Source organism: Leptosomus discolor, chromosome 5, assembly GCF_034619465.1.
Source record: "Leptosomus discolor isolate bLepDis1 chromosome 5, bLepDis1.hap2, whole genome shotgun sequence".
In the NCBI taxonomy this organism is placed as follows: Eukaryota; Metazoa; Chordata; class Aves; order Leptosomiformes; family Leptosomidae; genus Leptosomus; species Leptosomus discolor.
The window spans coordinates 35,013,228-35,074,175 of record NC_141395.1 but is presented as its reverse complement, the minus strand read 5'-3'; the positions used below and the strand labels follow the sequence as shown (position 1 = coordinate 35,074,175).

The 60,948-nt window shown below is 37.5% G+C and overlaps 1 protein-coding gene across 1 annotated transcript; it reads left to right on the top strand.

The window, feature by feature from the left end:
• Window positions 1-404: 404 nt before the first annotated feature.
• On the top strand, window positions 405-44,588 carry PMS1 (PMS1 homolog 1, mismatch repair system component). The gene is made up of 12 exons (XM_009948936.2): window positions 405-536; window positions 5,138-5,320; window positions 7,378-7,480; window positions 9,144-9,307; window positions 19,035-19,151; window positions 22,894-23,016; window positions 24,976-25,119; window positions 26,448-27,334; window positions 32,612-33,067; window positions 33,618-33,748; window positions 41,515-41,675; window positions 44,397-44,588. Exons 1-12 carry the CDS (start codon window positions 405-407, stop codon window positions 44,586-44,588), a joined length of 2,793 nt encoding a protein of 930 aa, XP_009947238.2.
• The last annotated feature ends 16,360 nt before the right edge of the window (window positions 44,589-60,948 follow it).

Below are 60,948 nucleotides of genomic sequence, written 5' to 3'. Positions count from 1 at the left end.
GGTCTGTCTACTCTGTTGTAGTTGTGAGATCACAACCCCATGTTACAGTAATTTAGAGGAGATGACTGTATAAATGTGAGATAACACACAGTTTTATCAGTGTACATGGTTTACTCAGGATACCTCCGAATTGTTAAAGTTTTTCATTGGAAGTTTAATTACTTAAAATTGTGTTTTCTAGTCTAGGCTTGTGTTCTGTTTCTTCCCCAAGTCAAACTCCCATTGACTGCAGAGGAAGCTGGGTCCTGCTGTATCTTGAACATTTTACTCTTCACCTCTAATTTTATGTTTCACCTGCCTTTAAAAATTGCTGTGAAACAACTAGAAATGTTTATTTATAACGTGCCTTTTACATTTCTTTTTCTGTTACCTTTCTATGCAGCTTCTCTGAATCTTACTCCACTATGAAACAGCTGCCAGCAGAGACTATTCGTCTCCTTTCAAGTTCTCAGGTGATTACGTCAGTTGTCAGCGTTGTGAAGGAGCTGATAGAAAATTCTTTGGATGCCAGTGCCACAAATATTGATATTAAACTGGTGAGTTCTCTCTCTTACAAAGAGTTGGATGTAAAAATAAGATGCAAGGAAAGTTTTTCCACTGCAAATGTATATTTTAGGCTGTCGTGGTTTGGGGAACGGAAGGGTATCGATGGTATTTATACATATATATTGCAACCTCAAATAAAAATGGTTCAAAATCAGTTTCCATTAACATTTTTGAGGCCCCAGTGAAACAGTAAAGCATATTTGTGCTTCTGAGTGTATCTTGGGGAAAACCTGTCAACTTCTTTAATACTTCTTTTCCTACTTACCAATTACGTTTTCTGACTAATAGCTTGTTTTAAAAGATGTTGGACTTAAGTTTCAGTGCTAGACTGGTACATTTAATGCTCATGATGAGATATTGTCAGGAAGGTGAAAATGGAAACAATGGAGAAGGTTGATGGCCATGCTAGATGTTTTTGTAATGTGAATTACCACATGGTCCCTAATCAGCGTGGTAAGCTCTGGCTACTTCTAACAATGGGTAAAATGGCTTCTCTTGCTACCATGAGTATTTCTGGTTTAGCAGTATTTTGTCAGCGTCTGCGTAGTAGCAGTATCTCCCACTTGGTAAGAAAGCATATTGTTTCAGCCTGTATAAATGGATGTACCCAGAACTGCATACAGTTTTCTTTCCTACAAGTAACAGTGAATGTATAAGCTATTTTTGACTTGTTACACAAATGCTCTTAATTAGGAGGGCAATTCCTGCTTGTTTCTTTGTCCATGCCACTGCTGTCTTTTCTGAATGAGTCTCAAGTGTTTTCCATCTGGGCATGGTTTCCTGCAGATGCCAGGGAACATGCTTGCTTGTTTTTTGCCCTATGTGAGCTGAAGATATGCTGTCTTCACTCTGGTGTGATGACCTCTATCTTTCAATATTTAGACTCATCTCGCTTTGTGAGTAACTCCAAAGTAAGTAGTGTGTGCACAATTCTGGGGGTAAGGGTATCAGAATCAGATCCTGTGAGCCCATCGGTAACTGCAAGAAGTCAACAGAAGGTTTTGGAGCCTTAAAAAATGGTTAGAACAAACCTTGTCTCTGGAGTGCCAATACAAAGCCACACAGATAGCCAGAGCAGAAAGCCCTCTAATCAGTGTGGGTTCATAGTGCAATAACCAGCTGTTTCCATAGTGCGAAGTCCCAAATCAATTAAAACGAGTGTTTTCAACCATTTCTAGTGCATGAGTCATCTGCACTACTGTTACATTCTTTGTCAGTTCAGCCCAATCCAAATCACTCTGTTTCTAAAACAAACCAACCAACCTGGCTGAACACAGGTTGTCAGTGAGTAAACGAGATTTGCTGATTGTTCTTCTGTGGGTACTAGGGGAGAAGAGAAACCTGCACTTTGCACAACTGTACACAGTAATACTGTAAAACAGTGGATTTTTTTTTTTCTGGGATTTGTTTGTGATAAGAATATTTTTATATCAAATTACTATTTTTATTGTGTGAGGTTTAAATAAGGTCAACGACATAATAGAGCTCAACAACCACATTATCTCTGGATTAGTTCAAAAGCATAATAGAGAAACTTCAAAAATTCGTTTTACAGCTTGATGCTTTTTGCCTGAAACTTGAAGCATTTTCGTTGTTCTAACCTTTACCAGGTGGATTAGGAAGGCTAGATGAGTCGTTCAGACTTGTTATCCAATTTGCCCAAACAAAGACAGGATTGGCTTTTTTGGAGACAGACAGACAGGAGTTAACCTGCAGGTGAAGTGGTTCTTGGGTAAAAACCATGGCAGTGGTCAGTTGTAGTGGGAAGCTTTGGCTAGTGTTTTATTCTTGTTAACTTCTTGGTTGACCAGACTCCAATAGGTGATGTTATTGAGCTTCTTCGCACTGTGTGTCAACTAGCTTTTACACAACACTGGGAAAAACATCAGCTTATATTGTAGCTCTAGAAAATGTGACATTAATGACAATTAAAAGCCAGTCATTTGATTAGAAACTGAACTGTGGCCTGTCTATAAGGTGTCTATTTATTTGAACCTCAACGTTGTTGCTGTTTGGAATATGAACATGGTGGAGCTTGCCTTGTTGTTAGCAGCAGGTCAGCTGCCTCTGTAGTATGGCTGTTCATTAAGCATATGTAGAATGATGGCTTTATACTTGGCTTGATGTCCTGGCTTCATGTATGCTAAAAACTGTTCACGCAGCAATATAATTGCTTGTGTATAGATAAAGAGACTTCACGGGCATCGGTCTGTTGGTTTCCCTGACTGACCTCTAATAACAGGGGTTTATGAGAATAATCTGCACAGTCTAATTGAGACCTGCATAATAGAGAAGATGAGCCACAGCTTGTGTTAGTAGTTGGAGCAAAGTTGGGATTCAGGAATGACAAATCTTAACTACAGGTTTGCTACTAGTATACAAAATGGCTGTTGTAAAAGGCAGACTCATTTCTGCACCTTTTTTTCCAATGCGTGGAGTGGGAGCTTTAATCACAGAGGAAGCTGCAGTGGGGTTCCACTGATCTATCTCATCACCTGAAAAGCAAAGTCCTACATCCCTCTGCACAGCATTGCTAGATACTTCTGCCTCTCCTGATCCATTCATCTTGCTAATGCAAAAGAAAAGTAACCCAGCAAGAAAAGTGGATTATTTGTGCCAGTTTAATGGGGTGAATTGACCTTAAGGGTTCTTATGACTAACAGAGCTGTAGCTGAAACAAAGATGGGACCGTGTAGCCGTGAGTAAAAGAGGAGGGAGTTGAACCATATGGTTTGACATCAGTGATCTGGTAGAGCAACTTAAACATCTCATGGGATCACGGCCTCAGTAGTATTTAGGCCATGTAGGATGGTGGAAGGTGTTACAGAATACAAAGTTTAAGCACTGTAATATTTTAAGTAAAATATGTGCAAGTAAAAATGCACAATATTAGAAAAGAAATAGAGAATCATTCATGTAATGTTTTGATTAAAGTTGAGGAAGATAAATCTCACTTTTCCTAAGCAGTTAAAAGTGGTCTGGAAGTAAAAATTAGAATGGAAAATAGAGGTTCATTGTAAAATGCTCAAACCCTTCATTAGTGCATACAGCAGTGGGGTAGAAGGTTTCCCATTTATATCTCGTTATGTGTTTTATGTTCAGTCGAAGTGCATTGCATAGGTTCTGTTTTGCTTCCCAGTAGGAGGTTGACTCAAATATTAGCGAAAGCATTGTTTTTCACCTGGAGATAGCTTTAGCATCATTCATGAATACAAAAAGTGGAATATACAGAATAGAAATATGGGTATCAATGAAATATATATAGTTCTGTGCCTACCTCAGAGGGTTTTGATGTTTCCTCATACAGGTTGTGTGTGAATACAGATAGTATCTTTAGAGAGCTTCCTTTTGGTTTTAATTGCATTGGTTTTTTACTTCAAGAAATAACCCTGGGAATATAACTGTTTCCAGTGTCTGCCCAGATGAGACAACAAAGTTAGTTTTCTCAGCTTTCTGTGAGCAACCATTGCATGCTTTGTACAGCATCGGTGGTGGTAGCCACTCATTTAAGATTGTGGAAGCAAAAAACAGTTTTAAGGTCGCCTAGATCTATTACACACTACAGAACGTTTTTCTGTGTATTATATTATAATCTTTTCAAAGAGCCAGGCATGCTTCTGTAAAAGAAGTTTGGTTAGTGATCCTGCAGCCCTAGCTAACTTTCTCCTCCTGGCTTCTGATTCTTTTGGGTACGATTTATATGTGCAGATCGTAATGTAGCTGGAAGGAAGCATTTTTTTGCTGTACTTGTTTGAGAACCTAAATTCCATCTTTCATTTAGCTGTCCTAATTATCTGGGTTTTCGGAGTTTTAGCCTCGTGCTTATCGAAATGACATATTTACATTAGAATTCAGTAAAATATGTATTGTATATATGTAAAGGTAAATCACAAAGATTGAACTTAGCTTCCTTGAAAGCTGTTTTTAAGAGCCTCTAGGAACTTTACTTCTTTCTGTAAAGTATTATACCTCTTTACAAGCTTTCTTGTTTCTGTCCCCATCCATGCCTTCCCCTCCATTAGAATTTCAGCTTCTGTATATTGAGACACAATATAGAGACTGGAAAACTAGTGAAGTAGTGAAATCACATAAATCAAGGCTGAAATTGAAAACAGTTCTATGTGAGGGCTCGCTGATTTTAATGGATGCAGAGCTGCATTTGTAATGATTTTTTAAAAAAAAAAAACCAAACAAATAGGTAAGTGAGAAGAGGTGAAAGTCTTTAGCTCTCCAGCTATAGACCTCTTTCTGAGTTTAGGTTTTGCAAACTTCATCATAGTTTAAAAAAACCCTTACTTAATTCGTGTTTTTAATTTTACTGTATTTATATTAATGTGCTGTTTCCAAACCACAGGGTATGAATTACATTATTTAATTAGATAAGCCATTGCTACTGTGCTAACATGTTGTATTGTTCTGTTCTTTTTTTTTTTTTTTTTTTTTAAACAGAGACATTTTATAGTTGCTCGGTTTCTCCAAATAAGCAAAACTCCCACTTCCATCTGGATGGCTAGAAGCTGTAACCTTAGCTGCTTCCAGCTTGTCTTAATTCGGTTGTTTTAGTGCTCCATTATGTTTTGTTCTTTTTTAGGAGAATTATGGGTTTAACAAAATAGAAGTAAGAGACAATGGCAATGGAATCAAGGTTGCTGATGTTCCAGTTATGGCAATTAAACACTACACCTCAAAAATAAGCTCTTCTGAGGACCTTGAAAGGGTGACAACGTACGGTTTCCGTGGGGAAGCTTTGGGATCAATTTGCTGCATATCTGAGGTGAGCAGTTGCTATAACTGAGTCTAGTCTTTTGTGTTGTGATTTTTTTGTGTGTGTGTGTTTGTGAAAGTTTTAATAAGATATCAGTGCAAAGACTTTAAATTGTTCCAGCAGCCTGCCAGGGATATGTTTTCTGAAGAGTTTGGCTTGTGTATGCTGCCTTTCCCCACCTCCCCAGAAGTTGTGTCAAATGGTTAGGAAGCAGTATGGGTTCCTTGTTAGCGTCAGTCCTGCCTTTCTGTCATACTGGTCACAGCAGTGCCCTGTTTATTTTCCTCGGTCACAATAGGTTAGAGACAGGTTGCTTAGTGTTTCCTTTTCTTTCGTATCAGGGTATAGATACGTGATTCCTTAGAACACTGGCTTATCCTCTTTAGCGTTATCAGCAAATATAATGTCAAAGAGTATGACTGAGTTTGCTGCTTGAATTAGGCTAAATCAAAATGAGGAACAGCAGATGGTGGCCAGGAGAAATCATTTCAGGGAACTGAGGGCTCACATAGCTACCATTCCAGTAACGATTTCTGCCTTGATGTTATCTAGGTGATTGGCAGTCATGGGATCTTGCTGGGCTCCATATTGCTCCTTGGTGTGTATATGACTGCAATTGCACAAACCTTGTTGCCCATATGAGTAATCAGGAACCTGCTCCCTGGCCTGTCTGAGTCCGATCCATATGTTTGTGTTAAATGTGCCGATACTGAGGATTTAACTTGTGGACTGAAAGTAAATTTGTTCAAAACCATCTGAAAGGTGTTCAGGCTGTTAAGGGCACAAAATCTACCTGTTCCATTGTGCTCTGCCTTTCTATATTCCTGTTGTGCCAAGGTCAAGTTTTGGGTTCTTCTGAGTCTGCCAAGGATTAGATCCTGCAAGGAGATACTGGTATCTGTGTCTGATTGGAACCCTCAACTGTTGAGGTCAGGAGAGATGTTTGAGCTTGACTCCTTGCCACCTTGGGCTACATTCTCATTACACTAAGCAGGAGTGGGTTGTGTGTTTGGGTGGAGATTTCCAAAGATGCTTTCAAAAGTGTTGGTGTTTTGACAGATGAGGACAGACCTCAATCATTGGTTCCTTCTGATGAGTTGTCGGAGCAGGATGCCACCTGTTCTGAGCTTTTAATCAGCTCTATGGTACATTTCATAAGAGATGGGAGGTGGCCTGAGTGTATTAAGTACTTCAATAGGTATTGCTTTAGTCCTTGGATCAGTAATTATGTTAATTAAACACTCCTGGCATTAATTGTGTTATGCCTACCCAAACTGCCCCCTGAAGTTTCACTTAAGAGGTACTTTACTATTGGCCCTTAAGTAGGTCTATAATATTGTCATTTCCAATTAATCAATTACTGTGTTTTTTCTCCAGAGGCATGTCTGAACTCTGTATGATTCATATGAGACACTAATACAAACCAAAATATACTGAAGCTCAGTATGTGTCATAACCTTTGTGTCTTTCAGGTGGTTAAAGTGCAGTGGTTCTATCGTTGAAAATGGTGATACCTGAACTCAGGGAACTGTAGTTTTATTGAACTTCTGGTTTATGACTGATCTTGCTAAAGCCAGTCTATATTACCTTAATAGCTTACAAAATATGCTGCTATTGATTGCTAGATGAGTTTGGGTGTGGAAAGATAATATACTGTTTGTTTGATAATAGTTATGTTTGTGGAATCTTACGTGAATTTAAGAAGTTGTCTTAAGTATGCCTTCTTTCACGAAGGACTAAAATGCAGAATTATCAATTGATTTAGCCTGTGTTAGAATAGAAGATACAGGAGTGTGTGTTGTAGGTAGTAGGGATTGCTATGCCTTGTGTATCCGTGTGATAGAAATGTGTGGCTTTTAGTTAAATGGATGGAAAAATGAGTAGTAATGCAGAAAGTTTCTGTGACTGCAAGGAACACCTGAAGAAGAAAAAATGTATAAACTCATTAAATGTAATTGTGGTGACTGAAATAACACAACGGTAAGAGTGGTAACAAAGCTCATCTAAGCTCATTCTGAACATTGAATCCTTGATTAACATAATTATCTTTAAATCGCTCTTTTCAGGTTTTGATCACAACAAAGACAGCTGATGATGATTTCAGCACGCAGTATGCTTTGGATAGCAATGGGCATGTAACTTCTAAAAAGCCTTCCCATCTTGGGCAAGGTAGGATATCATTGTTCTGGTGTTGCACTGTGACAGAAGTATTTTATGTTTTTCCGAGTCTCTATTTGATGTTGAAATAACCTGTTCCGTACTTGAAGGCTGAGTGTGAAATCTTTGCAGCTGTCAACATTTCTTGCCTTATATCTGTCAGCTGAGAATGCATTATTATCATAAGAAGTAGTATGTCTTAGAAGTTGCTTTAGATAGTAATTATAAACTAGTTTCTCCTTCTCTGACTCACTTCTTCAAGCTAACATTGGAAATAAAAGCTGTAAAAATTCAGTGCCCGAGGTCTGGGCAGATTTACTTATATAAGCACGTGAAATATTTGTTCAGGACCGAAATAATGTTTCTGTACATAGCAAAATCCTCACTTAAAGGAGGAAGAGTTACCCTGTTGCTATATAGAGTTGCTGGAAGGAGCATGGCTATAGGACCAGGCAAAGTCACTGTCTTTTCTAACCTGCGGGAAGGGTGTGTCGCTAGAAATCCTTCTGCATGTTTGTGTGAATGATTAAAAGTTGCCCTTATCTCAGAGGTGGCCTTGGTGGTTCAGATGTGGTGTAGGTTTGGGGTAGCATCTGCTCTACTTCATGCTCTGCTCAGCCAACTGTTGCTCAGCGAGGACCATTAGGACCACGCTGCGCCCTCACAGTCATACTTCAGCCAGTGTGTTTTTCCAGAAGAGAAGTGATGTGCTCCTTTCTTTTGACAAGGGTGTGCTCCTGCAGAAGCGATTGCAGCTTTTCCATGAAGCTCAGCTTTTCCCAGCTGAGCTGCGGTAGCTGCTTGTCAATATTGTGCCCACAAGCTGCCCCCCACCTGGCTGCAGTGCTCGTGCACCAACTGGGAGCTGACTGTCAACCAGCTCCCTTCCTTCTCAGAACTAACTGGCTGCAGGGAGCCATTAAGCAAGAAGAAGCTGCCAATTGGCAAATACTGAAGAAAGCTGAAGCTGAGAACTGTAATGTTAGCTCATTTCAACCAGGGACTCTTCTTAAGATTTAGACTGTAGTTTTCCACAGCCTGATAGCCTGTGGGTTGTGTTGCCTTGTCTTTTGACAAAATTGTTGAATGATTGAGTGAATTCTGTGACATATATTTAATACCTTGCAGTGTCCTTACTGGCTACGAATTTATGTGATTGTGTGGTAGATGAATATTCCTCCTCTTACTATGTACTGTGCCTCGAACAGAGGTACTTGACTTTTTCAGCTACTACCCTAAAGCAAATGCTTGTCAAGGGCTTTAATGAAGCACGGTATTCTTTTGCTGCGCCAGATGTGTCTGACTAGATGCTAGTCTGTTAATCACTTACTAATAGAAGTTAACTTAGTATGCACTGAAGAGTCTTCAGCTTTATTTAGTGCTGATTCTTGCTATTGTCAGTGTGTACAAAAGAAATCTTAATGCTGCAGTCATAACTCTAAATAAAGGAGGGGAATCACAGCTCTTGAGGTCTGTAGGTACTTTTTGGGGGAGGATGACTGCCAATTTGGTATATTTCTTCTCATGCTAATATAATCTAATTTAGTGTTACTGGGGTTTATTTTGCATGCAGCAGCATGCAGACAGGTCTCTTCAAGTAAAAATGAAGTTTCTTCAATATCCAGTGATATGCTTTTCAGTGTAATTTGTACTTTTTTTTTTTACCTGCTTGCAGGTACTACAGTAACAGTCCTAAAGTTGTTCAAGAATCTTCCTGTGAGAAAGCAGTTTTTCTCAACGAATAGAAAATGTAAGGAAGAACTGAAAAAAGTCCAAGATCTACTGACAGCGTATGGTATCATAAAACCAGACTTGAGGATAACCTTAACACATAATAAGGTAATGAGTTGTTTATCTGTCTTAAGGATCATTTTCTTACAAATTTATGTAGTTCATCTAATAGTTACATAAAATCTTTGATTTTCTTTCATCATAGGTTTGCTTTGGACTTCCACTTCTTTCTTTGCTTCATATATGTGTATTTGTGATGGTTACAGATTTTGATCCTAAACTCTAAAACTCGGGCTCAGATCCTTTTGGTCTGCCCTGATAGATGCCTGCTTAGATACATGAAGTAGAAAAGTTATTTTACATGCTAGTGGTTAGTAAAGGTATTGGTGGTGTTCTGTGGAACAGAGAGCTTACTAGCCCATGGGACCTGATAAAGTGTTAACCAAAGCCTGAAAGAAGTCTCAAAACTTGCTTAGGCTATGTATCTGGATAGACACTATAGCACATAGAACCTTGCTGTATGCTGAGTTTTAAGAGGTCAATGCGTAATGATGGTTTTATTTTTTTAAAAAATTCAAAACAATTTGCTACATTCGTGCAAAAATAACGTCTGTTATAACAGCAGGCTTTAGTTGAGCTAGTTGTTCTTTGTTTAGACTTGGGGGAATGGCTTCAGAGGCTGCTTGGAGGCTACTTTGACTTTACAGCACACTGAACAGTTATTCTATGACTTAGCTACAGAAATTACACGCACAAGTACAGAAATGACACGTTGGGCAGTTCTCCTTTACCTGACCCCAATTTAACACAGCTGATTTTATTGGCTCTACTCCTGCCTTTGACACCTCTGAGAGGAAAGCTATGCTAATGAATTTCCAAGTTGCCACAAAGTAGAGAGTGACATCTCGTGGCCAGATCCCTCGGCAATTCTTTTTCTGTTCTAAAATAATTTTGTTTGTTGATCTTGCTATTTGGCCTGTTCATTGAGCAATTTTGTTCAGTTACTTTATCAACCAAACATTCACACTTCAGTTCCTTTTCAGTGGGAATGATGAATGACACTGTGATTTCTTGAAATGACAACAGATTGCCCATCCTTTTCTGGAGTTGTATAACACGCTCTGATTATATTTGTGTATGTATTTCTGTATATCAAAGTGTAGATAACTGTGAAAAACAAAAGCCAGCCTTGTGGCTACAGAATTAGGATTCCAAAGTGGAGTTACTTTCAGTCTTATTTCCTTGGGACTACAAAAAGTTTGAAACCAGAGATCTCAGGGGTTTGCACTTCTTGGATTGCATTAAGCCCCTTGACATACCTAGCCAGTGGTTCACAGTATTGATCTTATATGCCGGTTGATAAAACGAATTTTATCTTTTATTGGTGGTTTGTTTTTGTCCTCTCTGACAAGTTGCAGATGATTTTTTTTAAAGATATTTTGATTTCATCCCCTTTGATTAGACTATTACATATCTTCTTTTTCTTTTTTTTTTCTTTGCTTATTTTAATACAATGGCAATAATGTGCAAGAAGTTGATCACGTGCCTTTTTCACAATACTTACTGCAAAAATGGTGTGGAGAGTGGCGTGACAGTAGCCATTGTGCTTTTTTTTTTTTTTGACTACTTAGCCTATTCGCTTCAGAGGTAAATTCTTCAATACACAATTTGAGTAGGTAAAATAAATCAGTGCAAATGCTATCTGCAGGCAGTATTATTCATTGTAATGACAGAGATGGTGCTGATATTTTGGCTTTTCATTTTGCACTGCCGGCCGTATGTTCATTTAATTTATTTAGAAAAAAAGAAAACATGTAAGAAACTGCTCAAACGTTTCAGCACAAGAGGTCGCTCAGTAGCTGTTGCTGAGCAGGAAAAATTAGAGGCTTAAGAAATCATACAGAAAATGTAGTCTGTCTCTGTGCATGTTTAAATGCTTTAAAATAGTCTCAAAATGTTAAAAACAAACTTTGAATGCAAATTCCTGTATTTCTGCTGCTATTGTCATTCCTTGCAAAATAAAAAATTACCTATTGCATCATACCTTTTAAGAAATCTGAAATTCCAATGTATAACAACTTTCAGCAGGTCTATGTGCATCCGTTTTACCATAATATCACAGAACCTGAGTATTTATGTTCTTTTTCCTTCAGATGCTAAGTTTTATTGTCATTAAAATTATTTAATTCAGATCAGAAGGTGTTTTTCCTATAGTGATACTACAGTATATCTATGCTAGAATAATACTCTACTGAGTAGGGTTGTCTGTGATTTTTTTCTTTTTTTGTGGTGGTTCTTACATCAACTTCTTAGAATGGCTTTATTTTTCATGTAGCTCATAGATTATATATTAGTTAAAAAAAATTATATGTACAGTTATTCAGAGGAGTTCCTAGAATCCCAGATTCTTGAGGCTGAGCCAATACTTTCTGTTGCAATGGAAGAAGATACACGTCAGGAATAAGGTCAGGTTCCAAGGCTTAAAAGAGCAAGGAGGCAGCAGAGATGAGATATTACAGAAGGAGATGAGCAAAGATGGGTTGAAAGAGTAGAAAGGATAGAAAGTGAAAAAAGTGTAAATGAAAGTGTGTTTTGAAGGAATTTCCAAATCAAATGAGAAAACTAGTACATTTAAAAAAAAACCCAACCTGAACAGTCTTTAAAGTCCTGTATTTTATAAGAAGTTAAAAGAGAATGTGAGAAAGCATAGCCCTAGCTTTACTGAGGAAGAATGTAATGAGGCTGAAGCTTCCACAAAAGTGTCTGAGGTTAGGCATCTGAAAATGGTTGCCTAACTGATTCTAGCAGAAGCTTGTTTTGGCAAGTCAGGCCTGTTATTGAGCTGTCGAATGTATATATGTTTTTAAGATGCGCAATACACTGCATATTTTATTTCCACCATGTTTTTTTTTTAAAAGGTGTGTGTCTTGTACTTCTGAATGACATTTCCAGAAATTTTTCTTGTTATTGTGCCATATTTCATATCGGTGTTAGTTTGGAAAATATTACCATTAAGTGTCTGATTTCTGTGAAGAACCACAGTGTTCTTCCTGCTGTTGAGTTCCTTTTTTAGTGAGTAAGAAAATAGATATAATTTTGTCAGTCATCCTGGGGTTCGTTTATTGTGTATGTTCTGCTAGTGGATTTCCAAGGTGGGAAATACTGAGTTGCTCTTTCTGCTCAGAATGTTTTGTTTGCTTTAGCAATAAATAATGAACCACTTTGCAGATCAACCCTTGAAGTACTATTGCTATTTTGACAACTTGGATTAGCTAGTGCTCCTTCTTTTTATGAAGGTTTATCCTGCCAAGACATTCTTTGAATACTGATAATGTTGATCCTCTTGCCAGTATGGTTATGTTAGAAAGAGGTATTTTTCTTCTTTCATCACCGTGTTCCTTGAAAGCATATTGAATAATGAGACAGCCAAATGGAAATAATTTACATGAGTATTCATTAAGTTTATTTAAAGTTAAAACGTTATCTGAAGGCGTGCTAAGAACATTCCAAAGTCAGCTACCGCTTAAACAGTGTCAAACTCTTCAGCCTGAAATGCCATGTTCTAGCCTATGGGCTCTGGCTGTATTTTACCCAAGGTGGCATAGGGCTCTTTCCTGGAATAACAGTTTTCACAGTCCTTACTGTTTAACACCAGTAGCCCTCAACTTGGTCTTACAAGCCACAGATGTTCAAGAAATGCCATTGTGTGTTGAAAGGCTGATGATACGGAATGCTTTAATTCTGTGTTCTAGTTGCCTTTCTTCCACAAATGCTGAAATGAGAGAGGACACCCAATAACTATACCTGTTTTAACAAGTTCAGATATAACAGGGCTGAACAAATTATGGCGACAGGTGGTTTAGATGGTGCTTATCAGCAGGTCATACTACACAGAACTGGTCCCATGTCTTGTGCAAAACGTGGGTGGGCCACAAGTAGACCCAATAAATTTTCCAGTTCCTGTTGAGGAAAACTATAAGGGAATATTTTTCTTTTTCCAGTGTTTTTCATGCATAATATTTTGAAGCCTTGGTCACACACAGTTCTGCCTAGAACTACGTCTTGTTTGTTTCTTGAGAGAGTCCTGGGTCAGAACTTCTGGATGCAAGAGGTCTGTTTTAAAGCTGCTATTATAACTGTGGGTGGTATTCTGCCCCAAACCCTTTGTGGTTGTGGCTGATGTTGACCTAAAGGATGACATCTTCATTTTTTTTCTTTACAGTAAGTCTCCTTTTATTTCCAGAGTTGGATAATCTCAACCTACAGTCTGTATCCAATAGTCCAAACCTGTTTGTTTTCTGTGTCTTGAGTCCTCTGTAGTAAGCATGAGTTTTTTTGAGACAAAGTGCATTAGGGTAAATTTACCAGTTCTAATAATGGCATTATACTTTGCGTTCGTTCATTGTGCTCACAAACTCTACTATAGCTGCATGTTGAAAAGGAATCCGCGTTGAGCAGGAACAACAGCACGTAAGCTCTTTCTTGAGTTGGAAAGGCTACTCCTTTTAATGTAATGATGATAAATTAAGTCCCTCCCTAATCTGTGTGTCTTAAAATATAAAGAGGAATTATGGTTCAGAATCTGCAGTGCTCTGCAGCCAACGTGCTTTCATGCTGACCTGGAATATAGCTCGTTTTTTACTTCCATTCGTTGTTCAGTGGCTTTGCTGAGAAAGCCAAACAGAGGGTTAATTATGGTGGGTTTTGTGCTGAGGACACCTGTCCACTAGGAAATGCGCTGAGACCCTCAACTCGATTTACATCAGCCGCAGAACAGCTGCCAGATGGTAACTACTTTTGGTCACTACCAACCTGGTTGAATTTGAACTGGTGACCTAGAGGTGAAATGCTTTATATCCTATTACTAATTCCTTGAGGTTTCCAGTTTCTCATCCATCACTTTTTTCAAATGACAGCACAGTATATGCCTGAAATCTCAAAACAATTACTGTTCCACATATGCTGTGTGTGTTGCAAAATCTGAGATGTGCCTTTAGCTCTTGCAAGCCTTTCACAGTCATTTGGAATGCTTAAAAAAGGTTAGCAGCAAAAGTATGTTTCCAAAGCCACCTGGGAGTTTCCCCTTTTTCTTACCAATATACTTTGACACAGTTAGGTCAATTATTTTTGTTAACCGCTATTTTACAAAAGGCTTTTAAACCTCCCTTTATTTAAATTGAATTCAGTGTGGTGATGTACATCCTCTGAATGACAGTTTAGGATTAGAAACTGTGTTTTTTGACAGTAGTTCAATTGTTTGGGAGCTTTTATTTTTGTTTCCTTCTGCTATGGAAATATAATTTCTTTAAACACCCATAGCTGAACATGTGTGGTTAAAGCAGCCAAAAAACTTACAGGTGTCTATAATCTTTGTAATTCTTGAAAGGCTCTGAAGACGTGTATTACCAGAAGAAGGTCCTAGGCTCTTTGTAATATCTGTTAGCTCCTCTCCTAACTTACCTCCCAGCTCCCAAATCCAATCATTTCTCCACTGTGTGATGCTCAAGAAAGCCTTTTCATGAAGAGGGTGCTCTCGTATAACAAAAGGAAAATCTGAGTAGGAAATACGTCAGAATTTGTTGGATGAACAATGCTGTGGAACATGACTGTCTTTCAGCAAATCCCCTTGATAGCTGTAACGTCTGATGCCCATGGGATAGACAGGTATGTCAACTGCGTCTGATGAGGGGGAAAAATGGTGCCTTGAGTTTCTCTATTGCATACCTCCACTGGTAATTGTTGTCCTGTCATCACTTATTAAATGGATGGGACAACTGATTCCTGAGGGGCAAGTATAAAATACACGGGGAAAATAATTATGTAGAGAGTTGTATTATTTTTCTTTGAGGTAAATTGAAAAACTGCTGTGATTTCTGTTTTCAAGAGAAGATTATGCAAGAGCTCTCTTTTAGTAAAATAACTTACCATTGGTTTTAAAACAAGAAACCAGTTACGGCATGGAGCTGATAAACAGCATCAACACTTTTAAGGGCTGGGATATTAAAGAATGTGGTCAAGACTTTATCTTGATCTCTTCTTGGTCTTAGGCTTTCTTCCACTACAGAGAACGTGCCAGCTCTTGCAGCTAGTTATCTGCACATCATAAGCAAAAGAGATTATACACATTGTACAAGGCGATATCTTTTTGTTTCCCTTGGGCTTAATTCAAGCTTTGGATGTTGCTGTGTGGCTTTGTTCCAGTTTTTATACTCAGGATCTTAGCAGGTAGGCAGCAATCTTTTCAGTTACGTTAGAGCCTAATAAACTGTGAGGTTTTAAGTCAGGAAAGCTAAGGAACATCCTGGCCAAAGAATGAACTGTCTGCAGTGGGATCTTGGATGCCAGGGTGGCGGGATTTTTGAAGTATGTAAAACAAAATTAGAAAGACTGAAATACAATTCTCTTTTACAGAGCTAACTCATGTATGGTGCAAACTCTATTGGACTTTTATACCCTTCAATTTTGTTACAGGATAAATAACACAACAATTATCATAAAATTAATAAAGAGAATATATGGTTTCTGAGTAGTGAAAGTCCGCTTTAAGTTACTGCTGTTATGTAGTAATAAGGTAAACTGTGAATCTGTTTAACTTGTAGCATCATAGCTGCACTGAAGTGGCCACAGTCAGCGACAGCATCCAGTCCCCAGCTCTAATTAAGATTTTTCTTTTGCCTGTCATTTCAAATCATTGTGGATGCTGGTGAAACACAAAGGCTAGTTCAGGATGAGGAGTAGCTGCATTTTTTTCTCTGTCCTTCCTTGATGTCTTTGAGGAGACAAATAATGAGCAGCTCTTACTCTCCTTGGTGCCATACGAGAGACCCCAGTGGGAAGAGGTTGCATACTCTTTTTCCACTCTACACATTTTTCAAGGAGTCCTTCTGGGCTATGTGTTTACAACCTGAAATAACAGAGATGCCTGCTCTATGTGTGCATGTGTGTTGTCATCCTGCACAAAGTATGCATGTGCCTATGTCCTAGGGGTGGATGGGGCTGGAGAAATACATACACACAGACACGCACACATACTTATCTTCTATATATGTGCACTAGATTTTATATACGTTAGGACATTTTATAAGATCTAGATCATGTAATCCCCTTCAATGAAACAAGGAGAGAGGTGGGATATATTTGGCTAGCTCTAGCAAAACCTAAGATGGGCCATATGTAATAATATATCTTTGAGTAAGCTGTTTCTGCAGTGTCATCATACTGACTAGAGTCAGATTCTTCCTTGGCTCATCCTGGACACTTGCTTTATATGACCTAGAAAAAAAAATGGGGGGTGTGTGTGGGTGTGTATTTTTAGCTGAACTAAAGGGTATAAGCAAGGTTAAAAAAATAGGGTATTGCAGGAACCTCATGAAAACAGGCACTTTCTAAAATAAATTAAATGGAATAGGCATTTTTTGTGGATTTTTAAATGCCTATTGATGTATCTGGAGAGTCTAGAAAAATAATTTTCTTTAAATTACCAGCTATTCCTATGGTGTTGTTTCATAATGTGCAGTCAGGGCTAAAAATGAACACACAACCTAGTCTGTGTTTATATAGTATAGAAAGTTAGGAGTTGCCTGGCCTCTTTAGTATGTAGGCTTTAATTTAACTTACAGTGGTAACTAGTTCCTAAAATTTTATCTGTAGCTCTGAGTATTAATATCTGATAAATGTATGACTAGTTAAAAAATACCCACTAAACTTATTAACAGTATCTACTTTTAGCAAATTTGCATTTAATAAGTTCTTATTTTCCACAACTTGCTTAAAACCACCTTACTGAAGTGATCTTTTCACAGTCCTGAGTATCAGCCGTTCAGCAGGTCAAGCAGTGTAATAACCTTGCATTAATCAGCAGTTAAGATTTATATCTCTACCTACGGCATCACACTAGTATAACCAAAAATAAACACCATGATGTTTTTGTTAGTCATGTAACAAGTGTCTTTCTCCGTTTGGTCACATGCATTTAATTTAAAATATATCCAGTAATGAAAAAATTGTTTGGCACTTTGTGTTTCCATTTTAAGTAATCAATTTTAAAATAGAAGCAGTACAGGATATGTTTTATAAGAGGAGCTCTAAAGAAGAGGACAAATTCTTTCATCACTCCAAAATGTCTTTGAGGAGATTTACAGCAGGTGTAGAGGAGAGAGGCTGAGAGGCAGCATGCTTTGGGCAGCCCTGGGCTGTCCTTTGCTGCTGCCTGCTGCTGAAGCATGGTGGGCACTTTCCCTGCCAGAGCTGTGGACACCAGCCTGTGGCTCTGCTTCCTCATTTCTCCTTCTCCCCTTTTTGTATTCATTGCCCTCCCTGATGTAAATTGTCCTTTATGTTTGAGGGATTCATGCTCGCTGTAGGGTGACTGAGCTGTGATCCAGCATATGCAAAGGGCTGTCAGGCTGGTGTCTAGGAGGTGAGTTAGATTCAGGCAGGACTAGAAAGTGTCCCACTTCACAAATGCTGCAGAGTACATGGAAATGGAAGATTAAGGATTTGGGGAATGGTTTTAGGCTCAACAGTCTCAAAGCTTTACAATTCCACCTGTCCTGTAGGAAGGGAATATCATTTTACAGGAGCACCATGTTCTTCCGTGGAATTCATCCCTCAAGGCCAGCAAATATCTCATTGGACAGGTGGAATTTTAATGCTATGTATTGCGTTTCTTGAAATGGGTGCATGTGTATTCTTTACTTGCTCACTATGCTTTCACATAATATCCTGTACCAGAATACTGTGAACTCATTTTGAATTTATTGGACACCTAGCAACTATTTAAAACACCAATTTTAAACAGCACTGTGACATCAGATTTAAAGTGCAACTTGCATTTTTTTCCTTTTATATTTGAATGTTGCACATTGAAATACATTGTCAGCTAACAGTGACAGAAATAAAGTGGATCTGAGTCTAGCAGTCTCGGTTGCCTAGAAGCAGAAAGCAAACTAAGCAAAACCTTTTTGTTGTTGATACAGAGCAATAAAAGTCAGCAAATTCAGAGTTAAATTTGTGGCTGTTTGGTTTAGGACTTCTTATTAGTGAGAGACAAAATTTCGTCTCCCAAAGTAGCTAATACTTTCTGTATATGTAAGTAGACTTGACAGGTAACTTCTTCTGATGCAAGTTGCAGTTCATCCTGCCTTACTATATTTATTAAATCTTTGCAATAGTACTGCAAGATATGTAGCTCATAGAGCAGATATCCTTCTATCCTTCTAACTTTTACAAAGTTTGCATTCGACAAACAACTGCTTTCCTTATAAATACTTCCTTAGAAACTGCTTTCCTTTCTAAGTAGCAGGCTTGTCATAGACATAGAGTATCCAGATGAAAGCTATGAATGGACATCGAATAGCCTGGTTTCTACCAAAATGCCCTATCTCTTGAGTATTAGTACCATAGGCATTGCAGTGCCCACCTTCAAATGTTGACCACCGTGCCAAAGACACATCATAAACCCTCAATTTGTGTGCTCGGTAAAAACACGAAGCCTACTGCTATATATCTAAGAGGAGAAGTAGTATTTTTATTGATTTGGTTTTAATAATTGTTTCAGGTGCAGAAGTCCAGGTGAGCCGTGTAACGTCCATACATACAAACTTTGCTTAATTTTGCAGTTTCTAAGAGCCTAAATAAGTAATACAATATGAGAAGATATGCCAAAAAGTACCATAATCGTGTGTGTTAACACTGAAAGTTGTGGATGTAAGAGGGTCAAAGTACAGAATGTTACATATACAGTATGGGTGCAGTTGCATATGCATGTTCATAGACATGGCTTGAGTTTGACAAATATAATGTCAAAAATTTGACTCTGTGCCATTTGTTTCAGGCAGTTATTTGGCAGAAGACCAGGGTGTCAGATCACAAAATGGCCTGTATGTCAGTTCTGGGAACAGCCGTTATGGGCAGTATGGTACCTTTTCAGCACTGCTGTGAAGACCCTGAGGTGAGTTTAAACTTCCTTATCCTGAATCCACTTAAAGCGTGTCAATGAAGAGAGCTAAATCAATATTCAAAAAGGAGACTTTAAAAAAGAGAGTATTATCTCCGGATTGACATCTGATTAATGCATTTGATTCTATTACTGTCCTCTCTGTAAAATTAATTGGTTTGGTGATTGAAAATCCACTCCAAGAATCATCTAGTCAGGATTCATGTGGCACTGATCAAATGGCAGTAAAAACAGTTGTGATGACAAATGCAGAACTGCTGATTGCTCAGAGCTGTCTAAGCTGGGATTCCTGGCCCACAGGCAGGTTGTGCTCTGATTAATATCTAAGCATTTATATCGTTCTCATCATGGCCTCTTAGTCTTATGCTCTAAAGAATATCCCCTCAATTTCAGTGAGGAGCACCTGAGCAGCAAAAGAAACCTTAGAAGGCAAGTTACGCAAAATTTCTATTATACGTATATTTCAAGGAAATACTAGTTGGTTTTCAAAAAATTGAGTGCACTTGGCTTTCTTTGCCCGTGTTGGCATTGAGGGAATTCCCCATGACATTCTCCTTTGTCTAATATTTAAAAAAAATTTTTTACTCTGCTTCCATTTTTGTTGGAGATATTCTTATAAAGGGGAGTCTTGCTACAGCTGATCCTTCAAAGTGACATTTTCCTCTATCTTGTAGTAATAAATCTTGACCAGTCACATAGATGAGATGAATCATCTGTAAAGTCACAGTGGCTATTAAACACAGCTTACCATACTAATAAAGTCTGAAAGTATATATATGTGTGTGTGTGTATATATATATATTAAAGTTTAAGGCATTATTCAGACTTCAACCTTGAGTTTATCAGAATGTTTGTAGTGTACATGTGCAGGAAAATGGAGGGAAAAAAGCAAAGTTGCTTCACAAAGTTTTAGTTGCTTATGTCTGAACAGAACATCCAGAGTCATTCTTGCCTGAATGCGAGTCGGATGTGCCCACCAGGGCAAGTGCAGGGGCTCCGAAGGGAAGACATGGGTGTATTTAGAAGGAACAATCTTGAAGAAAGCACTCAGGTTCTCACATTACCTCTCTGCTATATCGTGAGGCGTCCGTATTCCTTGAATAGAAGTTGGGGAACATTCCATCTCTCTCTCCGTCTCTAAATAGTGTGTAAAATACCACGTGCATCGTTTATAGGTATATCCATGCATATTGCTCACGCACAGCTCTCTGTTCAGAAACCATGGACATTTCTAAATTAAGCAGCCAAACACCGTGAAATGACAGAATTAAGGTTGCATATGTAACCCTTTCTTTCCCCCTGTGTGTAAGTATTGGGATAGGTATTTGATGACAAGGTGCATGCTGCTTTTTTCCTTCCCATTAGGTCCATGCCTCATTCAGTACACAGACCAGAGGGCAACTCTGTTTCATTCTCCTTTTCCTTTCTTGTTCATTGTGTACCTTCATACTCCTTTGCTGCAAAGTCTGCTCTGAAGACAAAACCAGTGTTGCTATAAACAGCTTTCTGTAAGCTATACCTTACTAACTGCAGAGTTAAAACTTCTATAACAAGTGATCCAGGGATTTTCAAGACTGGCCTTCTTCAAAACATCTCCATTATGAGCACTGAATGAAACAAGGAAACATTTCAAGCTGTCTCCAAGACATGCAAGCTCAGGAGCTACTTGTAAAATAAGAAGAAAACTGAGAAAATAAATAATTGACACAACTTTTTGCATGTACAAAACCGCATCTATGCTTTTCACATCCCTAGTCTTGTAAATGGGTGGATCTATTTTGACTGAAAACTTTCACACAGGAAATTTTCCCAGTCTCTTCTTTTTCTGTGGGGGTTCGGTTTAGCAGGTACACATGCCACTGGGAAAAAGGTACATCTTAAGAAAGACATTCTACTGTCCACTCAACATAAATGTAGTTGAATATGTGTATAAGTTGTTTTGATTAAAGTATTAATTTTGAAAACAGTTGATCTAATTTAAAAGCAAAAATTCTGTAGTATTTCCCAGTCTCTGTAATTTTGTCTTTATACTTCATATACTTTCATATATGAAAAGTCTAATAACTAAGAGTAGTTTTAGAAATTGTTGCTGACTTTTAATGAGCACAGTGATATAGTCTACATGGCTTTAAATAGTAACGGGAGTCAGCCATTTCTAAGTCTGGCAACTTCTTAAATGAGTTTTTTCGAGACTTTCAGTTTTGCTTTGATGTTGTCTGTATATAAAAATATTGTTTGAAGTGAAAGACTTGTACAAATACTTGGGAATTAGAAAAGGAGTTTGAAGCATAGAGGAGGAACATTCAGGGAGGATGTGCTAAAGTTCCAGAATAAAATCTGGAAGTGCTGCATGTTGTTTTCTGATAATCGTCCAGCAGATATTTGACACCTCTTTAACTTGACCAGGGGTGTTTGGTTATGTGCAACGTTGCTGACCAGAAGACTCCAGCTTTAGCACAGAATGGTTATTACAAGGTCAAGAGGGAATAAGGGAGCACATGAGCATATAGCTCGAGTGACGTAGATGAATGGGAAGGGTAAGCCAAATCCCAGGGATTTTAAGTTCCGTTTCAAATGCATGATAATTTGGATTTTAGTAAATACAAGCGGTTCTGCCAAAAGCAAAGCTAACAAGGCCTGATTTCTGTGTTCAGTGATCCGCCCTGCTACCAGAATATTCTCCAAACTTTCCCTTCTCTCCAAAATCTCCATACTCATGATGCCCCAGTGTTCCTTCACCTGTTAGTTTGGGCAGTGGGGCGATGTGTGGGGCAGTATGTGGGCTGATTGACATGTCATTTCTTACATGCTGATGGATCCTGGCTTTTGAAAAGTTATGATTGCACTTTCCTCAGTAAGGCCATTATCTTGAGCCTCTCCTCTCCAAACAGCTGTCAGTTATCACAGAAGTTGTGGAAATAGAATATCTTTGGGATTTCTGCCTCTTCATCAGATCGAATTGAAATTGGTCCAACAGTTTCAAAGTTGCTTGGTGGGGGAGAGGAGGTGGTGATGGAATAGGCAGCACAAGTCATTGGCCTCATTTTGACCTAAAAAAACCTAAGCTAAAGAATCTCAACAGAAGAATCTCAAAACTTGGACTTAATGGTAGGTACTCAAATTGTGTGATTTTTCCAAGGCTCTTTGGCAGTGCTGTGTGCTCACAGGTTCTGCTGTGGTCTGTGAATTGTGGGTGCTCGGCACTCTTGAGAGTCAGGTGATTTGGATACAGGTGGCATAGGTAAATTTAGGTGCCCTGAATAAATGCCCTATGACAAGCTATTTAAGGTGCCCTGCATGTAGAGATGGAGGGATTGTGTGTTTTGGGCTTTCCCTGTATGGGTAATCCACTACTGCCTTCACCAGATTGGGCAGCAGTGCATGCCTTTAGCTTGTACAGGGGTTAAGTTGGCAACCCTACAGTCAGCAAACTTAAAGCTGGTTGGTGTTTTTCTCTGCAGCCCTCAACTGCAGACAGCAACCTGGTGCAACTGGCAGTCCAAAATCAGAAATTTCTCAATCAAATTGATCAAGGAAAATAGATACAAACCCATCCTTCTCAACCTCTTTTCTTTAAGTGCTTTTATTTTTTTGTATTATAACTTTCAAGAAGCAATGCATGTGTTTGAATGACCTGGACTTCTGTACAATTTCATTTTAGTATCTTGGCTCTGAAAAAACCTTTTTGGGGTTCTCTCTTAAAGACTTTTGCACTGTATTTGTTTTGTCATTGCAGATAAATCTTTCCGGATTTCTCCCAAAAGCTGAATCAGAAAGTTCTTTGACAAGCCTTTCAAGTTCAGAAAGGAGTTTTATTTTTATAAATGATCGTCCAGTTCATCAGAAGGAAATACTGAAGGTAACATCCTCTAGCTTTTTATTCAAGGAATAGAAACGTGCCTTCTTTGAGGACAGAGAAACATATGCAATGTGCAGCCTTTTCCCCACATAAGTAGAGTATTACAGGTGAAGATATTAGCATTTACAACAGAAACCTCTTCCACAAGCTTGGTGCCTCAGTTCTGTTCCATTTGCTGTAGTCACTTACTACCACAGAGCTGGAGGTTATGTATATGGCTGTTTTAAAAAAGTGTAATTTCAGATACTCTGTGTGAGACACCAGAATAGTTGGTTCTTTCTTTGGATTAGCCTGCAGAAATCACTTGTGCCGTTCTCTGAGGGAATTTTATGTAGTTTCTTATAAGAGAACTCTTCCAAAAATAAAGTTTCAGTTTTGTCCGCATCCTGCTGTATCAAGCAAATACACATACTTTCCCTTTAAATTTGTGTATGCATTGGATAAAAATGAAAGTGATAGTGCAGCAGCATTGGCTACAGCTAGGCATTGTGTAGGCAGAATTTGATACTCTTGCGTTTCTCACGCTACGTCGCTTGGAGGAGCCTTACTGTGCTATTCTTTGCCCTCCCCAGAAAAGAAATCATGTTCATGCCAAAGTATACACGTAGGTTTTAAAGTGGAGACAATGAAGTAGTTTTCAATTGGCAAGCAAAGCTCTGTAGATGTAAACCCTGAGCTTGTGTTGGTGTGTTAAGTGCCAGATAAGGCTAATCTATCTCTACGCAGTATTTGGTGTGCCTGGTTCTTCTGGGAGTTCAAAGCTCAGCTTGAATCCCATGACAGAGACAGCTTTTCAACCCAGGCATGGAGGCCTAAGTTCAAGGTGGGATTCAGAGTGCTATCATACAGAGGAAAAATGTTGCCCTTCTGCTGCCTTTTTTTGTTTGTTTTTGTCCAGTTTTTAAATTTTTTCATTTTTTTGGCCAGCCAAAGGTAACAATACATCTGTAAGAATATATTTTGATAGGTTTGCAAAACAAGCTATAGATCACTTTTACCTCCACGCTATAAATCACTTGTATCTCCATGCTATGTATGGGGAAGAAGTGCTGGTGGCCCTCTTACTACTACAGTTCAGTGCCAGCTCAGGACAGACTGCAGGAATATTAAGGTTAAGATAGCTTGAAAATATTTAAATAAGTTCAGTGTTATTTAAACAATATTTAAGAGTTAAAAATTAATTTTAAAAATAAAATTTTAACTGCAGCGGCTCTTCATTTTTTACACTTGCAATTTTTGTCTCGTTTACGTATTCTTTTCTCCAGTATGTATGTCTGTTGAAGGGTCTCTGACCCTAGAGGGAAATGCAAGGATCTTTATTTGATCCTTCTAGTTAACAAGACCAAAATTCTGAAACAGCTAAATAATTTTGTAGTCTTTTGGAGGAGTTTTTGGGAGGATTATAGTGAAAACACTAAGGACAAAGTTTGAGAAAAGCTGTAAATTTATAATTTGGTTAATAAAAGGAAAAAGGTAATCCTATTCAGGGAAAAGGGCAGGTCTGTGGTGCAAGTGCTACTCTCTCAAACAGACTGGTTTGACTGAAAGAGATAGTGGTGTAGTTGTATGCTATATTAAGTAGATTTTCTTTAAAAAACAAATAAATAACACTATTTACATTGATTGAGGAAGTAAGTATTGGAGTTGCAGTCAGAGTTGGGCATATCATATCTTTTCTTCCAAGTGTGATCAGTATGTTCCTTCAGAAGGTCAAAGTAGCAACCATTAGTGTCTTGGAATTGGTTCCTTTTTTTTTCTAATTTAGTTGTGAAGATAACTGCCCTTTTAGTGATTATTCTGGCATATATGTATACCCACGAGGACCTTTTCAGCATTCCTTTAACTTCAAAAAAAAACCCAACAAACCACTTAAGCTTTTAAAATGTCGAATTTTGTTTCTGTGCCTTTGTGCCTATTTTATTGCCTTTACTGACTTTTCTTTATTAAATCAATCCATAGTTAATTCGACAGTACTACAGTCTGGTGACGCATAAGGACTGTACTCGTTTATATCCTGTTTTCTTTTTGAATATTACTGTACCTGCCTCTGCTGTTGATGTGAATTTAACACCTGACAAAACTCAAGTTTTACTTCATTATAAGGTAACTACGTTTTTAAGCTGGTTTTGGGTTGTCAGCCTTTTAGTTATGGAAGCATAATAAGGGCTTCTAGGACTACTGAAATGTTTGAAGGTAAATAGTGACACTGTTTTTTTTTGTTACATGATAGCTTGCCTTTATCACAGAACTGTTTTGTTCGAAAAGTATTGAACAGGCTGAGTGGAGGTTTATCAAAAATTAATTTCCCAATTGATTTCAAAGATTATTTTTGCTCTGTCAGATATATGTGTGTATCTCTTTGTTTTCAGATGTCCTTATAGTGAGAGAAGCTAAATGGAATTATGATGTGTATCTGCATAAATCTTAATGCTTAACTTCTTATTACACTAAGTAATCCTTTTTAAATGCAACGTAATTAAGGTGGGAGCAGGGTGTATGTGTTGATTTCTGGTCAAAGCAATATTTTGCCATTATGTGTATAGGTTATTGTTGACATCACTTAAGTTTCAGGATATCCTGTTCATACTATTGGGACATGAAATTTAGGCTATATGTGCCCGTGGTTTAGAGGCTGTGTGGTGATATATTTCCATAAAGTCACTTTAATTTATTAGCACTTCACATGAAAAAACAGTGCCACAGAAATTAGGAAGGCTACATAGGTAAGGTGGTTATTCAAAGTGCACGTAGGTAGTCACATCAGTGTGTTAATCCTGTTCTTCACTGAAAGTTTTTGTATTGTCTGTGTTAATCTTGTAAATGTACTGCCTCTTAAGTGTCACTTGTATGAAAATTAACACCGCATTCTCACATTTGATCTAGTTTATGACTTTCCTTTAGCATTATCAAAAAGGTGTTTTTTTCTTTATTTCTCTCTTTTTTTTCTTTTTTATTTTGTGGGTGTTTTTCATTTCCATTGTTTGGTGCAAAGCTGTCTTGGAAAGATGCACCATAAAAGCACCTACACAAACACGCTTACATGAAATGGGGTGTTGGTCTTGACTTGCGTCTTGACTATAAGATTCTAACTCCATATTAGATGGGAATAACTTTACCTAATACTGGTTTAAGTAGTCACCTATAACAAGATATAAGGAAAGCAGTTAATTAGTTTTGTGATACTAGAATAAACCAGTGAAGCAGAATACCTATCACAAAGTAATTAAGGCTAAAGGCGTCCAAGTCAGTCTTTTTGAGCATGTGTGAACAATGGAAATGCAATAATCTGTCCAGATTTGTCTGAAAAAATATTCTGAATAAGATCACTTTCCTTATTGTTCTATATTCTCAGTATCTGTCAGTTACATTTTCAGGTGTGCTTGTGTGTGTGGCTTTTATGGTTTGGTATTTTTTATTTTTTTTTTCCACAGGAATCTGTCTTACTTGCTGTTGAAAATGTGTTGAAATCACTGTATGGGCCACTACCTGCTACAGTCCCTGGTGAAAGTAGTAAAACAGATGTTACCTCAGAAGACAAGTTTGTTCATAGAACAGAACAAACAGATGTGGTTGTTAATGAAATGGGACCATCTGGAAACGATGATCTACATGCTCATATTTCATTCCTTTCATTCAGCAGTGATGTGCAAAACTGTCAAGCAGGAAAAAACACAGAGATCTGCTTAAATCATCAGACGTTTTGTGGTGATAATCTACATAGTCGCCCGGACAAAAAAAATATTTCTGAGAGTGATGTGCTTCCAGTCAGTTCCTTGAATTTATTGTGTGAGGAGGAACAGAATGGACAGAGTATGACTGATATTCAAAGTAACAGTGTTCCCGTGGACCCCAAGTCTAAAGAAGCTGATGAGCATCTTGTGAGTTCTGATAATATTGACAAAATAGAAAATAATGAGGAAGCCTTAGTCCCTAAAGACTTACCTGAAGTCTCTGCTGATAGCTGGAGTATGGGAAGTGGATTTAAAAACTGTCTAGGAGACAGCCTGGAACCTGTTAAAATTTTGGTTGGAGGAACACTTAATAAGGAAAATGAACATGATGGTGAACAAAGCAATGATCCACAAATCTCAAATCAAAGTATAAAGAAAAGAAATGTCATAAGTGATAAATTCGGACACGTGACGGCTTATGACTTAATTAGTAGTAGAATAATAAGGAAACCAAAGTCTGCAATTGGATTTTTCACTCAAGAATATCGTCCAAAATTGATAACTGATAATCCAAAGACCAGCATGGAGGACATCCTGCTGAAAATTGAAGAACAGTGGAAGAATTTGAATGAAGAGGAAAAAAATAAGTAAGTGGTCAGACTGTGACTAGCTTCTAAATCTGGAGGTTATCAATGAGTCACCTGTAGTGAATTAAAAAAAAATCATATCTTCCCATTTATTTATGAAAAAATAGAACAGAAAATTATTTTTTACTTTTCAAGATTACCATCAGTATTGTGAGTTGTCGTCATCTACTGCATGCAGACGTGCACTGACAACTTGAGTTGTTCGTTTTGCCACTGTGCCATGCAGTGGTTAGGTAAGGACAGTTTTGCTCAATTGTTATTTAGAGATAACAGGCAAGAAAATATACTATCTGAATCCAGCAAACTTCTGTTCTCTGAGGGCTGCCTGTGTGTTGTCGCTCCTGGTGCACTGTCAATGAAAACCAGCATGGTGATGGATGAGGCACAGTATAGTTGCTTGAGAGCTTTTCTGACTAACAGTTCTTTTTTATCACTACAAAATAGGAATTCTTTTTCAGGTTCTCTAATACTGAACATTTGGTAAACTCTTTTCCTCTTAATTTAGTACATATCCCAACCCAGGATATCTCAGGATTGTATTTGTAAAACCCAATCAAATGACACAAGGAATTTCTTTTTCCCCTAAACAGCTATTCCAGTGCTGGTTCAGAGAGTATAGTACAGTTTGAATTTTAATCTGTTCCAATCAAAACCAAATCACTCTTTAGATTACAATCTCAATAGCTAAATTCCATATTTTTCTAAAATTAATTGTCACTGAGTTTTTGAAATGCATCTGCAAGTAAGAGAAATATTTTTGCCTAATTTGGGGGGGACGAGGGGGAGCAGGCTGGATTAGTTAAAATATTAGGCAAATGTTGTTCTTTATGTGGAACTTACATTATGGTAAAAGATGAATTAGAATAACAGATTTTGAGACATTCTAAGACAGTTTTAAAAAAACCAACCAAACAAACAAACAAAACCAACAAAAACCCAAACCTTCTACATGTTGTTTGTAATTTTATAAAATGTAAAAAACACTGTGAGGCATCACACAAATGAGGAAGATAGTAGTTCTTCAGTAGTTTTACATGTAACAATTTGAGTGCACATTGTGATTTGTAGCAGAAAGTTTGGGAAATGAAATTTTGCTTCTGAAGAACTAACTCACTGGAAGTGTTGTGAAGATATGTTTTCTACATATTGTGGAAGCAAGGAGAGGGAATTAACAAAGACCACTGAAAACGGAATTTTTCTAGCCAAAACTGTGATTTTTAACCTGAGAGATTTGATCAGGAGAATGGTAAGAAAGAGAAGCTATACCTATTGAATTGCTATTAATTTTTTTTTTTCATTGACTTCTTGACTTTGAAAACATCTGCATTGTTCTGAATACCAGCTGTATCAGAGTTAAGTAAAACCCTTTTATCTAGCTTCTGGTTTACCTAATTTAAAACTCACTAAGCAAGAAATATGCCATGATCACAAAACCGTAATGTGAGAAAGTGTTTTGTCCGTCTCTGCATTAGCAGAAATATTAATATAGTAGTAGAAATCTACTCTGATTATATTAGTGCTTTGAATGAATTGGAACAAAAGGTCCTGCCAGCTGTTTCAGAAAATTTTAATTTGCTTTGCTTTAGCTTTTGAGATTTCATGGTTGCTTTTCTCGTACAACTGTTAAGTTTAAGAGTGTGCCTACAGATTAACCTTGTATTAGTTCAGGAAGGAGACCTCTCTGGTAATGAAGTTTTCCTTATATGTAGGGTTGAATACAGTATGTTATATGTAGTGTATATATATTTTCATTACATGTAGGATTGAATCCAGAGGATGTTGAAGTGAATTAAAAATTTACCAGTAGTAAATTTTTAATTTTAAAAATTTTCCGGTAGTAATGCATCCCTACACTTCAGCTGTGGTGTACCTCTTTTCCACTTTAAATCTTTTAAAATTGCCTCAGAAAATAGCAAATAGGAAGAGATATGCAGACCTCTTTTCCTCAAAGGCAACAATCCAGAAGAACTGTTGTACTTCTGGCAGAGAACATAAGTCTTGCCTACCAGATACTCTGGATAAACTGGGCCACCTAGAGGTAACAACAAACGCATCTACAACAGGGCAGCCAAAGTGCCACAGTTCTTCTGAGCACGCTGTACCTCCAACTTCATGCATGCTTGCTGGCAAGACACCACTTTTCCTGAGCTCTAGTCCTCCATCCTGCTGTGATAATGTCACGCGTTTGTTGCAATGGGTATGCTTGTCTTCAGCAACTCTGTTTATCTCTGTGGCTCCTCTAGCAGCTCTAAATGAATTTAAATCCCTTTGGGGAGCAGTACAACCAATGGATGTCTCATAGTGACATAGGATGGCCTTTTCAAAACGAGCCAGCGTTTCTTACTCAACTGGAATGTAAAATGTTGTGGTCTTTAGGTTATGGTAGAAGAGAAAGCTTCCATGCGGCAGCATCACATATCCCCCTGCTTTGCAAAGCCAGGATTTTATTTCTTACACTCACTGTGCTCTCACTTAATACAGCTTGCTTATATTTCTGGCCTTAATATTTCTTGCATAATAAGCTCAAGTAAAAGTGGAAGAAATACCGCCAAATGCCGTGACAGTGGCAGCAGTAGTTATCCTGGAGGTGTAGGAAAGGTTCAGAGCTACACACATGTTATCATGGGACTAATAAATAATCTTGTCAGCACTCTGCAATAATTCTTCAGGAGTATATTTGTACCTTGGGAGAAACATCATTTCAGGTAGCGTAGCCTTTGCTGTCTGTTCACTGTAAGAGCATGCACATAGAAAGTCATTAGTGGCTAGTAGTGTGGTAGCTTTTTATTGCCTGATAAACTTTCCATGCATCTCATGGCTTCTGGGTGTGTACGCATTATTTGCTACTCTTTCACATTGGGGTAAATACGCTTGCTTAGCAATTCCAGAAGAAATCTTTTTTTACTGTATTTTAACCTTTTATTAACCTCTTAGTTAACATGTTCTCTTTCCTTTGGATGGAGTCATTTGGTGGTACCGTCTGGTTATTGGCCATCCATTGTATCTCTAGCCAGCTGCATCCATATACTGCCAGATATTAATCATGAACAATGGTATTAATAATTGGTGTCAGTCCTTCCATACTGTTGCTTGTCCCCAGCATCTGTTCAGTCATAATAGTAGGTCCTTATTATCCACTCCTAGGAAACAGTACTGGTCACCTGAAACCTATGCATTTCGGAAGCAGACTGAAAAGCTGATGTGGGCAATTAAAACCTTTATTTTATTTTTCTCTTCACAAAGCAAGGAAACACAGGAGCAGAATATAATACTTGTGGTGATAGTTTCAGTTGATTTGGTTTCATTAGGTGAAGAGGCTGATGCTGAGATGTGTTGCATTCAGAATAGGATGCCTCTCTGTTCTGGACACACATGAATCTATACAAGTGGCCGTTTCCAGTCAGAGTTTACTTCAAACAGTTAAAAAATTATTTGGCTTACAAGGTCTGAGAGACCTTACATCAAAAGATTTTTGTTGTATGCTAAGTATTGCATTTAAGATGCAAGGGGAAAATAAAAAATAGTGGATTTATTTTTCTAGTTAAACCAAAGCTGCCTTTGAAACTAGACTTCATTCTAGTCTTCCACTCCCTCCTTACACTCAGGTTTGCAAATTTCCTTGGCTTTAGATTTTGTAGCTTCAGGAAAGGATTCTGCATTTGCAGTCTTAATTCACAAAGCAGAAAAGAAGCTGTTCTTGTAGCACTTGTTGATTATACTTGCCTCTGTGGAAGGATTTTTTAAAAGGCAAAGGTGTTCCCTCGTGGTTTGTAAACCTCCGGTTTATTTTGATTCTGAGCCAATCACTGATAGTGATGTATATGAATTCGCAAAACCCTCACAATTGCAGCTTGTAAGGCTAGAATTTTTCTGATGGTAGCCTAAAATGACAGGCAAGTTGGACTTTCTTTGGAAGTGCTTTTGTTTTGGATTATCAGTGTGTCACTGAAAACTCAGTTCTCTTATAGTTAAGTGTTCTACATTACAATGGGGTCTGTTCAAAACAAAGTATTTATTGATCTGGTCAAAGCTATAAATGTATTTGGGATAAAAAAATTTCTGTTGAAGTGATTTCATCCATTCATTTTAAACAGAGCAGATGTTTTTTATCTTAAGGTTTACTCCATATTTTCTAGGACATGATTTATTGCAAGAAACTATTTAAGCTGACTTTTTTAGTTAACTAAATATTGGTACCATATGTGAATGCTAGCACATCATAATTAATTGCAAATGGTGACCCTTTTGTTGACCTTAATTTTCCAGCATGCATACACATAATTGAATCAAACTGTTCCAGCAAGTAGCAATAAATAAATATGACCAGTTAAAATAGTTATTTCCAATACTTACGTGTGATAGTACTACTTTTTTTTTTATTGAACGTTAGGCTGGTTTGAATTACCTGCTAGAATTCAGAATATCAAATAAGGGCAAACAGAGGGAGTTCAGCAAATCACTCCTTTGGCCTTCAAAAAAGTAAGGTTCATATGCAGTAGGCAAGCATAAACCTCACGCCTATAAAAGTATAGTTATCTTCCTGACATTTTTAAACTCATTAAGAATCCATTCAGATTGTAGAGATTTAGTATATAGTAATGTTTCAACCATTTAGACAGCATTAAGGAGTAGTTCGTTATTGAGTACTTTTTGAAAAACCTCTAAGTTTATTAGTTACAGAATTCTATAATAATCATATCAATTTTGTATTGCCATGCTTTATGTGGCTAATTTTAGGCCATTTGAAATCAAATGTACTTCTTTATATTAAAGCCTGAAGCTTATGAAGTTATTTAGGCTCCAAACTCTTACCTAACTGCATGGACTCCCCTTGAAGGCTGTAGAGTTCTAGGAGCTTAAATGGCTTTTTGAGTTGGGTTGGATGTGCCTGTGACAAAACTTCTTCCAGAACTATATATCTGATTGTGAATTAGGGTTAAACACAGTCTTTGGGACCGAGGTCAAAAGCAACTTGCTGTAGCTCTTTCTATGACGCAGTTTACTCCTTCTCCTTCAGTAATTCAAGTTTTGCTGGCTGTCATGATTAAGGAAAATTTCCAGCTCCTCATCTTCAAAGGATGATGTAATATGGGCACAGTCCCTGGTGTCCTTCCATCTTTGTCATAGTGGAAAGCATATTAATGTGGCTACTTGAAGAACCTTGGGAGTTGTTCTTGTCTGTTGAAATGGTTCCCTTGCATTTTGTTTTAGTGTGTTAGGAGCTGGGCTTTGGGGGTTTTTGTCTGATTATGCTACTGGTTTGTTTTCTCTTTAAAGTTATGAAATAAAAGCTGCTAAAGACCTGGAACGGTATAACAGAGAGGTCAAGAAAGCTATGGGACAAACAGTGCACCGACCAACAAAGGAGGCAGAAAAACAGAAACCCAAGCTGAAGACTTCCTCATCTGATCAGCAGAAGCTTGACAAGATATTTCATGCTCAAACTGAAAAGAAGCGGAAACCTGAACAGCCTACGAAAATTGTGACAGTGCCGTTTTCTCTGAGTTCATGTAGACATCAGCTTCGGAGACATGAGAATAATGATTCAGATGAACACGAGCTTTTGCTGATCCGTCATCAGAGTTTTCCTGATGTCTGGATATTTGCTACTGAAAAAAAGCTAACATTGCTGAATCCATATAGATTGGAAGAAGCCTTGCTATGTAAAAGATTACTGATGAATCATAAGCTTCCAGCAGAGAAACTGGACAACTCAATTGTCTTAACAGACAGGTATAGTACAGTTGAGCAAAAATTTTCATGTTATTTCAAGTGTCATTTGCTAATTATTTGCAGTAAACTCTGGTAAGGCCCTGTTTGCTAATTCTGTGATTATTTGTACATTCATTTATCTGTAAGAACAAATTTTAATGTTTGTATACTTTTACCTTATAGTAATGAGCAGGCCTGGTCAAACTCAATTTGAAATAAGTATGACTTTTGACCAGTTTCATTGGTAATGCAATGAAGACAAATTTCTTCCCTTAGAGGAAAATTAAATGCTCCACATTTTTGTGACTTCACTCTAGCTAACTTTCACCCATGGATTAGAGAATGGCTGATGTAACTTTTATTATATGCCCAAACTTCATCACTGCTTAAGATACATGAATAGTTGTGATTTTGTTGCTTGAAACAGATTGCTTTTTGAGAATACTTTTTGATCATACAGTCTTGATCACTTCTCATCACTTGCTACTTTTTTCTGTATTTTTCTCACAGTTTAAATTTTCACTTCAAGGATTTTGGTTTTTAACACTTTGGGGATATTTTTTTTCCCCAGTCTTATTGGTGGATCTCAGTATATGGCTGCTCTTTATAAAATGCAGAAGGATTACCAGAGTTTCAGTGGATCAGGATATTTGTCAGATCCAAGGCTTGTAGCAAATGGATTCCAGATAAAAGTAATAGAAGGTATGATGTTTTTAAAATCTTTTAGTCGTATTGGGACTTGTTTCTTCTGATTTAATGATTTAAATGGTTGATAGTGTGGATCATGTTATTCTACATCACCTCATCATTTACAGCACCAACATCCTGCTTTCCTTAATATTCAGATTTTACTACTTGGCAAAGAACATAATCTTCTACATAGGACATTGAGTAATGGAAACTGATAACTGAACAGAAAACTTTAATATTATTTGAAAGAATGCTCTGAAATGCATGTTTTCCTGACTTTTTCTACTTTTCTCAAAAAGCTGGATGTTGATATCCTTAACTGCCATTCTGACAATTTAGATAAAACTGATGAGAATTCCTTAGACCTGGCAGTTTCTTCCAAGGTGTTGCTTACTTGCAGAAGCTTCTGCGAGTACATGCTTTAACTGATGCCTCCTCTGTTGTCGAGCGGTTGAGGAGGTCCAGTAAGGAGCTGGATCTGGTTATTGACTTACTTTCATATCATAGTTGTAACACAGAGCCCCAAGGGGCCATATAGAGAGGGTGACAGGATCACCATCACACCTTTTGATAGAGCTTGATCTGAACTTTTTTGTTTTGAGACAGCCTACTTTTCAATATCTTTTCATTGATTGCAGAATATATCGGTTTCGTATAAGATCCTTTTACCTTAGCAATAGAGATCATATGTTTATACATTTTTCTGAAGAACAATTTATAGGGATGCTGTTGGAAACCCAGAGGCAACCCAGCCAGCATAAGTTCTGGGGATCAGGATTTTTCTAGCAGAATTGCAAGAAAAGCAAACATCTTTGGGGGTAGTACCTAGCTGACCGCTCAGAGAAAAGGTTCACTATAAAAGCTGTTAGAAACGCTATAGCTTCATGTGTTACAGAGCCCCACATATGTATAGCGATGACAGATCTACTGTAACATATGGGATCTTTTAAGGGTAGGTTCAAAAAAAGGATATAGAGCAACTCCTTCACTCAGAGGCTGGCTCTTGGGAAGAACAAAGCCTAAGCTGTTTTCATTACTGAATCATGCACAGCAAAACCAAGGAAACTTCTTTCTGACTGGCTAAATCCCTACATAAACAGCAAAATCTTTGTAGAAGAGCTATTCTTGTTAATAATCTTAGATTGAACAATTAGGGGAATAAAGCGTGTATTGTAAGAAGCAGCTCTTGAAATGTTTATTCAGTCTAGCAAATCAAAAGCTGAGGACATCTATGATATGTCTCTAGACAAATATGGGAGAAAAGGATCGTTGCTTAGCCTTTCTGCTCACATACCTTCCCCACACACACCTCCTCGTATTGTAAGTTCGGTCAAAATCTGATTAATGTAAACTGGATGTGAATAAATTGAATGTGAAAATTTGAAGACAGTTTCTAGGCAACAACAGAAGAGAGTTGTTGACAGATTTTTGTGGTACTGGAGTTAGGAAACTAGTTTTAAGAAAGCTTGAATAGTTTGAGGGCAGAATTGTACAATATAACAGCAAGGGACTCAACACGGTAGCCGGGAAGTAGTAACTGTCTTCCGATCCTGTGTTCCTAAGTATGTAAAATTAGGGAAACAAAATCTTCTGAGGAAACATTCTCATTTGGTTTATAGTTAGTCAAAGTGAAAGTGTTTTATATGCACTACACAAGTTGACAAACCGTGGTCATGGACTTGATCAGTACCATACAGCTAGCCCATATGAAGAATGGGAATCTAATTCTTTGTCCCAGACTTATATTTTAAATACTTGAATGAAACACTAATAACATCTGAGGTTTCTCGGTCATGTTTATAAGCTTCTGCTGATGACATTGTAACAGTTAACAGCCTCTGTTATTGAAAGAGCATGCCATTGCAGATGAAGGTAGAAATACCAGCAAACAAATGGAATTTCTCCCAGCCTTTTTTCCAGCTGACCCAAAGATTTTTACTTAATACGTCATCAGTCCTTCCTTCTCTTTTTCTTAAACTCATCCCTGAAATATGCTATCTTCTATAAATATGCTACTGTCTTCTACAAATACTTATTAAAGCTGATTTTTAAAAACACAGGTATTAATTATTTATATTCTTTATGTGTCCTTCTCTGGGAATTTCACTATGCAGTTTGAGGTTCTTTAATTTATAGATTCTTGTTGTATATTCTTTACAGAAAGTGACCTGCAGACCCGGAGTCAGTTGTCCCACTTATACCTGAGTATTCTATAGGATTTCTCAACCTTGAGAGAAAAAGTCTCATGTCTCATAAAACATTCTTTGCTGTCCGTATAGAAGCATTTTTTGTTCGTTGTCTGAATTTAGTGTCTGTTTTTGTGGGTTTTTGACATTCAGACACAGCCTGAAAGGGAGGGGCGTTCAGATATTGAACTAGAAGATGCGTCAGAAAAGTTTTGTTTCTTCAGGATATATTGTTTGTTTTGTGGACAGGGATTACCACTTTGCATGGTGGATGATGAAGTTACAGCTTGCTGTGGGGAGGTGTCCAGAATGCAAATGTGCACTTAGCCCACAGAAGCTGGAGATTTTCACCTTTCAGTATGCATAGGACCACACCTGAGCCCCATTCTCTGTGTGTGTACTGTTATAACTCACTTTTTCCCAACTTTTTGGGTGAATTGGATCAGTCCTAGTATTTGCTGTTTCTCAGCTGACCTATCAACTCTTTCTTGCTGTCAAGGTCCACTGTAGTGTATTTGAAGGTCTATACATTCCTTTGGGACTTCAGCCCTGACATGGTCATACTAGATGTCCCTTTCTGATGGCTGGTTGATTTCTTATTATTAATAGCCAGTAGTGCATGGCTTCCTTTTTCATCCTGGGTTAAGAGTTTTATTTTCTATAGTAGAAAGTTTCCTTTTTCTGACAGAGATAAGTCACAAGCAAAGGTTCCTTTTCTTTAGCTTTGAATTTGAAAAGTGAAAGTGGTATTTTGGCAATTTCTTCTTGCAAAACAGCAAGCTTTTCTGTTGATCCATGTGGATGTGTCTGTAATGGCATTGGTAGCTCTAAGATGCCTTCCCAAACAAGAAGGAAACTTAGCTGCTCCAATTTGATGCTTGGCAGTTTTGGCCACAGAAGAAGAGGCTTTCCTTGACCCATGGTCTGGGAAACCCTCTGAAGAGGGTTGTCAATCTAGTAGATTGCATTATTTGTTTGAATCTCCACACATATTCTGCTGAAGGAAAAGGAGCATGAGTATTGCTGGCTGTTATCATGTATTAAGTCTACTTATAATGTTGAATTATTAATTTGGATCGCAAGACCTTTTGCTTTGATATTGAGCACCTCAATAGGATTGTTTCCTAGATGATGATTATAATGACTTGAATATAAGACTGTAGATTAATTCCTTATTTTCTGTCAATGTGTGGGGTGTTTTACAGGACTGACTGACTACTTAATAACAAGAAAATCTGAACAGCTGCCTTAATTTGGAAGGTGACTTTGGTAATTCCCTTGTCAGTTTGGGCTTGCATCTCAACTGGTCTTTGATAAAGAAGCTTCTTTGCAATTTAAATTCCTACCTTTTTGTGACTTATGGCACAGAGGAACTTTATAAAAAGGTTTTGATTCTGGTAGTTTCTTACTTGAAAAAAACCAACCATGTAGTATTAGTTTTTCCTTATTTGGATGACTTATCTGTAAGGGACAACTTCTCTCATAGGATAAAAAAGAATAAATTCATTAGTCTTGCACTAAATTTGGCAGGTCTTGAGATTAACACTCAGAAATTGAATCTTATTCACTCACGGTGATTGAAATTCATAGAAATACAACTATACTTATTAATGGCCGAGACCTTTTAGCTAATGGAGTGGTTCTGAACTTTAATTGTTCTAATAACCTACCAGGAGTCTTTCTCACAGGCATAGCACGGACATGCCTTACTCTGAACCCCATGGCACCACGTGACACCAGATGTACCACTCCTAGTAGATTTTTGAAAGGTCTAATTAGGCCTTTTCTTCCTAACAAGGACTCACTTCTACTTGGAGTTTTGTTCTTGTTCTGTCGTTTTAGTCAGAAAACTATCTGAACTTCTGATAATGTTTTCCTTTTTCACAAATGCAGCCTTTGGATGGTTATTTTTATGAAAGCATGTGAGTTTCAGGCCTTACTTGCCTATTGTTTCATTTGAGGGTAAGTCTGCCCTCCGAATGATGGGAATGGAATTTGCCTTTGCTCCATATTGTTCAAAGACTGTACGACTGTAGCCAAAGTTGTTCCAAGTATCCTAGATCTTGGCTGTGCCCTATCTTCTTGTTTTGTTAGACTAAGATCTTTTGTAATGTCTCGTTGTTTCTGTTTATATTGATTACTCAGCAGTCTAAGGAGTTTTCAACTAGACTTTTCTCTAGTGAAAAACATGTTGTGAAATAGCTCAGAAAAAGTTTTTTGCTGTAAGTATGTCAGTTAGGCGAAATCAATGGTTTCTTTGTGGAACGTGCCAGTTGTGATTTGCAAATCTGTGACGCTGAGCTCCAGTCTGTCTTCCGCTGCCCTCCCGCCCCCTCATGTTCTGGCCGTACTGAGGCTTCAAGTGATGCTACCTTTGGGAGAGCAGTCTGTTTGCTTTGACTTAACTCAGTATTCTGGGATCTGCCAGGCATTTTTTTGCTGGGTATAGCTTGCAATGACCCCTACATACAGAGAAGCATTTCAAGAAGTAAGATGGTTTACTTTCTGTCCAGTTCTTCTTAAGATGTGTTTGTTATATGTACCTTCACTGCACATCTGTCTACTTGCCTTTGCAAAAGTCCTACAGAGAGATATGAAAGGATTGAGAGCAAGGAACACATCTTACCTGTTTCTGTAGCAATGGTGGGCCTTGGGCCATGCTTCAAGGCAGGCTTTTAGGGCAGAATTGTCTGCCTGATAGAATACATGTACCCAACATACATATATACAAAGAATGTGCTTACAAGGCCTCAAAGAGCAGTAATAGGTAAATAACCCATCTTCCTTGGTAATATAAAGTGCCTCAGCTCTTGTAACTGACCAGTGGAAAGTCATGCTGCTACTTAATTTCAGTTTGATTTTGACCATAGACTGGAAGATAAATAGTCTTATAGTGTCACCTAATCTAGGTGGCAGCTGGAAGAGAAGTTTTTCCTGGCCATCAGGAAGGAATAATCCAAAGATGATTGTGAATGCTTTGTTTGGAAAGAGAAAGGGGAAATTTGTAGCAATGAGAGCGCCACATTTTTAGTCATTTGCAAGCTAGTTTATTTGTTCATGGAAATATTTTCCTTGGAAGTTGCAAAGCGTTTCATAGAGACTACTGTGGAAACTGATTGAAGACTCCTGTTGGAATACTCAAAAATCTTAACTTATATTTTGACAAAAATTTACAAGTACACTGAGGCTTGGACATCTGCTTGTATCATCAGATGTTGCCAATATCTGAATTCCTGCAAAGACTTGCATTTAAATGTATGTTAATCAGCATGCAGTTGACTACTTTGCAGTCTAAAGAATGTAAGCAGAAAAGGAGAATGACACACAAACAGAAATACCAAAGCAGAAAACTTCTCTTAGCCAGGATTTGTGTTGTTCTTATGTTAGACTCTTTAAAGCCCCCTTTGACTTTCAAATTAATGAGCAGTATGGTGAAGTCAAATCTGGCAGTCAGAATTTGCAGACAGGGAAATTGCTATTGGTAAAACTGAAGAGTAGCAAGCGTTAGCAGTCTCATTAGCAAGCATGTATGATTGGTTTACTGGATTTGCAAAAATTAAAAAAGTTTTGTAAATCCAGAACCTCAGTTGTGAAATTTTAAAAGGAAGCACTGGAAATAAAAGTTGTTGAACTGAAAATCTCTTAAACACTTGAAACTTAACAAAATTTTGTGTCCGATCTTTGAGAGGCAATTATTGAAAGGTTGTCAAATAGAATAAGTTGTCATTTTAGAGAGAAAGCAACACAATCAAATGGTCTGGAACAGTTACTCAAATCTAGTCTTTCATTAAAGCAAAATTGGGATAAAAATGAAGAGAAAGGAGCTGAAGGAAATTAAAACCAGACTTTATCTTTTGCTCCTGTCTTTTACTGGCAGCCCTTCCCACAGGGAGATATTGGCATAGTACATCATCTTGTCACATGTAATAACTGTTGAACGTTCAGATAGTTTAACATTTGGCTTTACGATGAATCTGGTCACAGGCTTACAGCAGTACCTAAAGCATATGTCTTGTTTTTTCTGGCCACAGTTAGGGAAAGACACCTTAAAAAAGAGAAGGAAGACAATACAGGGTGAAAAAGGAAATGAAGTTTCAAATTTAAAGCAGTGCTAAAAATGTAGCTAGAAGGAGGTTATGTGATTTTATTTTTTTATATATATACGTATATTTAGGGGGTAGAGCGTGGTGTTCCCTATGTCAAATTCCCACTCTGGTCAAAGTATCTCTTGCCATGAAGCTTAAAAAGACCAAATGGCGTTATTTACCTGGTGACACACCCACATTTAGAAAAAAAATTCAACCTGCACAGTCCTCCTGTTCATCTATGCTGTGGTTTAATGATTGTCAAATAAACAGTGCCTGGTCACAGATTACAATCTCAGTTCCACTAGCTAATGAAAGTACATTGTGGTGACTTACATTGCATATATATTTTCTCTCACTTCTGGAATTTTTCACATTGTTGTTTGGATTAGGAGCATGAATGATCCCATATAACAGTTTGTTAGTTTAATCCAGTTCATAGCAATCTATTTGTCTCCAGCTTTTTTGACTGCAAAAACCATTTGTGACTCAGGCTAAATGTCATTTATCCTACCTGAGGTCATTACACAAAAGTGGATTTCTTTTCATTATGAATTGCATTCTTCCATGCTTTCCTTGTGAAGCTCTTTACTACTTAGACTTGTAGTAGAGGAAAAGGGAAGGTAGCCATGTGGGTTGGGTTGAGATTTCTGTGCACCCAACATGGAGTGAGAGCAGGAGCTCTGAAGGACTGCATGAGAATCTGTGAGCCTGACCCCTGGAGAACTTGCTTCTGACTGGGAGCAGAAGAAAAGTTAGCTGCACTGTAGCAACTTCATTCAAACTTTTTGCAAGAAGTGTGCATAAGAAGTGAAATCTCACACACCTCAGAGATTGAACAGAAATTTTGTTGGGAAGGTTGCTTAAATGTTTTATTAATCATTCTTATTCAGAGTGGTGCCTGCTGCAGCAGTGATATCATATGAATGATAGTATGAATCTGTCACAGAGCCTTAAGTTCTATGGGCTTGAGTTCTTCCTCTGCTGTGGTAGGAGAAAAAACTGGGTTTTTTTGGGTTTTTGTTTTTTTTTTTTTTTTCGGTAGAAGCTGAATTTGTTGTGATAACATTTGAACTCTATAGATATTCAAACCAATTGCATAGGAAATAGTGCCAACACTCTGTTTTAATTGTATTTTATTACTAGCTTCTACTTTAATTTCACATATGGTTAATTAAAGCCATAGAAGCTTTAATTTGAGCTATTCTCAAGACTGGGAATGCCACAAAATGTTTTAGGCGTTTAAACAGTGCCAGCTAGGATTTGATTTAAAATAAGCTGAGACATTTGTGATGTAAATGGGCACACATCATCATAATGAAGCATTGGACAAATAAATGTTTTTCACTCCAAGGGAGGAGCAAAAAATGTCTCCTAGTTGTATTGAATTTGTGAATTTGAATGTGAATTTACTAAGTGATTTTACATAAGTTTAATTTTCTCTGAATTGCTCCAGAATAGAAATCAAAGCAGTATATAAATTACTATTTTGTCTTTGTATTTTCAGGTTCTTCAGCTACAGAAAGTCATCTGGAAATAGAAGGGATGGCAAATTGTCTGCCATATTATGGTATTTCTGATTTGAAAGAAATTCTGAATGCAGTAGTTAATGGAAATGCAAAGGAAGTATATGAATGTAGGCCTCTCAAAGTGATAAATTACTTGGAGGTAAGACAGAAGTTTGCTTTTAACTGTTGGCCAGCTAAGCTTATTGTAAACCCTTAAACAGCTTGATTCTTCAGCTTTCTGTTTTAATTAATGTATTTCTGTTCTAAACAGAAGTTACTTTTGAAAAGGAGACTGTCATATCCTCTCTGAGGTGTATGGTTTCTCCATTGCTTACCAAAATACTTCCATCAGACATATCCCAAAATAGTTGTCCAATGTGTTATAATACGTGCTGAAAGGTGATGTTCACAAAGTGTTTCTATATAGACAGTTTTCAGACTAGAAAGGCATTGCTCCATGTTGGAATACAGAACTGCCATAAAATTGATTTATAAAGTCTAGAAGGCAGTTGAATCCAGAACAGGCATTAAGATTTAACTCCTTTATGAATAAATCTGTGAAAAAGTTATAAAATTATTTAAGATAGTAGTTTATGAAAAGTAGGCATTAATTGAAGTTTACTTCTCACGTAAACCTCAGGGAGATGTACATAGTGAAAGTCAGAAAGGGCACCATTTCCACTTAAAGAAAAATTCCTATGATTCATTCAAAGAAAGGACATAGATAGACAAATGGAAACTTTTTTTTTTGCCAGAAAAACAAGCTGTCACAGGAATTAAGACAGTGAAGTAAAAAATTAAGTCTCACATGCAGTAAAACCCATATGCCTCTGCAAACAGTTGTATTTAGTTAACATCAATAACTTCTGCAGTTATAGGAAGCACACACTGACAACCAACTGAGTCTTGTAAGTCCGCTGTATTCCATGCAATAGTGACTAAGCTCTGCAGTGCACTGACAGAGAGGAAACCATGTGTTCTTCACAAGCAGCCAGCATTATTAGTTGCCAGAAATACGGTGTGTGAGTGAAAAAGTATTTAATCTGTTTTCTTACAGAAGTTACTATGCAACAGTTGGAAAGACTGGAAAGACTCTTGTTAATAATTGGTATGCAAATAAATAAAATCGTCCATCCAGAGACAATAATGGGTGTGAAGTTTCAGAGACAACTAATACATGTGGTACTGGTTAAAGCTGGAGTAACTAACAGTAGTAGTTTTCTATCACTTCTTATCTAGATGTTTCACTAATGCTATCTTTAATCCCACTTCTTAAGATCTGTGTTCAAAAAGGTTACCAAAATACATGTTAAGTCTCTTCAGTATTTGCTAACACGCTTCCCTGAATCGGGCTACTTCAAAATGGCATCTAGGCATTTGCACAGAATATGTGTTTCATCTTTTAAACATTTATTATACAAATCTTTTCTAGTATTTTTGGGTCAGTAAGTTTACAGTGCTTTTGGAGACAGTGATTCTGTTGTGTACTGCTGAATCATTCTCGTGCGCTTGTGAAAGAAGCTTAAAGAAGAGATAAGTTAAATGTTGAGACAGGAATGGTTTGTAACTTGGTTTGGAGGTGAAAGCTTTATTTCCTCTACTTACAAATACCCATCAGTCATGTTTGAGCGGGATGTAGTTGGTTTAAAGAGAGACACACATGCACACATACAAATGTGCGTGTGTATATGTAGATATACACATACACGTACGTATAGAGGTATATACCAAGAGATTATCAAAGGAAGCCTTGCTAAAAGCAAAGTTAATTCTGTGAGGAACTGTTGGAAAGAAGGTGCATGTGCAGCCATCACAGTAGCTGGAAAATACATATTAACTAGGAAGTATATGGCTTGCCATCATGGAAAAAAAAAAACTATTAAAAAACCCCACACTGATTTCTTTCTTTTTTACCGTTCGGGGGGGGGGGGGGGGTGTAAACACTGGAAACGCCATTCACTGTCACGTTCAGAATTGCAACTGTTATCTTAAGCTTCATGTTTGAGCAGGCAGCATGTCTGCAGTTTTTTCTGTCTTTTGGTAGACCCAGAAGAAAGGATAGGATAGTGATTAAAGAAGCGGCCTTCCTAGGTAGGGAATAGCCCCCAGTGATCTTTTTTCACTTAGAGTGGGAGAAAATCTGAGACAAACAAAGTGAGAAGATTCAGACTGAAACATTATGAATGCTGCTTCAGGTTTGTACAATGTGAAAGGGGGATTATATGTTACATCCATTTCTGCCCAGGCAACATTACTAAAGTACAGAAGAGAAGGCAATGGCAGAAAGGCCCATCTTGGAGGAGGAAACAAAAAAACCTGACAACTTCTTTTTGAAGTTGCTTGATTCTTTGAGGATGGGTGCTTCAGTAATTGTGTTTATCACTCACTTCTGCTTTCTAGCATTGTGAGGTAACTGGATGCAATAGACAATAGTTAATACAACATTAATGTAAAATTTCATTTTAGTATTTTTAAAACTTTTAGCTGACTGTTTGACTTCATTTATGTTAGTTCAAAAGTTTGTGATGTAGAATGTGTCTTGTGAACTGGTAAACACATTCAGCTGATGCTGGTGCCAACAAGAAATAAGATACTCAGAAACACAAAGCATCTTGCAAAACTGGACCCTAAAAGAAAAAGAGTGCAAACATGACCAGGAGACTGTGTGACTCCATTGTAGAAGTGTCATGAAATGACCAGTAAAATATGCTTAGAGTTATGTTTGTAATTCTGGGCTTCGGAATATTTATCACCAGAAAAGAGAAGACTGACCTTTAAACAGTGGGTGCTTAATTCCTGCTTTCTGGTAGCCCAGGTTAATGTGTTAAAAAGTGGTACTTTAAAACTATTGAGGTTTTGCTTTTATTTTTCCTTTCCACAGGGAGAAGCAGTACGTTTAGCTCGGCAGCTGCCCCTACATTTGTCAAAAGAAGATGTACAAAACACAATTTACAGGATGAAGCAACAGCTTGGAAAGGAAAATAAAGGCTGTGTTCATGGTCGTCCTTTCTTTCATCACTTAACAGATATTCCAGAAGTTGACAAGCACAACTCCACGGAAATTATTCAGTAAATGGAACATTTTGTTTGGGATCATATTTCTCTTGCCCAATTTTGATGATTACTCTGTAATTTCAGTATGTTTTGTGCAAAGCTTTTGTATAATGACTTTTTATTATTGTATGTTCACCTCCTAGAGACTTTTTTCATTTAAATTCAAATGCTACTTGAAAACTGGAAATAAATACTGTAGAGAAATAACTCATCACTATTTTTTTAAAGAAGTTATTAAAGAGATGTTCTCAACTGGTTTAACACTTTTCTTATTGCTGCAGGTTTAGAAAATACCGGTGTGTCAAAACTTTTTTTGACGTGTAGTAGTTAAAGTTGCTTTCAACAGAGCCTGGAAAAGTTTATTGTACTAAGGATATGAGGTGGTAATTTTCAAAGGAATGTCAAATAGCTGTAGGTTTTTAAGTGTGGCATTGCCATATGCAGTTGTTACAGTTACAGATTTATGGTGTTGTATTTCTATTTGGAAATTGTTAGCTCGCATAAATGATATTGAAGTGTCCAATCTCCAAAAAGCTTTTTTACATGCTTACAAAAGTGTGATTTTTACAAGTATAGTACACTTAAAATTTCAGATCAACAAAAACTGGCCAATTACTTGAAAGGTGAAAGGATCAGAGTCACTGGAGCACAGGTTTGCACTGAAAACAGATGCCAGTATGTGTGTATTGGTGCAATGCTCTACACAAACTGTTTGGGGGCGGGAAACATAAACTGTCCTCACTCCAGGAGAATGTGGCATAACTAGGTCAAAGTCTGCTGTACAGACAAAGTCTGCAGGTTCTGGTAAACTTGTTCATTCTTTTCTACTGGAAGGTAACATTTACTCCTCTATGTCAAGTAGCAGCCTCCTTCCATAAAACTACCTGATGATGCCTTCTGTGCGTAGCAAATGTGATATCTCTGGAAGAGTATGTTTTAGAAGTTTCAAGAAAGATCACCTGAAGATTCCTGTCCATCCCCAGTTGTTGTGTTGTTAGCAAATCTTGGCATTATGAAAATGTGGTGGTAAGACCCAGCTTTATAGTGGCTGCCAGGTAAATGGTTGAAGGTTGCTGACAGACCTGGGTGCAAGCTAGTTTGTGGACAGGAGTATTGGACCAGACAAGCAGATATACAGTCTGAAAATGTAAATTACTGATCTATTGCTTGGTATCAGACAATGCTGAACTGTGAACTATGTTAAGAAATCATAGCAATACATGACAACATACACATTTTAAACTGAAAGGTAATGATTATGTTTTTATGCTGTTGAAGTAAGTTTATCCCTTTTATAAAGAGCAGGGATGATTGGAGGGCACAAGCAAGATAACTTTCCAAACTTAACGGGTGAGCAAGGCACAAGATGAGAATGTCACTGGAAAACTGGACACTTGTTAGCTGTAAATGTCACTCAGTACAGAAGATGTGAATTTTTAGAATGGAAGTGAGAAGGTGGATGGAGACACAGGAAGGAGTCGTGACTCTTGGCTCTGAGGCGGAAACAGGATCCCAGCCTTGTGGTGGATACCGAAGGTTATAGTTTGTTTATTTTTATTCTTGTTTGGATACAAACTGAGAGTTTAGAAAGTAGCCATTGCAGTGAGAAAAGCCAAAGGCAAGCTCGAGAATGGATATTTATCTCCAAACTAAGTTTGTTGGAACTTAGATGAATATGTGCGCCAATTTTAGTCAGTTGAGAATATAATGTGTAGTATTTAAGGAGATTCATAATTACGAGTTCTTTTCCAAAAAGTAAAAATAGCTATATCCTAATTATACTGGAGCAAATGCTTTCATAAGACTAGAGTCAACATTGGGTGCTTTCATATCATAGTACCATTGCAGAGGACAAGTTGTTTAATAGGCATTTGAGGCCCTAGGTTGAGGATAAAAAGTGATTGGTAGATTGGTGTTTGCAGGTGCCAAGGTGGGCTTAGTTGCTATGGAAGCAAATTAGTGTCAGGCTTTGCTGTGGGTGCAGGTGCACCAGGTTAGGCAGTTGGGAGCTGGGTATTCCCTCCTCCCTTCTCTGCTGGCTGGGTTTGCTGTCCTTTACCTTAGAGTGCTGCTGTGGATTTCTTCCTTAGGTACACGTACATACAGTTTGTTTTCTGTCTCTGTGGGGTATTGGGGTTGTCGTGTAGCTGGGTGCGAGCAGCGAGTGCAGTGGCACAGCTTCGGTGCTGAAAGTCTGGGTGTCTCCCCACACAGAGACCCTCACAGCTGAGGGTGGAAGTTGAAATTGTGAGTTGCTCTGGTACTGTGCTGATAGAGATGACTTTAGATAGGGCGAGTGTTGCCTTGCTTTATCCAGTGTGGACAGAAGGAAACATTACTTTCTGTTTCTAGAGATGCTCTTACTGATGCCTCTGGTGATGTCTCCATTTTATGTTCCTTATTTAAACAATAAGAGTACCTCAATTCTACACTTAAAGTTTAAAAGAGGTCAAATGATGCACTGGATTTGATGGTTTTTGAAAAGGAAAACAAAGCACATTGGCTTACTGTCATGGCATCAGCACTTGGTGCCACTCAGATGTTTTGTAAGTGGTGAACCCCTGAGGCCCTCTGGAGAGCACGCGGAGGCTGCCTGTCCCTGCAGCCAGTCACTCCCCACCTGTATGGGCTGTTTGAAAGGAGGAAGACAACCTGAAATGTGTAACAATGATTTGACTTGGTTATTGTTGTACTTGACCTGAGAGGAAAAAGCAACGGGGCAGGACCTGGTGGCACATGTCCCAGCAGCAAGCAGGCAGGATGCCACATCATTGCACCCCGCGCCATGCGCCCACGCAGTGGTTTCTAACGCGAGTGGCCAGGTCGAGACATTTCAGGGAACTTCTAGTATTTGCACTGCCCTCTGCTGTCACTTTGTTTTGGTACAATTTTGACTAAAAATGATGGCTGGGCAGGTCAGAGATTGACCGCAAATGAGCATCATTCCTTCCTTACTTTCAGTCACCAGCAGGTCAAAGCATTATTACTTATGATGCTTCTCATGGTGTGCATTTTTGCCTTCCTGAAATATGCCTAGTGCAGGTAGCAGTGATCCCTAAGGGGTAATCTGGAAATTTCCAGAGTAAAGCCTGATCTCATAATAAAAGTAAAAACCTTTTCGTTGTACATAGCTTTGCATTTTTCGGAGGATTATTTTACAGTGGGTTTGGGCAGGTTCAGTTTTGATGGTGTATTTGCAGTTCAGGTGGCTGCCTTGCACAAATTGTTGCATATTATTTTAATAGGAAACCATTGAATATCAGTTTTCTTTTTAAATACAGGAAAATCTCATTGAAAAAGAGTGTTATTTTTGCCTGCATATAAATATGGGTATAAAAATGAAATGGAGTCAGTGCCTTTTACATGTTTCTTTTCTGAATGTATTAGGAATCTTAATAATGAAGGGGTTTTTACCTCTCAGTTAAGAATTGTGTATATGAAGGGGTTTGGAGTATTTCTGGGGATTTTTTTATTCCTTTAGTATGAATAGTAGCAGTTCAGAGAATAATAGCAAAACCAGAGGAATGTTTAACTTATTTCAGGAGCATTTAGCAGTCATTGACAACAAGTAAAATCTGTATGATGTGATTTGTTAAAATGGATTCTTCTTCTGTATTTCTATATTCTAATATGGAATATTTAAAATATCTAGCAATAGGATCAATACTCCCCAGCAACATTCTACTTAGTATACAAGCACCCATTCATCAGCCTCAATTTGTGCAAGTAGTTTAATTCCTTTTTTTTTTTTCCCCTATATACATATTGGTATTACTTTCATGAAAGTAAGCATCAAAAAGCAACTTTTTAGGTTTTTTGAAATGGTTATAATATTTGGTCTTCAGAGCTTGTTTCATCTTCTGTAAAGCAGATCTAGTTTTTGTTTGGTGGGGGGATTGGTTTGATTTTATTAAACTTACAATTCTGAATTAATTTTTTGGCCACAGTAGCAACGTTGAAGGATCCTTGAAGTTTTATTTCTTTTGTACCCAGCATTTAACAGACTGGGTTAGCAATTGTAAGAAACTTAAGCTATGTCCTTTTAATTTTGCAAATGGAAAGCTACCAGAAGTAGCTTTTATTGTTTTTCCCTCTCTCTGTAAGTATGGAATATCATATCTGAAATTATGGAGAGTATAAATGTGGAAATGTTAAATCTTTTGTTAATGGCTTCGAATTAAGCACACATTGTTGCAGATGATTTGGAGGACTTATTTAAAGTAAATATACAATTTCAAGCTCAATTATCATTCATAGTTTAACTGAACCTAGTGAGATATTAGGTCTGTGAATTTGATACAGTGTTACTTCATAATTACAATGCTTTTTTACAGTAAATTTGATATAGAACAGTTGCTAAAGGAAAGCTGCTGAGTAGTGTGACCAACCATTTTATGGGACACATCTGGTGCATTAGTTCAGGATATGCACTGCAGAAGAACAGAGCCTTTTGCACAAAATGAGAAGGAAGCTAACTCCACATGTATACGTTTTGCGGACATGCGGAGAGGTTAAACAATTACGAGTTAATTGTGTAAGCTAATAGGAGGGGTGTTCATAATGTCATTTCAAAATAGCTAAGGAGGAAATGGAGGGGAATTATTGTTATAAAATCTCAAATGAACGGTTTACACCTGTTAATGTTACATTTAGAACAGCTGTTTCTTTTATTATCAGTAAACAGATGCAGAAAGTAATGGAATGTTTTAAAGCAATATGTTAATCCTGTCTTCCACTACTGAACATTCTCACAATATCATGATTAAATATTAACTGTAATGCTGCTGTCATCTGCAGTTACAGAATTCTTACTTGTTTTTTAATCACTTCTAGATCTGAAGTTGTAAACATTTACTCACAGTTACTGTAGTCTTTCATCAACCCGTTGTAAGTCATCTTGCACATCAGTAATTCTATTGATGGTTTCGTTGGGCTGAATTACTCAGCCAGAGTGACCCCAACTTTGGTGTAGCTCAAAGATTATTTCTGTATTTGTAACTTCACCCTGAAATGAAACAAGCTATATTTATAAGGGGAGAAGAAAATTGCTCTTGAGGGCCCAGGCTAACATGCATTTCATATGAACTTCATATGCAGTTAGTTGGTGTGATAGGTGAAGCTTTGCCAGAGCATGCTCAGTTAGGTCCAGCACTGCATATTGGGATAGCACCAGTCTGGTGGTGCCAGAGAAGTTCTTGTTTAGTGCATGGAATTTTTTGTTTCATGTGAAAATAATTTTATTCTTAGTTCATTTACTTTCTGTATGTTTTGTGACAAATGTATTGCGCTACTAAGGTTTTGAAATAAAGAACAGCTATGGTTCTGACAGCCGCTTGAAAAAAATTCCTCAAAACTGCAGCTGCAATACCATGTCTACCTAGGAAAAAAACCCACAAGTATTTCAAAATATTTAAAAATTAGTGCCTAAACTGACCTGAAGTTTCCTAGAAACCAGTACCCGCCACTCAAATGCTCGAAGGTGGCAGCAGTAGTTCAACTGGAAAATATCTGTCTTAATTTTAGAATTATATTAACTGTTCTAAAAAATGTGGCATTTCAATGCAATAACGTGTGATTGTGGAGCATTACTAACTCAGCACTCCAAGAACGGAAATGCAGAAGATTAATAATGTATAACTTGTTTGGCAGATTAGTTTTCAGGAAATGTAGAGACCAATGAATATGGCAGCTGCATTATTAAAATGCTGTATTCAAGTCCAGGTCAAATTGTTCATTCATGCATGGAGTAACTCAGCATTAATTGAATCATTACATTTTTTAGATATTTTAAATCACTGATATTTTTTGCTTCAGCACTTAAAATGCCTGTTTAAATTACAATATTCACAGAAAACAAGTGCTTTGGCAGAGGAATGCTGTGTGAAGCATTTAGATGTGTGTGTTCACTTGTCAGGTCATTGCAGTAATAAAATTGCATTGGTAGAGCTAAGGTTCTACCTTATTTCTAATGGGGGTACAGCCTGGTTTTGGAGGACTTTAAAGATGCTTAGTTGGGTAAAATTATCTGATTTGGTATAAAATAACAAAGAGGTTATGTCTTTCCTTGTTCTTGTTAGCCTGGTACTGTTTATGTTAGATAAATGAGAGATAGTGTTCCTGATGAAAAGTAAGAGAATGTATTTTCTCAATTTAAAAAAAAAAAAAAAAAGCAAGGGGACAGAGAAGGAGAAACCCTCTCGTGTTTGCTAAGTAGCTTTAAGAGTCCTGTCGTCTCACTTCAAGAGAATGGAAAGGAAAATTCTTTTTGAAATAATTTGGGTTTATTTCATAGAAAGAATTGTTGAAAGGCAAATAGTTTCAGCTGTAAGGACAAATCTAGGTATGATTCTTGTCAGATTTGGTCAAAACTGACTAGTAGTAAATAGATTATTTCAAAGCAATGTGCTGTTAGATTTCTGCTCTTCACTTAAGCAAGAAGAGCTTGACTATTACTTAGTTAACATTCCTGACGTTCCCTACAGCTTAGGTGTGTATAACTTAGAACAAGAACCTGTTAATAGTTACTAAGACATCTGAAACTATATACATGTAGTTCTAAAAAATGTTCCCTCATCAGAGGTATTCATACAGTTACTTCTCCCACAAGGTAGCCTCCTCTGTTACAGAACATTTCCTTAATTGTTGGACTTAAAGCTTCACATTCAGCTTCAAAATTTCCTTTTTCAAAACTGCATGCCTAAGATCCCATTGCCATTTAGGAGAGCCATACCTTCTATACTTATGGTGATCTTTGAGCCACTGAAAATGCTACCAACTCCTTTAGGGAGTATGGATTTGAAATTCCAGTTTTGGTCTGTATCTGCAAATAAGTAAATGTGACTATGCATCAACTGTAACAGCAATAAAATGGATACTGGCCTTTTAGAATAGTAGTATTTTATACTATTGGTGAGCTTCGCTGGAGAACCTGAAAATACTTAATAGTGCACCAACCACATGTATATTATAGAAACTGAAGTAACAGCTCAGCCTTGAGCTGGGTGCAGAGTTTACGGGGGAAAACCCCCCAACTCTGCCATTCAGCTTGCACTGTTGCATTTTTACTATGACAAGCATGAACCTAATGGTTAATGAGTGCGTGTGGTTTCTTCTTGCCGAATTATGAACTCCTGGTGAAGGAGTCCTCAGGACAGTGTAATTTCTGACTCTATGCTATTCTTGAGTCGTCAAAAGTTATGCGGGTTTTCATTATTATTGTGTCCTGTTTCTTCTGAATTTTATTTGGATGCTATATACCAACAAAGTGTTGTGCTGAATTCTTTAATCGTGTAAATTAATGAAAGTTTCAAGCACCACTAGATTAATTTTTGTTTGTTTGTTTTTAAAAAACCTGTGTGGATATAGAATTAATAAGACTGAAATCAAGTCCATCTAAGGAAACGCTTAAATGATAAAATACATTGCAATAATAACTGTCTCACCAGTTTTCTTTTCGTTGCCAGTCTAAGGCTTTTAACTGTAGCTCAGAAATCTGGAGCAAGTCTTTTGGCATAGCACAGTTTGTTGTAAGGAAGATTTAATAGCTTGTTATGTCCTATTTCTATAAACAGAAGTCATTCAGAGTTCAGCAGATATATTTAGAATCAGCATTTGTGCTGGTAGTTACAAGCTGAATAAAATAATCTTTGAAAAGCTCAATATACAGAAGGGAATATACAAGTTCAAATTTACCTTGCAACTAATTCTCTTACAAGAGACTTAGCCATAGTCACAAATACTAACCTACAAAATTGAGAATCACACTTATTATTTTATTTACAAATCTTTTTAATAATGACTTGAAGTGTTGTGTGCAAACTTAATATTTTTAAGAGAGTTTTATGATTACTGCTGTGCAATAGGTCTGCTCCTGCACTCTTTTCGCTGCACAATTCCCTAATCTTCATAGAGGAAGATTTCTCTGTCTTAAGGAGTGCAGTGTAAGGTCCAATAAAATGGCCAGCCAGCAGCTCCGGAGAGGTTCTCTCTGCTTTGGGCTGGTTTGGGTCAAAATATTAATAGGAGTTTACATTGAGTGATTTGTAATCTAACCTGTGATTTGTTGGCTTCAAGATATGCATAATATCTGAAAAATGTATGCGAAGTCAGTTTAAGGTCCGAGTTTATAGCAAATGGTAAATTAAAACCGTAGTGACCTTTTGGTCTTGCTGATCATGTGCATAAAGGTGTTCATCTCTTGGTCTGTGCTAATGACAGTAACGGGGCTCTTGCTCAGGGGATAGCAGGCATAAGCAATACTCTTGTATATTTGTTCTTCTGCTGTGTTTTTTATTGAGAAAATTTTGCAATTAAAATATTCATAATCATGCCTTGATGCAATTTTTGCATATTCTGTTTTAGAAAAGATAGTAGTCCTTTTCCTATGACAAAGGGTTCACTTAGTGGTGCAAATAGACATCAGTGCCCTAGTTTAAATTTCAGTTGATATTTCTGCCCTGATTGCTGGCTCTGGCCACGTTGGTGCGAAGTCTGATAATCTTTACTGTATCATTTCTGATAGAGATTTTGCCAAACACTCAGGAGTTTGAAAACTATTACTTAAAAGCATATTAGATGTTGCACTTGACTATCTTTTTCCTCCTGTTTTTTAATGCAATAATAACTGTTGTCCTTCCTTCAATATAAAGTGTCTGTGCTTTCAGTGTCATAAAAAATGTCACCCAATCATGTAATCACCCCATCATTAAAGAATTATCTTGCAAAGATTGTTTTGTAAATAACAAAAACCTTCATTTTTCTGTTCTCATATCTAAACAGGACATTTTTCAGTTTTTACCATGTTTGAATTTCAGTTGTTTCGGTAAGCATCAGAGAATTTTCCATGTAGCTGTATTTTTTTAAGATGTCATTCCTGAAAAGAGAAAACATGATTATGTTTTGGTTTTTTTCTCGTGTTAGATACAGAGATTATAAAATGATACTTCACAGTGTTCACTGTGTCAAACGTGTATATGCAAGTGAGAGTCATACTATGCCCACTTGTGCCTTCATTAAACTGGCATACTGAAAAGAAGACTGACCACATAGCTGGCTGTTGGTGAATCTGGGAACAGAAAACCTAACATGCTGATAGTGTTTCCCCACTTTAACTACATTGGAAGTCTACTTGTTGGGGAAAATGGTGTGCTGGTACCAAATGATATATCACAATGTGCGACACAAAAGACTTCCTTTTTTCAGTTTATATGACATGACCTGTGGGCTAACTGAAGAAAACATCACTGAGAAAGTGCTACATCTACATATACAACGTTCCTATTGATACATTATTTTTCTAAGATTTTGCTGAGTAAAGCTATTTCCATACATAAGCGTTTTGGCCATCTGCAACTGCTTGTCAATGAGCCTGGTCTGAGAACACTGGTCGTAATTGTAACCTCAGGAATGTGTGACCAGCTCGTGGCCAGCTGTGCATGCCCTGACTTTTCCCAGGTGTTAAGATACATGGCCACTTTTGTTCACTTTAACCAATAAGGCAAAATACAGTCCTTGTTTTTCCCCACCTTGTATTAAACCTAAAAACTGTTGGGCTTTATTATTTTTTAATGTCGTAGCAAACAAGTAGATGAAGTTGTCAGTGTTATTTAGTTATTGTGCCTCCATGACAGTGTGCCGCATCTATATGATAGTATGTATTTAGAGAAATACAAAAAGGATCCTTAGTGTGCCATGGTCTTGCTATAAATTAACAGTGCTGACCCCGCAAATCACACAAATGCTCTTTGTTTTTCTTTTTTGCATGTCTGAAAAAGATTTTAATTATGTTTCAATAGTATAGATATTTCTGCAGTTGAAGCCTCTTCAGCCAGAGTGAGTTTGGCTACATTTTCTGATAGGTTTTATTTTAATGATCCATTTCTTGATCACAGGAACACTCACTAGCTGTCTTCTGTATGGGAGCCTAGTTGGAACTCCTCCAAAGTCCAACCTGGAGTTCTTTGCATAGGGCTGTTCATATTTTGTCTTTACCTGTGTAGCATTTTCTTTATTTGTGTAGCATTTATATATTCAAGGTGAGGCATGAATAGCTTGAAAGCAATACATATGAGCACAGGTCTCCTTACAGGTGTTGGTGGTGAGAGCATTTCCAGTAATCACAAGGTCAAATTTGCTCCATGGCTTGTGACACTGTTTAGTCAAGTAAAAAGTGAAAGCATGAGATGAACTTACGGACATGATAATTTGCACAGTGTGATTGTTATAAAAAATAAATCCACTTCTCATGTCACTGCTGTTGGCTCTTACTTGCCAACAAGCTGACATGATCTCCACATAGTAGATATGGACAAGAAATGAGTTTTTAACTTAGATCTGTTCCTTATATGGCCAAAAAGACACATGTTATCCTTAAAAGTAACCTACTTATTTGGATCAGTTTCCATGGAATGAACTCAGACCTTGAAGCAGAGCAAGTCTGTGTCTTCTGTAACAAGTTCTAAATTCGTGAAGTATGAATTTCTGCCTTCTATTGCCTTTCAAAGACCTTGCACTGGTGGTTTTGGTCATCTTTGAATGTAGTAAGGACATACAGATTCTAAACCAGTGCTGGCGTTTTCCTAAATGTAGAGAAGTGAATGAGGGACAAGCACATGTGAAAACTTTGTACGTGCGTAAATGTTTTTCAAAATCTAGTTCTCAGGGACTCAACTCATTTCATCTTGAAAGTCAGTGAAAAATTAGGCTCCTGAACTCTTGCTTAGCCCTTGAAAAATGTACCAGAACTGTTTGGGGAGAAGAGGATCACACCAATCCAGCAGTGAGACCTGCTTAAACATAAACTTGTAGCAAGACAAGTTCTCCCTTACAGCTGCAATGATATGGAGCACTCTTGCATGATGATCTTACATAAAATCCTGAATGATGTGCTTCATCAAAGCTGTTTTTGTAGTTAAAGTACTGGTCTCTGAATCCTCTTTAAAAAGCGGGGATGGTCCACTCTTCACCAGAGCACATGGGATAGCTGATAAACCCTGGGATAAAACTGCATGGTACAAATCACTTGTGATTTGTGCCTCTGACTGACGTCTCTGGTGAAGACTCCCAGATACGCACCAGCGTTGTGAGATTCCTGTAACCACTGGTCTTTGGTATTTCCTGTGAAACTTAAACCTAATGTTCAAAATCTGCATCAGCACTGAACTGTTCTGTCTTTTGTTTTCTGTTCGTCAAGGTGGCTTTTCTCATTAACATAAATCACAAAGCTCCTGCAGCAGTAGCATTGTCCATATGATATACAGCATCTCTGCTGGGGCCAAGGAATATTTACAACCCAAAATGCTCTGCTTTGCTTGATTTGGAGAAGCCTTTCATTGTTTCTTCTTTCACAGTTTATTGCATCCTAACGAGTAATTCTGGTTATAAGATGGAACAAATAAGGGTCTTTAAGAGAAAATTATATAGAATACCATGATACTTTTATTATTATGCGTGTCTGATGTGAACAAAATTAATTGGCCAAAGGCAAATAAAATGCACCCCTGTGGACATTCAGAAGTTTAAAACAATGAAATAAAAATATCTGCAGTGCCTTACATTAGACTATGGTGAAGAAGTTAACTGGCTTTAAATTGTCTGTAACCTAGTTGAAGAAATAAGATACTTGTGTGGGGTATGGATACATAACAAACAATTTCAAAGAGTATTTGGCAGTTTCTTAGAATTTCCTCCAACTGCTTTCAATTCAATGGGAGTGAAAAGCTATGCTACATTATAGCCTCACTTGGTATTTTATTTTGGAGGAAGGCAACTTGGAAGCAAGTCTACTTTTTTTTTTTTTTTTTTTATTGCTCAAAGGTGACAGTGGAGAAAAAAAAAGTAAGATTAGCTGCACGCTTATATTTCTTCATACCTGCTCATCTATCTTACTTTCATTGTTGCCTTTAACTTTCAGTCTTGCTTAAGCAAAAAGAATTAAAATGCACACAGATATACTTGCTAACATAAGGTATATTAGTAAGTGTAATTGGTGGCAACTGCTTATTTCATGTATGAAGAATCTGTGCACATGCTTTAGTTTCCTGCCCTTTCTCAGAGGTTGCTTTTGGAGAGGGAATAGATATTTCTGATGCTATCTTCCTATCTGCGTGTCTTTATAGTATTTATTTGTTGTTATACCTGCTGAGATGATGTTGAATGCTTTCTTTATGAGGACTTCAGACTAGCTGGAGTAGGAAAGGTTTTCTTCCTGTACGGCTTTTGAAAGATCAGTAAGAATTGCTCTGATTCAGTGCAGCTTTCAATCATGTTGCCTTCTGCTGCATTTTCATCAGATATTGAAGACTAAGTAGTATTAATCTGCTTAGTAGCTGGGTGGAAACCGCAGGGAACAACTAGATGTTGATTTTTCTCTGCTTCCTGTAGCAGCATACGAAACCAGTTGAGCAGAGCTGTTAGCCTTGCTTCTGAGGGCTAATATAAATTAGAGGTCCTGAGCACTAGGGGTTGTTAAAATTCTCTTAGGGCTCTTTATAAGATGTTAACCCCCATGGTCTGGCAAGGCTCCAAACAGGGTAATTACATTCTTCCTACCTAAATTCCCCCTGCAATTGCAATTCGATGTCCTGGTATTCCTCACTTCCTCTCCTCTGCCCTGCACTGTGGAACAGTTGTTGCATTTCATCCCAGAGGTACTTGCTTTCGGTGACTGATGGAGTGATCTGTGTGTAGTCTATGAAGCATTTTAAGAGCCTTTTGGATGAAATTTCATTTATGATGCTTAAATTTTTGTAATTATCTGCTGTTTAAAATGGTCTAGGTTAATCTGAGCCCTGAATGCATGTGAGCTGTGTGTAACAGACCTGGAATGAGACTGTACCAACAACTGTTCTTATTCCTTGTTGAACTTCTTCACAGGGGTTTTTAGATAGAAGTAACAAACCAAACTAAAAATATAGGAAGGCTTTTCTAAAGGATTCGTTACAAAATAGGAAGAATACGAACTTTGTAGTAAGGCTAATGAGATTTTTTTCCTCAATTGAAGTATATATTGAAGTGTGTATATATATATATATATATACACACACATATATATATATAATGTTGTCTCTGCTTAGGGATTCTGTTGTAACCTTAAGGTCTAAACACCCATGTTCCAAAAGTTACTCTTTTTCTACCGCTTATACTAGAAATGCCTTTTATTATCAAATGCTAGAATTTTTATTAAAGATATTGCATACTAATTGGAAGTAGACTAATTATATATAAATAATATATATATCAATAATAGACTAATATATATAAATTTAAATGTTGCCTATAAGCAGGCAGATACGGAGTTAGTACTCAGTGTTTAACAAGATAGTAAGGGAGCATCTGTATGTGCCAAATACACAGAGACTTTAAATACAGTGTTCTGTAAATATGGGGTTTGCGTATCGTGTATCTGCAGTACAAATAGGATAAAGCAATGCTGGGGAACATCTTTGTGTTTAGTTTAACGTTAGTTTCTCTCATTGCTCATGGAGTGACCCATACTAAGCCTAATTATACTACGTAGGAAATCTTTGTACAGACACTAACCTGAACAAACCAGACTTATTTCATGAGATCACTTAATATGGTCTGTTGTGTATGACAGGCCATTGCATTTCACTCGGTATTAGTGCCAAGCCTAAATATTTGTTTAGGTCAGATATTTCTCTCCTAGAGCATCAGCACATTGGCTACAGGTAGAAACAAAAGATAACTGCTCATCTGTGCCATACTGTCCTCGCTAATTAAGTGAGATCTCTCAAGGTGCTCTAAGTAGGTGAACTACTCACCAGGGTGTAAGGAAAGTTGAAGATTTTGCAGGGGACTCATCCGGTAGCACAGTAAATGTATTTCCAGTCCCATATGACAAAAATCAATATATGACCCTACACAAGTGAATGTGATGCACTACATGAGCTCGTGAGGGGATTCTTAGTGTTACTTTGAGTCAGTACAGATCTCTGGGCATCTTGACCCCTGCATCAGCCAGTCACTCTCTGGTGCTTCTGAGGAAGGTTAAAAAAGCAAAAACAAACTGAAAGAACTCTTCTTTATGTTAAAAAAAAACAAACCAAAACAAAAAAATCTCTACTTTAATATAGTAAGTTTGAAAGCCTGAAACTTAGAATGTCCTTGAAAGGTCTTTCATTGTGTTTCAGTGGAAAAACTATTATAAACATAAGGTATCTTTCTCTTTGACCTGTGATGAAAGCTGAAATAAATTTACTTAAGTATTTGACACCACGTTTAGCACAATATGCTCTACTGCTTGTTGTTTAGAGAGGAGCCTATACTGGCTACATAGTTTGACGTTAATATGAGTTATACCTGTATAATCCCACTCAGTGTGGCTTTAATGGATTTCAACTTGGAAGAGGAAATTTGATTCTCTTGCCTATGATCAATTCAGACATATTGTCACTTAAAAACAGTTTGCCATTTAGAGTTGAAGTGAGCCTTTTGTACAGTTTTAGTACTGTAACCTTTAAGAGTAATGATTTTTAATTGCAATATATAATAGTAAATATTTTCATAAAATATGATTCTGCTATGAAGCATATCTTATGGTTGTTTATAGTTAACGTTACCACTGCAGTTTAAAAATACATTAAGTTTGTGATTCTATCACAGAAGGAAATGCATTATTTTTAATTACTTTATATGTAAGTAAATATAAATAGTCATACTGGTGGTCTCCTAACAGGCACAAGAGCAATGTACTCTCTCTTGCCATCCGCTCTCACACACACTTATGTCTTCTAAGCATCCTAAATTTTTTATATTATTTTGTTTGTTCGAGCTTTGGCAAATCAACATCCTTTTAAGTTTTGTACTACCTTCTGTTTCCAAGATGAGACACATTCCTGGAAAGTTTCATGCAGAAAAAAACCCACATACTTTAATACTATAGGAACACTTCTTTTATTGAATATATTCTTAGGTAAAGGTAATCTGATAGAATAAGGCAGTGAAGGATTTGTTGAAATGGAAGATCCTCTCCCTCTGGAAAGGAGGAATGTGTTCTTTTCTTCTACTCATGCATGACTTTCTCACCATCTCCTGCTCTTTCTTTTTTGTTATCCACAACTGTCTTAGGTTTGTTTTTTTTTAAACTCTCCATCCACAACTTCTTTCCCCCATAGCACTCATTGCTCTTGTGAACAACTTTAATTTGCTTAGAAATGCCTTTTTCTTGTACTATAAATACAGTTTTGTAGAACTCAGTAGAAACTTTCATATCTAATGTTGAAAGAAAAATATTTTTTCCCTGTTCCACACAGTTTCTTACCTATGTCTTCTTTTTTTTTTTTCTTTTCTTATTGATACCATTTTTCTTCCTCACCCTCTCTCTTTGGCACTTCAAACTCAAAAATTCCCTTCTGTGGTTGCATGGAATTAAAGACACGGTCTTAAATATTCTAAAATATGTACAAAATTGAGTTCAATGGATTTGCATTAAGCTTTTTTGGAGAAAAATAATTTTCAGTACTAGTGTCCTAGTCAATGTGGGAAATATGCTTTAGAAATTTCAAAAAAGACATTAAAGCAATATTTCTCAGACCCCCAACCTCCTCGTATTTGGGAGATTGTGTAGGCTACCCAGAAGAGTAGATTATTATTGCTGTTCATTGGAGGGAAACTGTAGCAGTATCTGTACATACTCCAAAAGTTCATCATCATTATGGGATGTTGTCTTTAACAACTGCTCTAAATTCCATTCTTTTACAACTGTTTTGTTAACTTGGTTGTGGAGACAGGTGGATATTTACACAAAAATTTTGTTGTACTCTTGGGGAAAGCAGCCATACCAGGAATACTCACTTTAAATGAAATTGAGTAAATAATTTGAAGGTGACTTACTTAAGTTTTGAAACAGTTAACACTCTCTTAGGAGGAGATGAGGGGTAGATAAATGGTGAACAACTGGGAAGCTGGCTCTGAAGCACGTGCTCATGAATTTGGACACTGACTAATCTGTTTTGGCTGTTGCTGGCACCGCAAATAACAGCATAATGCAAAACCTTCCTGTTTCTTCTTACTCTGTCGTTTTAACTTTCCACCAAGGGCAAGCAGCGGCCACGAGCCAAGCCCTCAATGGCAGAAGTGAGAGCAGCAGCTTGGCCCGGCCTTCTCGCATGGCCAAATCTGCAGCCTCCTTCTCCCCACTGCAGCAATTCTGGCTCTTCTGCTGATCGATGCACAGCAGAGCACGGGTTTGGGAGGGTTTTTTTCCCCTTTGCCAGCCTGGAATCAATCTGTGACATCAAATGAAGCATATGACTGGTGAAGGGGTGTCAGCTGCAGCCATATGGCTTGTATGTGCCCAGGAGCAAAACTAGACACCTGTAACTGTTTTATGTTGTACCATCCTCCCTGATTGCCTTGGC

Excerpts from the sequence above, each read along its gene's own strand:
- PMS1 (XM_009948936.2), top strand. The coding sequence starts at position 405 with ATGAAACAGCTGCCAGCAGAGACTATTCGTCTCCTTTCAAGTTCTCAG. Across the intron at positions 5,321-7,377 it reads CAATTTGCTGCATATCTGAG|GTTTTGATCACAACAAAGAC; the intron begins GTGAGCAGTTGC and ends CGCTCTTTTCAG. Across the intron at positions 7,481-9,143 it reads GCCTTCCCATCTTGGGCAAG|GTACTACAGTAACAGTCCTA; the intron begins GTAGGATATCAT and ends ACCTGCTTGCAG.